The sequence below is a fragment of the Ammospiza caudacuta genome, chromosome 3 (genome assembly GCF_027887145.1).
Source record: "Ammospiza caudacuta isolate bAmmCau1 chromosome 3, bAmmCau1.pri, whole genome shotgun sequence".
Taxonomy (NCBI): Eukaryota; Metazoa; Chordata; class Aves; order Passeriformes; family Passerellidae; genus Ammospiza; species Ammospiza caudacuta.
This window is the reverse complement of record NC_080595.1, coordinates 60,632,592-60,693,539: the sequence shown is the minus strand read 5'-3', so window position 1 is coordinate 60,693,539 and position 60,948 is coordinate 60,632,592. Positions and strand designations below refer to the sequence as shown.

The following is a 60,948-nucleotide window of genomic DNA, read 5'->3' as shown; positions in this document are numbered from 1 at the left end:
AGGAAAGGAAAGGAAAGGAAAAAGTCACAGAGCAAAGTAAATAGTCCATCATTGTGTTAGTCTCACACATCCATTCCTCTAGGTAAAATCTATATCTTGAGATTATTCTTTAAAAAAAAACAATAAAACCAACCAAACACAAAAATCTTTTAATGAGATTTAAACAGTCTCCCCTGAAAAGTTCAAACAAAACTAGGAGATTGAAAAGTCTCCTGAGGATACCCCCTGCTTTTGTCCCAAGTATTAGGTTGTTTTTACATTCAGATATTAGCAGAACAAACATTCTTAGCCAAATAAGGAGAGAGTTTGCTTGGTCTTCTCCTTTAAATGTTTCACTAAAACTACCAAATCCCCAAACGGGAAGAGCAACTAACTAATGTGAGAAATAAATGACCCCAAAGGGAGGGTCAGAATAAAGTTAGGAAGGGAACAGAGTGAAATAAAACAACTTTTAACTGTTTTTTATTGGCTTAACTTGTAACCTACCTTACATTTCACACCTATGGGACCAAAAATTTCAAGCTATGTCTGAAAAAGGAAAAAACCTGCGCCTTTCCCCAAAAAGGAAATATGCATACAAGTAATGAGAGAGTAATCACAGGAATATGTTAACATGTCAAGATTGACCAGGTACTTGTGTTTGCAGCCCACTGCAGTCCAAAGTTGGAAATGCCCTGACTTCCCAGTCTCCCAGAGGCAGCTGGATTGTGAGATCTCCTCAGGCACACAGCCCCTCCTGCATGACTGATCCCTGTAGCACCCTCAGTCACCATCCACATGGCCAGGGCGCCAGAGTGAGACCTGGTCTTGAGGAAATGGGTCAAACACACCTTACCCTTGGTGATTTTGGGAGTAAGAGGAAGGTTGAATAGCAATCTTTATATCAGATGCTGCCAAAAGTTGGACCAGCTATTTCTGAATCAGTTTAAGTATTCAGATATGAACAAGGGGCCTACAATAGCACAATGAGGAACTTGAACTGATGTTGGGACCAGAAATTAGTACTGACAGTAAAGACATGATGGGCAATATGGAAACTCTTGTAATTTTGGTCTAAACTGAATATACAGCAAGATGTCACATGAATGATAATTTATCCTAAAATCTTTCTCTCTGACCCTAACTTGGTGGGACAGAGCAGTGGATGTAAACTGAATGGACTAACACTTGCAAGTATCCTGTATGTAGGAAGCTAGTAGTGATGCCTTTTATCATTTTTCTTAGAGTCTTTGAATAATTTCATATTCTCCCATCTCCAGTTCCTGGAAACAGAAGGTAACCTGTACAGAACTTCTAACTTGTTCATTGAACACAACCCAACAACCTAGGATTTATAAACCAGATTAGAGGGGGTTTTGTGGTTGGTACAGGTGGTAAAAAAGCCTCTGTGTACCCAGGGGTCATGTCTCCCACTTTATACTTACATGAGCCATCACCAAAACCCTTCATGGATGAGCTTTGATAGTACTTTCAGGAAGTGCAGTTTTTCCTGATGGTCATTCAGTCATAACCACTTTCCAGCTGGAATTCATTCCTTAATTATTCAGTTCTAACAAAGGGTAGGAGTTGGGCTTGTGTTTCAGAGTGTGGACTGAAGATCTGGGTGCAAACCATTAACAGAGAGCTGAAGGGCACACTGAGAAACAGGGGTTGTAAGAGGGCCAAAAAGTCAACAGGGGGATTTAGAGTGCAAACAGAGGATATGGGACACACTGAGAACAAGCTGGAGAGGGACTTCTTACAAGGGTATGTAGTGACAGGACAAAGGGAAATGGCTTTGAACTGAGAGTGGTTTTAGATCAGATATTAGGAAAACATTCTTTACTGTGAGGGTGGTGACGCACTGGAATGACTTTCCCAGAGAAGCTGTGGATGCCCAAGCCTGGAAGTGTTCCAGACCAGGTTGGCCAGGGCTCTGAGCAACCTGATGTACAGGAAGGTGTCCCTCCCCATGGCAAGGAGATGAGAACTGGGTGATCTTTAAGGTCCCTTCCAACACAAGCCATTCTGTGACTACAAAATGCATGGATCCTAAGAGTTTTAAGGCCCCTTAAGTCTCACAGAGACTGGAAGAGCCATGATGACTTATGGATACTCCTCAGTAGGTGATGTGAGAGTGTCATTAAAGTAGGAGTTAGGTGTGGGGAAACTTAAGAATTAAGGTTAACCTAAAATTCACCACAGAACTTGCTGGACATCTTTTATCCCACTTCTACCAGCCATGATCCTAGCATATACCAGCTCCCTGAAGGGTGGTAACTGATGGATTGTGTTTTATAGGCAACGGGCATGAAAGCTGGCTTTAGTGCTGCTTTCTGCAAAACAAGGTGGAAATATATGTCACCAGCAAACTTTGAAGCCAACACAGGTCATCTGTTAACAGCTAAAAGTAAGGTTATGGTAGGAGTTAAAATTCTAGAAAACATAAGACAAAGATGACTAAGTCTGGAATTGGTGTGAGGCAGAAGACTTCTTGGTGGCTGCTCAGTTGCTGTAAGGCCAATTTTAAAATCCTATTAGTGGCAATAACAGGATTGTGTTTTCATGAGAACAGTATGGAATAGCAGGCTCTGAATCAAGGGTTCCTGCTTAATCCTGCAATCCTACTGAGAAATTTTGACAGCTAAAGTTGGTTGAGGTGAATTAATCGTATTATTTTGTGGGTGGTTAAGACCCACCACGTTATGTTTATGAAAGTGGATTTAGGGCCTGAAAGCCAAGTCTACTGTGGGAAACAGGGAAGAACCTTATCTGAAGAAATAATAAAGCATATAGTGAGAGATGGAGCAGTTTATAGTTGGTGTTGGAACCCTATAGTCTCCTAAAATAGTTTGGCGAGGCTGTTTTCAGATTACTTGTCTATTCTTTGTCAGAGATAATTTTGAATGATTCATGAATTTTAGGTTCTGCTCTGAAAATGCTGATGAGAAAAGGGTAATTAATAGCAGAAAAGAGGTAGGGCCAGGCAAGCCCCAAGCTGGTGAGCAGATCTCTGGAAGCAAAGTGAAGTGTCTGGCAATTATTCTGGTGGTGTTGCCCAGGCTGGTAGAAGGTTAGAGGACTTGTTTATGTGTTAACTTTATGGACTGACTGTCTCATGAGCAAGGGAGGATTTGGAGATGTTCCTGCTCCTGACTTGAGCCACACCTTCATTTTTCTGACCAGCACAGCTCTGGGTGGCAAGCCAGGGCTCGGCACTCAGGGGTGATGCCAGCAGCAGCCGGAGCAGAGCTCCAGCTCAGCAGCCTCGGGGCAGGGCGTGTGCTGCTCACCAACATGGCTGCTGAATTTTGGGGGAATACAGCTGGCTCCTCTTCCCACAGCCAGAGGGGAAATTGGCCAGTTTGGCTATGGAAGCTGTACAGACCTATTCACACAATAGCAGGTGTCCGTGTTTACCCACCTGGGTGGCAGCACACATGGTGCTCTGGATCTGAGCTCATACCTCTGTGTCACGTCACAGCTGGTGAGAAAGCAGCCAGAGTAAATTGCAGGGAGTTTCCCAAATCAGAGAGAATATCATAACAAGTGAGGAGCTCTTGGTGTTGCTGTGAGCTGGGGAAAATGAATACAAAATAATTGTATATACAAAATAATATAATATATAATTATATATATTATATATACACTATATATACTATATATATACTATATGCTATAGTATATATATACACTATATATACTATATATATACTATATGCTATAGTATATATATACACTATATAGTATATATACATATATACTATATACATATATACTATATAGTATATATATATATATAGTATACTATATACTATATATATACAATATAATAATAATACTATAATAATAATATAATACAAAATAATTGTTTCCTAATGCCCATCTTTATCCCCTGTATCCTTGGGTTCCAGAGGCTCCCCAGTCTGCAGACCTGCCTTCAGCCGTAGCATGAATAGCAGGTGGTTGTTCTTACCTTGAAGACAGTGCAGTCTGTCCCCAGTGGAAATCTACCCCTGCTAAAATCATTCTCAGACTTATTTCCCTCTTGTTCTGATCATTGATGGCACAAATGCTTGCACCAAACCCAGGGTCATCACGCATCAAAAGAGAAGATACCCTGCACCTGTCTGCTGGCAGCCCAACAGCAACCAAACGTGGGGGCCGCCACTGCTGTGCAGTGCAAGACAATACAGGAAACAGCATTTTCTCTCTACATTTTCATTTTCTATATGCAAAACAAGGCAGGAAACCACTGGGGAGACAATTGGGTAAGAACGGCAGCAATAACCTGGCGTGTATGATTAGTACAGGCGGTTTAAACCACTCTAGCTTTAGTTGTGCAAAGAAGAAGTTGCAGTTAGAAAATGTGACTGAGGCATGATAGAGATGAGTCAGAGCTTCCCATGATAAAATGCTGGAAGGAAAGCTCTGAATGCTGATTAGCCAGTAGTGCATATAGAGTAAGACATTTTGTATTATTGATCAAGTTAATGAAAGAAGGGTCTGATACCATGGTGCTCTCTCTTTCAACACACGTTGTTTCTGGATGTTCCCAGCAACATATATCCAAATTCTTCTTGAAAAAGTGTAGCTTGTCAGACTGAGTTGTGTCTGTCAAGTGCCCACCCTTGTAAGAAAGATCACCCTGAAATAATCTTTAATCTTGAATGTACTAATCTGTCTCTTGTCTTTTAATCTGCATCGTGTATTTATCATTTGCATGCACTTCCAGCCTCCCATAAATTAGCCATTATTCTTTATTTGCCCTCAGTACTGCAGGAGTAGGTAGTTAAGTAAGATGCTTGATGCATGGTATTGTGAAACCTGTGTCTCTTGTGGTCAGTTCACTGAACACTCAGGATTTTTCACCTGAAGTCTGATGGCTCACCTGTCTCCTTGTTCTCTGCACAAGAGAAATTGCTATACTGCTGAGGATTCCTTGTACTGGAAAATTGTTTAAAAGGATGATAACTCGTGTATGGAGGCACCAGGAGTTAAAAAAAAATGTAGATGACACAGGAATTGTTAACAGCCCTTTCTGGACACTCTTTGGAATCAGCCAGGATTGGTCTGTTCCTTAGGGCAACATCTTTGCAAGTCATCTAATAACATGCTGAAAATGGAACTACTGTGTATGACTGTAGTTAGATAATAAGCAGCAAACAACAAGAGCTTTATTATGACATGCCTGAATGAGGTGTGTATTACTATGTGTTGGTGGGGCTTAAAGAAGGAATTTCCACAAGAACTGTAAAAGTGGTCTAAAGGCCCATGAATTAATTCATTATTTTAAAAATCAAAATTTCATTGTTGTGATGGGGGTGTGTATATCACATTGTGGTTTTGCAGGGAAACTGTAGCCCAGTTTTCTCATGTCTCATTTCTCCTTTTTGAACAGAACCTCCCACAGTGCACCATGGAATATGACTTTGTATTACAATTCTCTTTTCTCTTAGCCTCCAGCTGGGAGCATGACTAATAGAGAAGAACCAGAGCACAGTGCATCAAAATATCATTGCAGAAGGAAAATATTTCCTCCTGCTTTAGGATTTTTCCCAAATGCTGAATTTTTAAATGAAGACTCTAAAATGAAGAAGCCAAACATTTTCCTTTGAGTAAAGTTCTTCTATTATTTCTAAATTGCCTCTAATACCCGTCTCTTTCCAAAGACAAAACATAGACTCTGAGATAATTTTTATTTTTCAAGGTGATGTATCTTGAACACAAGTGCAAAACAAGCTCATGCAGTGGGTTTACTGCATGAAGTCAGAAGGTCACTGAATGAAAACACTGAACTGTCTCTTCTATCAAGTGTGCATATATACATGGGGTGGGTCTAGAGTCCTAAAATATAAAGAAGGCCATTATATTTTCTAAAAAGTGAAATTGTTAAGGTGTAGCAAGAGTACAGGACAATGACTCTGAGGGTAGAAATCATGAGGCCTGGGATTACTCTGTTTCAGACTGCCTCAACATCATCAAAATTCCTCCTCTGCAAAATGGGAGTAGCATGGGAGCACTGGGAGGCCAGCTTCAAATCTGTGAGACACTTATCTAACACAGTAATAGAAATACTAAAAATACAAGGAATTTACCGACTGCTTCAACCTCACAAGAACAATAAGAAATTAGTTAGAGCCTCTTACAGGAAAAGCAAGGGGTCTTGGCTTTTTCTTTACATATTTTCACCTTTTTCAACTTTCACCTTTATACCTTTGACAGAAATGGGACTAGATGCTAAGCTGTGGTAGTCATCACATAGAAATCCATGTCATTAAACCAGGTCATAATTCAGGCCCTGCACTGTGGAGGGATAGAATGTAGGAGAATAGTGCAGAAGGCAATCTTACCCCTGAGGAGTTGCAGCTGTGCTAATCACCAAAGATTAGGTACAGGCCTGCCCTTGACAGGCCACAGCTGGGTCCAATAAGAAGCAGAGTGCTACAAAAGGGTGGGTTAGCTGGGTGAGGAGAGCATTGGAGTTTGTTGGCTGTGCTGTGAGGACCTACATGTGAGAAATCACTGAGAAGGTATGGGAACATTTGCAATAAAATGCCAACACTGCCCATGAAAAAAGGCTGTTCTGGAGGACTTCAAGTTCAGGATTTCTGTCTCCTACAGTGATGTAGTAGTACATCTTGCCAAAGTTCCAGCATAAACACCTATATTGGTTGTGTTATCAGTTTGCTTTCAGAAACAGCATTGACTTGTCCTCTTTTATTCATAGTTTGATTTGGTAACAAAGTATTTGCCCTGCAGAGTTGAGATAACACTACATAAGCTGTGTTGTGGACAACAACCAACTGAATTGCAGATTAAGAACCTGAAATTTTGTGGTTTTAGGCATTCCACTTTTTCCTCCTGGATTAAAACATAAATTTCCTTCTTCCTCTGAGCTGGAGGGATTAAAGACACCACTGTTTTCTCTTTCCTTAACAGGGACTTCAACAACTAAAATATGTTGAGTCAGCTGAAGTTTCTAGTTTCTTTAATTAATAGAAAATATTTTCCTTGAATTTAGATGTTCCAGGGGCTACTGCTCCCTCTATTTACTGCTGAATACATTTCCCAGGACTAATTTTTTTATTCCTGGTCATACTTTGCCTTTACCTTTTGATGGCAAGCACCCATGACTTTCCTTGCCCCATGAACAGCACACCAGCATCTCGTGTGGCTCTTAGCCATGCAGTAAGTGTTGCTGATCACAGGGGAGGCAGATGCAGGTGGGGCTCCAGGGCATGTCCCAGGAGGGCAGCTGTGTCTGCTTGTGCACCCACAGTGGGATGGAGAGGGCCTGATACAGCTGTGCAGTGTAGAAATGTTCAGGTTACCAGCAGCCCCTGTGTCACCATATTTCTCTTCACAGAGAAAAGCAAGGCACAATTCTTCCCAATAATGTTTCTGGGTTTCACATTCTCTGAAACTCAGAGAACAAAAAAACAATTCTTATCTCATTTACTGCTCCTGTGTTTGCTCACAAGTGGAGTGCATCATGGAAGACTGTTTACCTGAAGGGAATTGATAATTGGATTCTGGTGTGAGTGTTTTGGTTCACTGGCCAATTGAATCTGTGTGTGTGTCGGGACTGTTGGCTGACAGTCACGAGATGCTGGGCAGTGGAGTGCAGCTCAGTGCTTGGCAGAGTCAGTTTAGATGTAATGTAATATAGTATAGAATAATATAGTAATTAATTAGCCTTCTGATAAGATGGAGTCCTCCTCATCATTCCTCCCCTTTGTTGGGGGTGAAAATATCACCTATACCCCCAGGCCAACACAGTCCCACGGGACATAGCCCTGGCAACAAAGCACTTTGACTGCACTTTCACTGCTCACAAGGCACCTACACAAAAAAGACTGAAGGCTGGTGGCTCTGTATCATCTATCCTGTTTCTCTTTCTCAGTATATTTTATTTTCTCTCTCTCTGATCCTGGCTTAATCTCTTAATGCCTTGTTGTGGTTTACGTGCACCCACATTCCCACTGACAAATCCACGTTTGCAGGGAGGTGGACAAGCAGAGTTTACAAGCATGACTCAGGGCACACTTAAATACACTTAATAAGTTTTCTGCAACTGTGTTATGTGGATTGTTCTGCTGTGGTACAGAGAGATCAGACTCTAATCTGAGACATATTCTTAGCAAAGCTATTTCCTAGTCCTCCTCCAACTAGGGATCAATGGAAGGAGATGAGAGGTGTCAGCCACAGAGCTATACAGCTCCTCCTCAGCAGGCCAAGTGTAGCAATCACCCAGGTGACTGTGTAGTACATAATATGCATAATATTTATATCTTACCAAAATTAAACAGGTGAAGAAAGGCTTGGTTTCTGGCATTGGGGTATTTTTTGAGGGATAGAGATGAGGGAAGGAAGAATCAGCAAGAGACTAGAATACAGTTGATTGTGTATAAGCCATATGAGTCAGAGGAAAAAAATAGATTAAGAGATTTGTAAAATAACCTGATAATCTGTCTCTCTTTTTTTCACTGGAAAGTTTTGGAGACATTGTGATGGCTGAAGACCAGAATCAGAGCTGTCTTTTGACCCTGCACAGAGATGGAGTGCCAGCATCCAGAGGTGGGAGGTAGCTCTGGTGACAGAGTCCTGAAGCAGAGCCTCCTGCAGCACCATCAGGATGGCATGGCAGTGGGGCTCACCCCTCACATGGCAGATGAGCCACTGGAGTCTGTGTGTCTGCACCATGGCTGTTGGTTTGGTGACCCTGCTGGGACAGAGGAGGCAATATTAATAGATGCTGGCCAGAATCTGTAAATGTGGGGTGGTTTTTGTTGCTATCACCTGTGATAGTCTCAGTGGGCATATACTAATTCTGTTTTGGCAGAGCTTAACTACACTACAGCATATGTGAGCCCAAAACCAGGGAATGAGCCCCAGGTGCTGCCTGATCCCAGCTAACTAGTTTTACAAGGGCTTCTTGCATCCTCTCAGCTACTTAAGCAAGTGGCTATCTGCACCTCAGGATGGGATCAGGGTGCAGGCTCTGAATACAAAGGCTTTGTATGGTATATAAAACACAAACTCTACTGAAGGGCAAGCTCAAGTCAGGATGGAATGAGAACATGTCTTAAATGCCACCTAAATTCTAGCTTCTGTTCAGGCACTTTATTCAAACAAGGCTTAAATTCTTCAGTCTTCACATTTTCATCAGCTGGGAAGAAACAGCTGAGGGGTGGTGCTGCCTGTTCCATAATTGCAAATGTAAATCTTTCTTGGGATGATCATTAAACTGTAGGTGTGTGATTCCTGAAGGAACATTGTGCCAGGCAAAACAAGGCCAGGCTGTTCAAGCATTCATCCCCTCGTGTCAGTGGTGAAACAGACTTCCCTGGTGGGAAACATGTGATTGATTAAGCCTAATTATCCCTTCTGGCTTCCAAGAACAGGCTTTAGGTTAATGCAAGAGGAGATACAGTCTCTGCCCCAATTCACAGCAAAGAGCACTTACCCACTGCAGTAACTGGCATGGTCTGTGACTGGCAATACTCATATTCTCTCTTGTTCCTCACACGTCTCAAATACACCATCATACCACAGGCACATCACCCCCTGGTATCGCCCTCTGACATGGCTGTTGTAGCACCACAAGGCAAATTATGTGTTTGTGCACTTCAAAGCCTTTCTTTCCATAGAAAATATTGCCTAAGAGTCAGAATTCTCTGGAATAGGCACACTTGGCCCCTCTCTTCTAGGGTCATTTCTTTCTCGTATATCAAAGCCAAGCTCAGATGAGGATTTGGAAACACTTCTGGGGAAAGGAGGGAAAGCATTTATTTTTTTGGGTGTCTGCCCTGGTCTTTTCTGCTCTTGGATAGCTGCACAATCTGATGGCTGTAGAGATGTTCTCCTGGGGCTAGGCAAAGGCCTGGGGTGCTGAATCGACTGCTCAACAGCTGATTTGAAAACAGACCTTAAAATAGTATTTCTGCCATTCCATTGGCTGCAAGCTTTCAGCCCTGTGTTGAACTGGACCAAGCAGAAGGAGCAAAATAAGCAGTACTGAAATTACTCTTCTGCCTCCTTCGTCCACCATATTACTCCTGTGTCCACAGCTTTGGGTGTTTCTATTTCCCTCTTCCTTCTTTATGGCTTTTTTTTTCCTGCCCTGTCCTTTCTCTCATCATTTCTGCAGCTCTCCCTTGAGGTGTTCACTTTCTTCTTTTGAAAGCCTGAAGTACCAGACAAGACTTGAGAGGGAAAATGGAAAGAAGAATGATCCAAAATTAAAAAACTCAGAGGTAAAGAGGTATGGGACTTTTTCCTTAACTTCAGTGCAGACAGAGCCATCAAAGCATGAGTAAAACCAATATGGAGAGTGTGGAGAGTGCAGGCATCTTCAGCATTTCCCTGCCTCATGCTCTCTGCATTTCTACTCACTAGTCTGATCATAACCTGCTTCAGACCCATCTCCTGTCACACCACCAGCAATTAAAGTTCTTCTCAGTCTACATGTTCATTTCAAACTCACCCACTGGCTCCAGGGGGCTGCCTTCACCCCCTCTTACCATGTGCTCCTTCTACCTCAGGGAGAAAATTTATTTTTGTCCAATTGTTTATGTAAAGTCTTTATTTGCTAGAGGTCTTCCAGGACACAGACATATGCTCAAAATGTGGAATCTCAGAAATTTCTTCTCTTTCCTAATTTAGGCAGAAAAGAAAACCTTCTCTGTCACCTTAACCCTTTAGATACACTGAGCACTGAAGAAATGCTACCTTTTGGGAGGCATTATGCTGTCCCTCCAATTACAAAATCAGCCCCAGAGCTTGTCCAAGGGCATGTGGTGACCTGCCTCAGCTTTATCCTTCACTTTCCTCCCCCATGGCTCATCTACAGATTTGGAACACCACTAACACACTTGGCAAAGGAGTCAGGAGCTGGACTAGCTGGGGGTCCCCTCACCATGAGCATGGAAGCTGCCATGAATGTCTGCAGTTCTTCACATGCACAAGTACCATTATCTGCAAAAAGCGGCATGCTGGTGCTTTTTGAGACAAAAATAATTATGTCTAACAATATCTTAAACATTTGAATTACCACAACACCTCCCACTGAAGCCTCCAGCATAGCTCATCCTTTGGCTTAACTGAGAGCAGGACCCAGCCTGACACTTTTTTGAATGTTGACTTACACTTTTTGTTCTGAAAAACTGAGGTAAGCTGCCTGTGAAGCACAGTCTTTTCCTCCAGTTAGGAAATGATATGATTACTTCTGTTGGACATTATCTAGAAGTGTCAGAGTGACATGGCCTGGCTGACAAGAGTGTATCACCTCTAGCATGACAGTGAAACTGGGCTGGAAACTGATCTGGTGCCAGAGGACTTCTGCAGTAAGCCTGGAATAAGAAGAGGCAGAAAATCCAAAATCCTGAATACTTTCAGGAAAGAATATGGTCAGCTTAAAGATGGGATTTTTGTTTTTTTTTTTTTTTTTAATTGCAATAACAAGAAATTCAGGTTTGCAAAGAGCTCCCTTCTAGTCCTGCATTCCTTCTTGAGCACATTAATGATCTTACTTCAGTGTAGTGCAAAAAAAAAAAAAAAAGAAAGCCAGCATATTCTCCTTTGCATCTCTTCTGCCCTTGGGGATTCTGGATTCAAGCACTTTTTGTGCAGGAATGGTACTAATAAACCTGCTTATTTGGCTTTAATCTAGTTCACAAGTGTGTCTGTGACTTTCCATTCCTGTACAACCAGTGGAGCCTTCAGCATCCCATTTGCTTCACTTTTCAGGTCTGACAAGCAGGAGCTGTGTGAGAAAGAAGGTGGCTGTCTCCTGCGAGTCCCTGGAGACCAGAGCAGCCTCAAACAACTGTAACAGCAAGAATGCACCCCACAGTGCCCACAGTTCCTCCTTCACAGGAAACAAAAACCGCATGAGGCTGCCACAAGGCTCACATTCAGCCCCAGCAAGGAAGACATGGGGATGGGAGGTGTGGGCACCATGAGCATAACGCAGGAGTCTTAGGAAATGCCTCTGAGCCACTTTGGTTATGAGAGAAGACAAATAATTTGAATTATAATACTGATTGACTCATTGTTTTAAATCAATGCCACCTAGTAGTAAAATTTTTTTCTGTGTCTTTTTTTTAATAAATAGAGTATACAAATAAGTATTTTAACAGCCTAAAGGGTTTCTGCCATTTTATTCAAAACTCAGCAATCAAATGCACCAAAATCAAGATTTTGTCCCAAACTCAATTTTTTTTTTAGAGCAATGGTAGGGTTTTATTCTTACTTATATTCTCTAAAAATCCCCTTGCACATTCACTGCTAGGTCTCTGAAAGCAGACTGATAAGGTGCTCACCTTTGTTGACAGGAGATAACCCAGGACTCACTGGTGAAGGTCACAGTGACAAAGCTGAGTGCTCAGCCCTTCCTCACAACAGAGGCATTGAGGCCAAGTCCCCTTGTCTTGAGACAGCCTCAGGGAGCACAAGACCAGGGCACAACCAAGCTCTCCCCTTTGATGGATATAGAGAATCCACTGAAATCATCCCACCAGAGCTGGAGAGATCAGTGCTGCACCCTCAGTTGGATCCTTGGAGGCAAATTACAACAAAGTTCATGACTTGTGGAAGATGTAGCACCTATTCCCACCAAACCTTGAACATTATCAGCTGGTACTACCATAAATGGGGTAAAAAATGCTTGGTACTTTGTGCTTTTCCAAGTCTATGTAAATATAGCAAACTACTACTTTTGCTAGATAGCAAAAGGCAAAAAAGATTGAATTCTACTGTGAGTTTTCTTTACATTCTTTTATACATTTATCTATTAACACAGTACATTAATTACCATTTTAACACAGAGAAACACAGATCACTGATCAATGACTTTGTGTTCTCTAAAAAATCACAAACTGTTCAGTTAGATAAACAAGACCTTATCCAGATGTTGATTTTTTTCTTTGATGGTAGTTACGATTTCATCAGATTGGTTTCCATGTTAAGTACCTAGTAGCTGATGAAGCACATTGTAATTCTGGTATTTGCCAACATGGTTATATTTCCTGGGTCTTTATCAAATACCTCAAAAGAGGAGAAGCATCTTACATTAGTTTGGTTTCAGTGGGATGGAGGATTTCAAGAAATTACGGTCTCAAACTGTTTGCTAAGGGCTCTGGGAGCAACAATGCAATCAGTATTTTCAGTAATTACCTAATTTTTAACTCACTCATAGTTCTCTCCAGTTTGATCTTGTTCATCACTGTCTAAAAGTGGCCTCCAAATAAGGCTTGACCTCACCATAGTGGCCAGTGCCATGACTTCCTCATCTTTGCTGTGCTGTCAGACTCACAACCCCTGTGAAACAAAGGCTTCCTGCATTGCTGCCTCTCAGGCTCCTGTACATTTCTGCTTCATTCAGCATCACCAGCAGTGCAAAACCCCCGGCCTCCTTCTCTGTCAGGGCATGAAAGAAGATGAGAATTGGGGAAACCATTCAGAGAGCCCTGCAGAAAGCCTTAATGCATGAGACATGGGGAGCAAGGTGAGAACAGAAGCAGAGCCAGGATGGGTTGGAAACCCAGAGGTTTAGTTACACCCTCTCGAAGGGATGCCCTCTGCAGATGGATGAGTTTTTCAGATTTTTGAAGACTACAAAGACAGCAAATTGCTACATGGTATTACCCAAGAAGAGTAATAGTCTTCAGCACAAGTGGATTTGAGGGGGAGGTGATACCAGGGGCAGGTGGTGGTGTCAGATTTGCAGTGTGACAAAACCAAGCATTATGCCATTGGTATGGGAAATAAGTTTTTGAGGGGAAAAAAGGTAAACTTCACCTTTTTTTTGTTTTCAAAAATAGTCCCATTTTTTGTGGTGAAAACTCCATTTGTCAATGAATTTGTGATTTCTTGGAAAAACACCCAAACCCACTAAAACTAAAAATTTATATAAGATATAGCATTTCACATCTCAAAAAAATGAAGCACAAGTGGCTACAGAACAGGAAGCTGGTGCTTGGGCATTGCAGGAATAAGGAGTGAAGGAAGGAATTCTTAATCCTCCCTACCAGGTAGGCACCCTGCCCCTGGCTAGAATATTAAAATCACACAGGGTCTTTGCCAGAGTGATCCAAGGGAAATTTCCTCCCAGTCTCTGCCAGCTGAGCAGACTAAAAGGGGCAGAGAAGCCAGCTCCAGCACAGAGGGCACTGGCACCAGTCCAGGCTGGTTCCTGCACCTGTGACAGGCTGGGGGCAGAGTAGGGCAACCTTGGATGTATTCAGCTTTCTGGGACGCCTGCCTGACAATGAGACACAGAGCCAGCACTATCCCTACACTGGAAAAAGTGTTGGTGTCAGGGGAAATCCATACTTACAGAGGAAACTGCATTCATTTCCAAACTTCAGAGTTGTAGAAGGAGAATAGCAGGAAAGAAACACTGACCCTTCCTGTAGGTTGGCAGGTCCACACATCCACATCCATTGCTCCATCTCTGATGGGATTTGTGGTGAATGTGGCAGATTAGAGGGTGAATGTGCAAAAACCTTCAGCGAGGAGAAACTTATGTGCAGCTGAAGTGCCAAAATCTCCCGTCTAAAGACTGGAGATCTTTTCTCCCTGTTTTCTCCCTGACTATTTTCTCCCTGCAGATCATCATTAGCAAAGCCTTTCACATCACCTCCAGCTCCCAGTCACCTATTCCTGTCCATTCCTTCCAAATCCAACTTTTTCTCCCAACTGTGCTTGCTGTTATAGGGATGTGGTGGGGGCCAAAAACTGCAAGAAGGGGGGTCCAGGTTTCACAGATTCACAGAATATCCTGAGTTGGAAAGAACCCACAAGGATCATCGAGTTCCACTCTCAAGCAAATATCCCACACAGGGACTGAACCCACAGGCTCTGTGTTATCAGTACCATGCTCTGAGCAGCTGAGCCAGTCCCAGGGTCAGGGTCCTCCTGCCCCAGCAGCAATGAGGCTGCTGATCCTGGCATGTGTGCCAGGAGCTCACGGCCACTGCTCTAGCACAAATACTCATAGAAATATGAGACAGGCAAGCACGTCTTCCTCGGGAACTACCCACAGCAAGGGGATGGGGCGGTGCTTTGTGGAGCCACAGCCCTCCCTCCTGCTCGATTTGAGCCCGCTATGAGCCAGCAGCCACTGACAGACACTATTTGTTCCTCCTCCTTCAGCAGTTGCACCACTGGAAGGATGCAAGTAAAGGAGGGAAAGTTCATTAGGAGCAGATGCAGAATCAGAGGTGCCAGCCAGACTGTGCAAGCACTTGGGAGTTAAAGATGGAGACAGGTGCCTGTGGAATTGGGAAGAGCTCTGGTTGCAGTTCTGTTCCCCCGTCAGCGTGCAGTACTCTTGTGTTATGGTACATTTAGGACATTCACCAATGCAAGCCATGGAGCAAGAGCACCCCCCTCACAGGGGTGCCCCTGGCTGTAGAGCCCCCAGACACCCTTCAGTGGGCAGCCAGAGCCAGTCCATCCCTGGAGACTGCCCAGCTTCTGCAGGCTGTGGGACCCCAAGGGAGGCCCAGGAGCCCAGCATGTCTCCTGTGGCACTGCTTCCCATGACCCAGTGGCCCTGTGGAACAATTGCATCAAGCTGCTTCTGTCCTGCATCCCAGGGGAGGGGGCAAATTTTGAGCACTGCAGGCAGCTGTGGGAGCCTGTGGGTTTGCAAATCCTCACACTTGTGTAGGCATGGCAGAGTCAGTTGTGCATGTTTCATGCACAGGACAGATGAGTTCCAGAGTGAGTGAATGACTGCCTGTTTTGGTTGGCCTGGCTGCACTTGTAAGCAAGCATCTTGTTAAGTGGTGAGAAATTAAGACAGCTGTACCTCTGTTAACCAAAAGCTGGAGGCAAAGCAGGAATTTCTAGCAGCACCTTTTCAAGCAAGGTCAGAACATGTTACAGATCTGTTCAAACACTAGTGCCAAGTTTTATGGGGCCAGTAAAATAGTTTGTATTACTTCAAGATTCAAAATGAGGATTGCAGATTACTCTTCTACTGCTTATAAACCCAGGTAAACTCCAGGAGTGTTCATGGGTGGACCAGGTCCAAACTTAGAAGAACTTTAGGATTTCCTTAATTTGTGGGCACCTTTTGTTTAATAAGCTGTCTTTAAGTTTTAAATAGCACTCTTTTTTATTTTCCTTTTAGACTGGATGTGTTTCTGCCGGGGCACCATGTGTTTCCCCTGCACAGTGGCTATTACCTTTCACAGATTTCCATCCCACAGATATTTTAATGAGGTTCTTTGCCAACACACTTGCTGCTGCCATCTTCTTTTAAAGCTTGACCATGGAAGATCAATGGATTAACACAGCCATCTCCAGAAACAGGAGAATGAGTGCCAATCTCTCCTGTGTCTGGAGGGGGTCTTTAGCTGGCCTGCATGGGGAGGAAGTGGTGCAGGAGTCCCATCTCCATCTTACCTTTGGTGAAACGTCTGTTTATATTCTCATTTGGCTGGGGAGAAAATTCAAGAGGATTCAACTACTCACCTGCTTGTTAGGATGCTGATGGGATTTGAATCCACTTTCTCTGAGGATGAGAATCTCATTCCCCTGCCCAAGGTGCAGGGCAGGGGTCTGAATGTCAGGTGGGAACATATCTGCATAGTGTGTCTGTGCTTAAAATGGAGCAACCCCAGCCCAGGTACCCCTCAGAGATGGGACTGTGCCAAGATCCTTCCCAGAAGGGAAGCCCAAAGGCACTCCCATAACTACAGCAACCAGTGGAGAGGGACAGTTGGGGAAAGCCATGGGAAAAAGAGAGATTAAAAACCAGAAAATAAAAGTTTTATTGCTGCTGCATATAAAAGAACGCCACAAAAATGTGTTAACAGAGCAGTTGCACAGCAGGGTTTTCCCATGTCTAAGGCATATGGAAACTCCATGAGTCTCTTCATGAGCGCACAAAGTTCTGACCCAGCTGTGGTGCTGCAGTACAGCCAAAGCTGTTCTGGCTTGTGAGGGAACCTCCCACCAAGGGGCTGAGCACTGCTGGCACTTGGCTGTTGCACTTCATTCATCCAGCAAGACATCTGCAACCTCACCATTCCAAGGTTTTCTGCTATGATGTCTTTTGAATGAAAACAAACTGTGAAGAACTGTTGATTCACACCATTTAAAACCACAGAACTATAAAAAGTTTTCTTCTATATGGAAAAAGTATCTTTTCAGAGAGGTAAATCCTGCTCTCCTCTCCTCCAGTGCCAGTGGGAATCTGGCCTACTATCACAGAAGCTATGAGCTGCAGCAAGAACAAAGGAATATTTAGAGATAGTTCTGCCTTTTCCATGCCTTCTCATTGGAGTGGAGATGTTATATCAAAACTCACATATTTAAACTTGAACACATCAAAAAAAGTCAATGTATCAGAAATCAAATTGTTCTTGTAAATAAATATATTCTGATCTGCAGTGTTCCATTTGCAGGGCTGTATTTTTAGCATACACCTTCACAACTTCAATTTTTAAATTTTTTTCATTGAGGGTTGGAATTATCTTTCAAGCCTTGCAGCTGAAGTACAATTTTCTCAGAGCTAAGAGGCAGGTGGGCTGTAACTGCTCCTAGGGACTCTGCTGTGGTTTTACCACTGTCCAAGGTTTGATTGTCTGAACTGCCAGCCCTCAGAACAACTCAGAAGCTCTGACATGCATCTCTTCAGGGCCAGAGTCACAAGTCAGGTTGCACCACCATGAATTGGCCTCACAAGAATCTAAATTATCTCCTACTGTCTAAATTATCTCCTTCTTGCAAGAGACAGGTAAGAACAGGTATAACCTGAAAAACTTTGGATACTTCCAAGTTCAATTAGTAAGAATTCTCTAGTCTGGAGCAAAAGCAAGGGCTGAGGTTGGAATGGCCACATTGACATATTCAGGAAGCTTTTCTCTTGATCAACATGAGCTCAGAAAAACTTGCTGCTCTGTTCCCAGGACCAAATCCTGCTCTGTTCTGATTTGACTAGCCCCCAGCTAACACACTTCATTGGAATTGACTGCCAGTACATCACAATGAGCCCTTCAACGGGCTCTAATCAAGACCCTTGATTATTAGAGAAGGCAAATTGTTTCTGTGAAGTCTTCCCTTGGAAGATCAGAACATACTTAACTCACTCTGATCTCTTCATGTTTTTACTCTGCATGTAAACGTAACTGATTTATACTGGGAATATCTAGTAGTTCTACAGTAACTGTCCCTTCTCCCAGCTGTAAAGCAGGAAAATCAAGTCTCTTGATTCACTACACCACGTTGCTACATGAGGTGTGTCTGTCTCTTGGAAATGGAAAACACATGGTCAGACCCATGGGCTATTTCTCCAAAAAAGGGTGAGAGGATCTCTACTTTTGTCCACGGGGAAGTGTGCTTCTCTAGAGGTGAGCCAAGAGAGAGAACACTGCAGGGAACTGAGTCATTATGTGTCTGTATGCCACTCTGAGAAGAAAATGGAAGGAACAAAATTTAAAGACAGAACAATTTCTTTGTTCCTTCAAAGTGCATGCTCTCTTAGAAACTCCTGGGCTTCTCACAGTTAACAGCATCTGTTTCTTCATGATGCCCAGACTGTAAAGATTAGATGCAAGTGAGGCTTTGTCTCCCCACATTTAAACAGCTAGCTGAATCCAGACCTCAGAGAATAAGGGTATTATGTTTCCCAAGAAGAGTGTTTTTATGTGAAAACACATGCTACTGTATATAACACCCAGTGGAAATCTTCCTAAACCTACACAACACAAAGAGCCTGTGCTCTCCTTGACACAAGGTGGGTGTCTAATGATGCTAGAAGACAAACTAACTTTAGAGAATAAGCAGGGAGACACACTGGTACTTGAAGGAACACTGTGACAGAGAACCCCATCACTAAAGGGTCATAAAAAAGGTCATCAAGAAGTCTGTTCCTTGTCTTGTTTGTGAAACAAGAGCTGTACACCACAGCTGTGCAGAACTCAAGAACCACATGTGGAGATGTGCAGCCCTCCTCCCCTCAAGAGCAGCAGAGAGCACATGATCCTCAGGCACACAGCAGGGCTGTGCTGCTGCCTCAGGTCCCCTGCAGCAGCCCACACGTTACAGGCAATTAAAGGCACATTCTCTCTATTAGGTGAGCATGGGCCCCATCCAATTAAGTCTGACTAATGACAGCTAAGAACCATTATATGGAAACCCTGGATCAACAGGTTCTTTTTAAGAAGAGGGGATTAATAAAAAAAAAAAATCTCTGAAGACCAAATTCCCTGGATTGACAAATACTCCAGCTCTATCAAGAGAAACTAATCCACAAAGCAAGTCTCATGCTGCTTTGGACAAAGGACTGCTCACATGCTGAGCACTAGAAGCAAACAGAAATGTGTGCTGATTCACCTGACCTCTGTATACTCCACAAATTGGAACCTGATAAATTCCACTTATCTGTGCAAACCTCAGCTACACTGCCACTGAAAATACCAGTGCATGATACTGCACTGACAGCACTGCAAATTATTTACTATTCTCCAGAATCTGTCATGAGCCCCAAGAGTGGTTTCTCCATCAACTCTGCCCATTTTCATTTGGTAAACAGTGACATTTCCCCTGCTTTACAACTGAAGCTAAAATAGCATCTTTCATTTCAGAACTTTCTGAACTTTATCAGAAACGTGTTTTATGCAGCAAGCACCGGCACTGGGAACAAACTGAGGATATGAATAGGTGTGAAGAACCTACACAGGACCAACGAAAATTAGGCACCGAAACAATCATCTCCCCTTCAGGAGGAGATGATTCTTTGAGCAGATTACAAAATACCACAAATTGCAAAGCAACACACCCCCTTTAAAAAACAGATTTCCAAGAAAACAATTCAAACAGTATTAATTTTTGGTTTTTTTTTCTTTTTTCTTTCCTCATTTTATTGAATGAAACAAAACAAAACGGATAAACACAAGAAATAGGATCAGTGTTCCTCACATCTCATTTCTACAGTAGTCCTTCAGAGTCAACAGCTGCGAGCTCCTCCAAGCACAAAGGCCAAGAGAGACCACAGTGCCACAATACCAGAGATTCTAGGAGACAAGAATAATAAAATGATGTTAGGCTACTTATATGGATGGCTTAATTTTTTTGTTTATTAAGAGCTTAGATTCTTTTTCAAAATATGTCAAGGCAAAAATTCACCCTTCATGAGCATCACTGTCACCATCTCACAAGAAGGGTGCACTTTCAATCTGGAATTCTCTCCCACTGCCAAGCTTTCAATTCAGCTGTAGAAAAAATCCCACATCCATCCCACACCTGAGATTCTGCCTCCCTCTCACCAAGCTTATTAGAGGTGGTGCTACAGCTCATTAAGATTACAACCTCCCTGATGTGACAGCACATCCATAGTTTTGTGCTATCCTAGGGGAAACATTCCTGGGTTAACCAAGAGCAAGTTTAAAGTCCAGCAGCCCAGGGCTGAAAGCTCAGGAGCAGCCACCCAGCACCTGCTCCTCCGAGGGCTGGCAGGAGGACACTGCAAACACCAGGCCGGCTGCTGCGGTGCCAGGGCTCCGACCTGAAGGGAATGCTTCCCCCGCCCCCGCAACTCACTGCAGCAGGCAGTTCACGCTCGGCGAGTGCCTCCAGTGGCGATAGACAGAGACCTGCAGGTGAGGGTGGTGCCTGTAATCCCGCAGGACGTGCCTGACCCTGCAATGAAAGCACGCCTTGAGCCCAGCCCGCAGGCTGCTTACAGCACCCCACAGCTCAGGGCAGCGATTTCTATCTAAGAGCTGTCACAGCAGAGAGAGGGTGGGACACAGGCCTGGAGAGGGAGAGAGGACTCAAAGTTAAGACTTTCTGATCTCTTACTGCTTGTATTTATTGGAGAGCAGAATGAACTGGTTCTTTGAAAGCCGTCTGACATCAAAGCAACAACGAGCCTTAAACTCTTGGTAAATTTGTCCCTCGGTCAGCCCTGGCCAGCCTCGGACATGAACAACCAAGGCAGGGGGATGGCGGCAAGGAGAATCTTCCCCAGAAAAATTCTGAAAAATGTACAGTATTGAGACATGTCTGAATTTGGAAATACTATAGAGCCACTATTAATATAATCAGAAAATACGCAGAACATCATAAATAAATAACAGGTTGTACAATACTGCTGTTGGTGTTTTTTCTTTTTTGTCTCAAAATTCATCTAAATATTGTCATAAAAGCAAACTGTCACAACTACCACAGAGAAACTACCTGAGAAACAGTTATGTAAACTGGCTAATGCCATCTTACAGAATAACAGCATAAATACATAGTGCAAAGCAGAAATTCAACTCATTGGCCATTTCAAAAGGTCCACTGCATCACTGGTGCGATGACAATTTCTGCCAAGGTGGGCCCCAGCACCAGTGGATTGCTCTCCTCTAAGGAAGCTATCAAGCACCCCAGACGCAGGTCACAGACCTGCAATTCATACGCACAATGCTTGAAACACCACCTCGGATGAAATTCACTTTGTTCACGTGCTCGGCCAACACGGCGAGGTACTGAGAGAAAGAAGGCTCAGCCTCCACCGCACCACTGCATCAGAAAACAAAAGAGAACAAAGTTCTGTTTCTCCAGTACTGCACTGCTACACAGTTCAAGCTCTTCTACTAGTGACAGAATAGATATTTCAGATCTTAGTATCTTCCTACAGAAGTCAAAAAACTGCAAGAAAAGGGAAGGGAACTTAACTGAAGGCACTGATTCACACAGATTTCAAAAATGGAAACTAATGGAAAATTATTTGACCCTTACCCAAGTGAACTGAACTTGAGAGAGCTTGTTCAAGAATAAAGAAGTCACAATGTCATTTCCCAACCTCTGAGCCATCACATGGCCCCTGATTTCATTTTTAAAATGTCAGCTGTGACATAAAACTTTGACATAAATACTACTTTCAGATTTATAAAATAAAAATCAAATTAGGACATGACATTTCCAATAACACTTTCTTTTGTCCAAAAGGAAGACCGGTCTGAGAAACAAAAAGTCAGTGCAAACAGAAGACTGTTTTCCATAGGAAAAACATCCCTTGTAATGCAATTTTCAGTCAACACTTAAACATTACTCACTCTGTGGATCTGCACAGTAGCAAATGAGCTGACATCAGAAGAACTAGAGAAAGGAATAATGAGGTGGCATTAGAAGAAAGCTAGAGAAACACAGCTAAATACATAGAAAGCAAAAATGCATTGAAGTGCAGCTAAGTTACTAAGAGCAACAGACAGCATATAAACAAATATTTCTTAGCATCAAATAGATCTAGAGAGAAGGAAAAGATTGCCAAATCCCAATACAAACTCTGAAGGAGTTTTTAAGAAGCATTTTACCTGAACCACAGAGAAATGCATCATAGCCTGCCTCATGAGGAAATTTCTTCTCGGCTGTAAGTGTCCAACAAAATCAGGAAGAAGTAAACACATCTAGCATGCTGTGAAAACTACTGCACTGCAGAATCCTAATTCATGAGATCCACTCTTCTAAAGGTTCTTTTCCCCCTCCCCTCAACTCTGTTTCCTTCCTCACCCTGAAAACTTGACACTCAGTAAAAAGGCTGTGCTTCTAGAATGCATTTTAAAACACCAAAAAAGAAGCAGCAGTTACATGAATACCTGAAAACCTTAGCAAGATGCACATTGAAAAAACTTAACTTTTATGAAAGTCTAAACCAAACTGTGTTGTCTGTGTTATTGGTGGTATGGGAACCATTTCAAACACAGGAGGCCCTGTGCTGCAGGACACGATGCTGCCAGGAGAAGCCAGGAAACATCTGCCTCACAGCCAGTATCACACCATGATCCTGGACCAGCCACCGAGCTCCTGCTACTTTGCCATTAGCTCCTTCTACCTTCCCTTCTAAGACAGCTGTTCCCCACCTCCCCTTGCCCCTCCCAAGGGCTCCTGACTTCACAGTCCAAGTCAGGTTCAGTTCAGCCCAACACAGTGTAAATGCTGTCAGTATCAGCAGCATGAGGCAAACCTGCCCTGCATTTCCCTCAGCAGCTACCAGGGACATGCAGAACTTGGCAGCCCAGGCTCTGGGTCTGGACAAAAATCTGTATCAGCAGCTCTGGACAAACTCAGCAGACCCACTAGCATTTCTTCATCCTTTGTATGTGGTCACCCAGAGAGTGCAACAAAGCTCTTTTGATCTATGTGACTCTGAAGATTTGCTTAAGAACATACCGTATCTTGAGCAGCCACTTGCAAGAGCTATAACAGGGCACGGTGGACCTTTGGGATTCAGGTTGCTGCTAAAGACAAGTGGATGTGTGATATTTTTGTCTTTTCTCAGTATGTTAGAGAAAAGTTACTGTTCTCTAGTGACCTGTAGCTTAATTTCAGAAAAAAAGCTACTGGAGACTTTAAAGTGAATTTTGGTAGGCCTCCAGGAAAAGGCTATAATACTTACTGGAGTAATATCTACTCAAGTAAGTATTTTCAAAATACCAGTTTTTCTTCCTGAAAACTAACTCCTAAATCCTTTCTCAGTCCCTTCCCTCACTCAAAACTTGTAAGCAGCAATTTATTCTAATTGCATACAAAAAAAAAAAAAGTGAGCAGAATTAAAACTGCAGGGAAAGAGGTTTACTAGATGGTTCTACTTGAACGGGGAACCCTGGGGGTTAAACAGATACCCCTGGAATGACAGAAATAAAACAAAGAACGTTCAAGCAGAATACGCAGTCTGAAATTGCTAATAAACAAACCCTCAGAATCCCAGTACTGTTTTTAAAAAAAATATTAATTTTGCATCTCCTTCATGGGACTAGGAGGTAATGGGAAACAGGCAAAATTTTCCTTTCCTTAGCAAAATTGACATGCAAAAAAATTAATTCACAAAAGAAGTGTGAATTAAGTCTCCTACCACATCATGACTATGCTCATGAGGTACAACATCTACTCATGTGCTCCATTTGAACATTGTCTTTAGTTGCTGCTTTGGGCTCAGTGCAGCCGTCTCTTAGGACAGGCATTTGAAATTAGGATGTATTTTCACCAAGAACTGCATCTTACTCATTTCAGAACATGGCATAAGCAACATAATTCTCAAGCTGAGTGTACAGTTGTATGCAAACCAAACTTGTGACCAATGAAATAATGGCAATTCAATGAGAGAGGTGACTCAGAACAAATAATTTACTACACAAATTCTTTATAAGAAAGATGTGCAAATCCTTTGCTCTTAAATTTAGAAAGACAAGGATCCAACTGAAAAGCATTTGAGAGGAGGGAAAGTATGAACATGGGAAGTGGCTGACTGTGAAATATCTTTCCAAAGAAGACACAGGGATTGCTGAAAGCTCTATTGGCCACCACTTACCTGCACAAAACTGCATATGTCTCCACAAGACTAGATACTCGAGGACACAGACATTTCTATAAAAGAAGAATGTATTAGAAAACCAACCACAACAGACCTTATGGTGAGTTCAATTATTTACATTGCCAGTTTGTTAAATGAGATCTAAAATTAGAACTTCCTGAGGCAACACTGAGAACCGTTTGCAGTTCTGTTATCACAGGGCACTGAGGAAAATTATCCTCTCTCTTGGGTGAAACACAAGTTAAAACATCAAACAAAAAAACCTGAGCATCTCACCTTCTGCATTGATTTTGTTACAGTTTTGGTGTCTATGATGACAGGAAACAGGTTGTGAATATTCCTTTTAAACTCCTCATAGCTTTCTGAAAGCAAAGCACATGTGGAGAAAGGCATCAGGAAACTGAGGAAAATCCCATGCAACCACAAAGTAATAGGAAAGAGAGTGACAGCAGGCAATGATGCTCTGTCCAGCATTTAGAACTCAGAAGAGGCAACCAGCCCTGCTGCTGGCTAAGCCCTGCAGGTGTCTGTGGTGGCAAACTGCCACTGCACGTCCTGCTCCAGCCCCAGTGCAAAGGCAGCAGCCTGGGACAGCAGCTCTGCACAGCAGTACCTGGGAGGGGCCTGTAGAACTTGTCATGGAGGTGCATCAGGTCCATAAGCATGTTGTGTCCCACCAGGGGCTACGGGAGGAATATAAACATAACAGCCCATTGGAGCACATTTCTGAAGAGAGCTTGAGGTAAACACAGGCACACTCAACAGCTGTAATCCTTTCCTCCAGCACACAACATCCACACCCACTCACACAGGAGTCAAGCTCCTGCTGCTCCAGGCAGCAAGGCTCACTGGAGAACTACTGCCTTCAAGAAATCAGACTTGTGGACCCTCTGAGAAGCTATTGTCTCAGCAGCATTCTATTTTCAGTGGAGCTAAGTGGATTCAGGCTTCAGCTGAACATGGTTCCAGCCATCAGATTTATATGCTCACTTGCAAGGGTAGGGATGGTCTTTACTGCACATCACTCATAGTCCTCTAAAGCTGAAATCCATCTGATAAGCTGCATACAGAACATAAGAATTTCCACACAAAGTCAGACCAATGGTCCACAAGGTCCAATAAACTCCTCTGACGCATGCTGAAAAGCACAGCTTGCCCAAAAGGCAAGAATCTGCTCATCTTTCTTTGATGGTGACTCAAATTGTAACACAAAGGTGTTTAATATTGCATTTAACACAGCAAAATTTAAAAAAAAAAATAAAAATGAGAGCAGGGTTAAGGCATTTTACCTTCTTGACTTTAACAAGTATTTGGAAAAGGTTGGTGAAGCCCCGGGCAGACAGGAGAATGAGCTTTTTCTGACAGCGGTCATAGGAAGAGTTCTCCAGAAGCTGACGATGCGCTGGACTCACTTTTTTCACCATTACCTGAAAAGAACAGTCACTGAGTATCTCAGCCTCCCATGTTAGTTGTATGTACATTGCTTACTGGGGGTCAGTAATGCTGAGGTCAAGTTCAGCTTCAAGGCACTGAAGGATTGAAAAACTGCATCCCCTGGGACCTTGGGACTGTCTCACTTCCATATGGAGATCAGTGCTCCAGTAACTAAACAGGCCTGTTCAAAGTGAGTCTTAATTGTGCTTCTCTACCCAAGAGGACAATTCCTACCAAAGGGCTTTTCTGAGCACAAATTAACCTAATTCAATTTAACTTGATGGTAAGTTCATATGTAAGTTGATATGGTAAGTTCATGGTACCAAAATCCCAGCAATCATACAAGCAGAGTTGCCAAAAGCAATTCTTCAGATAAGGCTGGGTAAATCTGACATTCTGGAGGCATTGGTTATCAGACCAAAGCAGGACTAATGCAAAAAAAGATTTCTGTAAGCTAATTCTAAGCAATTGACTGATACCATACCCATAACCCATAGTTTGAGAAGTCTACAACCATAGTTTTAGTACAGAAAATATTGTACTGAATGTAAAATATCAGTAATGAATAGCAAAACAGCAAATCACAGAGTAAAAGTCTTCAAAGCAACTTCATGGCAGGAGTCAGCAAAGGAAAACCACAGAAAATGCTAAAACTGTATATTCTCGTGGAAGTATTGAAGGAGGGACTTTAAGTCTGAAGACACAGAGAGGTGCCTCCAGAATTGCTCCAGGAACAAGCACTTCCATTTAAAAGGATTTTGGGGTTACAGGACAAACAGAAACCAGAGTTGCTCAGTTTTCTGTATCCCTTTTTTTAATATCTCACAATCGACATTTCCTTTGTCATTGCCTTCTTCTGCTCCTTGACCCTATTATTAAAAGTACAAGCAACATTTCAGAGTCCCTGCAAGAATACCAGTCCTATCTGCCCAGAGAGAAATCCTCTTTTCAAAAGGTCCACATTTCCATCTCACCTTCTTGTCTCCAAGAGGCTCTGTCCAAACATTTTCAAGAGCCTGCCTCAGAACCAGCTGAACTTCAATCATGTGATAGCCTATGACACACAAAAAAAAGGCAGTACAAGCTCCAGAGGTGCAGACAAGCCCATTAAGGAAAACATACCATTCCTCTAGACAGACGGACTAACATGTCTCTCCCACAACATATAGAAAATATTCCTCAACATATGATCCTGGTACACTACCACACACAATGACTGAAAGAAAACAAAACAAACAAAAAACATAGACACACACAAAAACCCAAAAAAAAATCAACAACCACCACAAACCCACAGAAATAAAAAATAAAAAAAAAAAAAAAAACAAAAAACACCAAAAAAACCCCACCCAACCACCCAAAAATCACAGTGAAAATTTCAGGCAAACGAGCTTTTGTAAGGAGACAGAGAAAACGAAAAGACTAACTGAAGAGGGAGGAAGGCTACTACTCTGAAAAAGACGCAGTCTGGTTTGGGACAGTTTCAGTTTCAGAGCAACAGGCCCAGAAGCCAAGCACACAAAGGGTAGCAATGCATTTTCCCCCACAGCTGACAAGAAACTAACCCAGTCCTCTTCTGAACAGCACTAAAAGAGACACCTGAATCAGTCTTCTTGCTTACTTAAACAAATGTCTTTCTTATCACAGGTGTTCACCAGCACCAGACTATTAAAATATCAGTATTATATCTAGCTGACAAAGCAGATAAAAAGCACAGCACAGTCTCCATCCCTCCTATTGCATACTCTCCAAAAAAACTCAACAGACAAAGCCTTGAATACTCTCTTCTCCCTAACCTTTTCTATATGACCTAGAAGATGAAGTTTTGGGTTCTGTGAATAAACCTACAAATTATTCCCTGCAAATTTTCCCTGTTCTTCAAGTCAGCACAGAAGTTCCTCAGCTCTGCTACAGTGCTCCCACAACCTAAGTGACCTGCTTATTCCCACTGGCATATATGTCTCTATGGGGCTCCTGGTTGCTCCAACGAGGGACTCAACTCTGAAAGGAGGGGAGGAGAATAAACAAAAAAAAAAAATCACCCAGGATTTAAAGCATGTAAAACATTATCCTGATTCAGAGTGACTACTAATTCTCCAGCTGCTGCTCAGAAGAAGCACAAAATGGAAGTTAATTACAACAAAGCATGCTCCAAGCATCCAGACATCCACTTCTGCTTCAGAAAGACCCACTACCCCAACAGAGCAGAGCAGAAGAGCCCAGAGATGAATTGCTGACAGGAGGTGAAGTATAAACTGTGGTAAAGAGTTGTAAAGGCAGGATGGGCACTGGTGCTTTCCCTCTCAATAGAGCAATTTAACAGAAGAAAGGACAGCTATAGCCCCAGAGGTTCACAAGAAATGATGAAGCCACTCAGAGCCCACAGGCACCTAAGAGAGGCACTGTTTCATACCACTCAGATCCTGCAGAACCATAGTATCCTCTTCCTTTGCTGCACCTATCCAAGTGGTCACTTCATCAATAGCTTTCTTCAGGACATCCCTGTCTGCATTACTGGTGCTGAATGATGGCAAAGAGGCAGTGTGAGAAAAGCTCTTTACAGGTGAAGCCTTGTGCCTTGCTGCAGGAATGCAAAAGCTTCATTTCCCAACATGCACCCAATTCTCCACATAATATCCTATGATCTCAATCTTCCTTCAGACACCATGGCATGCTGGAACAGCTGGCAGCGAGCTGTTCAGCCCAACAGGTTTCAGTATTCCTACAAAACGTGATGTGAGTGAAGCTGAGCCATGGGCACAGTACTGAGAAGTGCTCACCTGCAGACTTTCCAGGTACCTGCTAAGAGGTGCTGCCTAAGGATCTTCTCCTGTACCTCATTCATGTACGGGATTCCATCTTTGAGGAACTGAGGGGAGAGAAAATGCCAGCTTGGTTACATTCCCCTGGATTTTCCCACAGCACATTAGAGAATTAGCAGATTAGTCAGGACAAACTGTAGCTAATCCAACAGGTATGGAGGAAAGAAAAGGGTATTTGTCAACTGTAATCAGTTTTTTTGCTCTTCTTTTACTTTTCCTTTAATAAGATGGTTCCTGCCCAGAACTGCAAGACAGCACTCTTATGGGATGACAGAGTCTGAATTTGATGGGAATTGTGGCAATATATAATATGCTGTAAACTGATACTTCTGCACCTTCGTGGATAGTAAAGACACCCACCAGGGTTTGTTTAGCAAATCCGTAACTCACCAAATATAAGGTCTGGGGTTTTTTTTGAGGCAGGAGAATCTGTCTGATGCTGCCAAGGATGTGGTTATTGCCTTTACATTAGCTCAGAAAAAACAGCACTCACTACCCCTGTTGGTAACGAACTGCATGATGCATTCATACTTTAGGAAGATGCTATTTACCCCAAAAATGTTAACATTTAGGGATGCTAATCTGATTTCTTCTCCAGTTGCACAGATTTCCTCTGTTCTGCATTTCTGGCAGAGATTACATACCTTATTGTAGTCAAAGCCATAATGAGACAGGAATTGAATACTAGATGCAGAGAGGGTGAATTCCACATCCTTTATTCCCAGTGTTGAGGGAAAGAGAAAAAAGTTGTATGAATGCACCACATACCTAAAATGAAAAGAAAAATTTCTCTAGAAGATAATTACAAGAACAAACTCCTCCCAAAGGGAATTACGTATAAAATTTTAACTGCACTGTCCTCATTGTAACAGAAAATTGCTTTTTGACTTACTTGTTTGAATTTTCTTTTGAGAATATTGCCAGCCCTGCAAGAAAGAAACCTCTGTTGAGATGGCAGCATTTAGCTGGATGTCTACTGACAGCCTGCAAATGAGATGAGGAATGTGGGGAACCCCTCAAGAAATACATGCTTTCCATTCAGGAATGTCACTGTGCCAATCCTAGCAGCAACTGCCAGGCCACTCCCTGGATTCCTGAGAGCTGAACAGGACAAGCTTTCACTGCTATGTGGGAAAATGAGTCCAATCTGAATTAAACAACAAACAGACTGAGCAATGGCAAGAGTTGAGATGGTGATTAGTCTCTGACTGTGCATACACAGATGAGTCTGTGGGACCAACTACACTACAATAGTGTTTGGAACAAGCTGGGCACCACAGAGGACTGAAACATGGGTTTTACTTCTCAGGGTCTTTTTTCTTCTATTAATCCCTAAAAGGCACATGAAGATCTTACATAGTCCAAGACTTTCAACAATATTTCAAACTGTTTTCAAGCTTGCTTCATGACCCCTTACTGGCTCTTAACTGCCAATAGCTCTCCTCCACAGGTCCTTTCTCATGCTGATTTGTTATTTTAGGAATAACAGAAATAGCAGCCTTCATTTTTCTCATAGTCCCCTTACTCATAATGCACTGTATCAAATGACAGCTTTGAACAGGAGCTGCCGTCGTACGCTTCTTGCTTGCATCCTCTGATTCAAAAGCCTTGTATTTTTAACTGTGACCTTTAAATATGGTCAACTTTAGACCGGTAAAAACAATACAGCCCACCTGACTTTATTTATTAAAAAGCTGATAGTGTTAAACATCGGGGCGGGGGGGGGGGGATTGAGGGTAACCCAACAAGCAAACATCTCTGGAATGAGTGAATTAAGGGCAGAGGCACCTGCAGAATGCACTGTTAGCAAAAGGCCAGTTACCTGCAGGACCTCGGGAGATCACTTTCCGTGTCAGAGCCACACTTACCGAGCTGAACCAGAGTGAAACGCTGAACACTCTGCCTGGCCTTCCCGTACCGCTCCGCAGGGGAGTCAAACAGGCTGGGAACAAAACCAGAATTGGGGAGGGGGGACACAAGAAGGGTTGCTATACACAGGTTGTTCTCACAGGGCTAGAGCAACAAGTCTCCCTCACATTTCAAGTCCAAGAGCTTTACCTGGGTTCGTTGTTTTGTAGGGAAGTTGAATGCAAACCAGTAAACTCCACATCAAGGGCTGTTCAAGTGGAAAGAACACAAGAAAATCTGAATTCGACACACCACCAGGACGGGGGGTCTCTCACACGCTTCTCTTCACCGTAACCTTTGTCAAACCACAGGAAGCAGGCTCAAGAGAAAAAGCTGTGGGGCTCACACCTCCAGCTGCCTCATTCCTGGGGCAGGATGAGGCAGGGACACCTCCCGCAGGCCCCTGAGGAGGGGCCTGGTCACCCTGTGCTGTGTCCGTGGCCCCAGCCCGAACCCCAACACCCCTGACCCCCAGCCGGCCGAGCCGAGGCCAGCACCGCGGTTGGGGCTCCCTTTCCCCGTTTGAATCCCCTCGCCTCAGCGCTCGCTGTTCTGGGCAGCAGCGCCATTATCGGCTACCATACCCCTCAGTGCCCGGGCCCCCACGTCGGGCAGGGGCCCTGGGGGGCCGAGGGCAGCACTGGGGGCCAGACGAGACGCCCCCGACGCTCACCCACGAATGCGGCGCGGAGGATGCGGCGCCGGAGGCGCGGCAGGTGCTGGGCAAAGCCCTCGGCGCCCACCTCCATCGCCGCCCTCCCGCAGCCCGGCGCGGCCGGCGCGCCTGCGTGCCCGCCGCTGCCCCACCGGGGCGGGCCCGATTCGCGCCAGGGGATGGGAAAGGCAGCGCCGCCGGAGTTTCCAGCGGGACCCGAGCGCTGGGAACGAGAGATTGGGAGGTTTAGGCTGGAAATTGGAGAGACGGCGAAGGCGCCCGGCACAGCCCCCGCTCACAGGGAGCGCAGGGGCAGCTCCCACTGCGCGCCTGCTGGAAATACAGATCGCTCAGGGGCTGTCGCTATCTGCTATTATTACGAACCGACAACTTGGTAAAAATCCAGTAAACAGTGGGTTTTTTTCATTATGTCTGAGGATTTAATAAAGATGCCAGAAGCGGGCCGGGCTCACCTCGCACGTTGCTGAATGCCGGCACAGACCCTCGGCATTCCCTTCTCCTGCCCCAGAGCGCGCACACACGAGGCAGCAGGCACAGCGCCGGGACACAGGCACAGCAGTGGCACTGACCAGGCTGGCCGCCCTGAACTTGTCTGTCAGAGGGTTCCAACACATTTTCTGTGGGGATTTCACAGCCTGGTCGTGGTTGGAAGCTCTGCCGAGCCATCAGGCAGAGATGCTGACAGCACCAGCCTGTGCCAAGCAGCAGACAGTCACACAAGGGGTGAAAGGGGCTTCTTATTCCCTATAGCATGAATTTCTGCAGCTTGCCTTCTAGACCTATCCACGTGGTTAAGCAGTTAGAACCTCAGGATTGCAAGAAAGGTGCAAAGATGAGTTGGGGGAGTTTAATATTTTCATTAAGACTTTGCGCATCTTTATCACTTTATCACAGTTCTAAACATTAATGTAATGTCTACACTTTGCTAGGTTAGACTGGCAGTATACAGGGATCAAATATCAAAGCATTTCCAGAGTTCAGGCTGGAACAAACAAAATCAAATATTAAAAATAAAAAAATATTTTTAAAACATTGAATTATTAATAAATTTTGTCAAGCCTGAACTATGGTAAGTTTATTCTAGCATTAAAGGTGTTGATCATTTTAGAATAAAGAATATGACACACTCCTATCCATTTGAAAATATTTTATTATAAGATGACACATTCCAACTTTTTCCAGCTCTGGACTTTCCCTTTGCCAGTACAGAAACCCAAAGAAGTGATCCTTGTTCCTCGGAAAGTCTTCCCAACAATCTCCATTTTACCGGTAGATTCTTCTTGGTTCATGCAGAACAACACCACCCTCCTTCACAGCTTTCTCAAATTCCTGGATCTTGTTTAAAAGATAGACACAAATAAATACAAAAGAAAGCCAGCAGGACTTAAATATCAGTGGGAACATGTTATAAGGAGGGGCAGAGGTTAACAGCCTCATGGAAGCATAATATCAGGAACTGCAGCCCTTCTGAGTGTTGCAAGGAAGGACTGTCAAGCTACATAAGAAAATTGAAGGTGAAGGGAAGTAAAATGAATGCCTAAAAAGGAAAGAAGGGCCAAAGGAATAAGTAGATGGGTACTTGCCGAGTCACAGCGGTGTTCCCAGGGGATAATGGCTTTAAAGTTCACAAAGTTGATTCCTGCTTCCAAACAGCGCTGTGCTATGACACGGCCAAGGTTTCTGCATGCAGCTACTCCCTTGGGACTGTACAAGTGTCTCTTTATGGCCCACTCTCGGGTAGAGGCAGATACCACAACATCCCCATTGGAGCGCTCGACAAAGGCTTCTACGTAATGCTGCGTCCGCTCTAGCCGTAATCTGAGGGCAAGAAAGAAATAAAAGAGGATTATAATGTCTTTTCCAGAGAACAGGGTCAAATGCTTAAATTACTCCCTTTATGAAATAAAATTGAGTGTATTAATATATTACATTATATTACAAGTTTTGCCTAGTAAGACACAAAATAGAACGCCTGTTGGGAGGAAAGGGTTAAAAGCAGAAGAATATCAAGGAGGATTCTCTCAAGTGACCTTGCAGCTGGGAATGCCAAGTCCTGGAGAATAACATTGTGGGAAACCCCACATATTATGCCTACTGCTGTTTATCCTCTTGACTGTTTTGAGAAGTAGAATCTCTGTGTGGAGGTAACAGAGGTGTTTGAAGAGCCTTGGAGGCTCTCTCATGAACATGCTTGAGCTCCCTCTTTTGACAGACAGACCATCAAAGCTCAGAGATCCAAAAAGCACAGGAGAGACCATAGCATGATGGCAAACCTAAATGCCCCTAATAAATGGGTGCCAACGGCAGGCTCAGCACCTGCACAGACTAGGCCTAACAGTGCCTGCATTCCTGCCTGTGTCTCTACCTGGGTGTTGCTTTGGGCTCCTTCAGTTAGCAAGGTAATGAAATTAAGTGTACTGTTTGCATTTCAGCCATAGTTTTGTGGTCATTCCAGCAGCCTGCCTGTGTTGACTCACACAACTCCTATTGGTAGCTCAGAAGAGTGAAATTCCAAGAGCAACTTCTCATCAGTTACTCAGGGCACAGTCCTATGTTGCCCCAGAGCAGCACCCACTCCAAACCAAGCACTATACACATGTAAAGCGTGGAACAGATATATATGAGGGGAACTGCTCCAACAGAAATGGAATTTTGGGGTCACTATTCAGTCCTTTAAAAGCTTGGGCTGACACAGCAACTTGTTGAGATCTGCAAGTGGTACCCCATAAGCATCCACACAGAACAGTAGAATATTTATTAGGAGCAACTATTTCTTATTGCACTGAGATAGTATCGGCTTTCCTGGTATGAACAAACTGGATGGGGTTCTCCCCACAAGGACAAAATAAAGACTTTGAAATGCCAGCTTAAAATGAACTTATTTTCCAGAGGACAAGTAAATTAAAACAAAACAAAACCCACAAATTTAAAACAACCCTAAACAGACTATTGTGGTGCCTCAAATAAAACCATGAAGCATGGTAAGCACAGGAGTGAGAGAATGCAGTATAAAAGCTGTTGCTTAAGCAACATTACTGTTGCTTTAACAATAGATGGAAAAATCTTGACTACATATGCTTTCACGTGCTACTAGTCTACTCTTCTCTGAACATAGAGGATGCCTGCTGATTAACACTAATGTGCTAACTGATTCAGCAACCCAAAATGCATATTTTGTATGTAGGTTTCTGGGGTTTGTTTTGTTGTTTTTGAGGGTTTTTTTTCTTTCAGAGTCTTAATTTCTGGCTTAACTGACTCACCTGTGCCAGAACTCACGCTTTGGCCATGTTGTCTTCCAGCCCCGCTCCTTCCTAGCCAGGGCCATCTGCTCTAAATTCCGAGGATTTCTGTTGGTGAAGTTTGGGGCAACAATCTCATTTTCACTTGTGTCCACTTCAGTCTCAGTTTTGAGACTGGCTGTAGTTGATGCAAAACGAAAACCTTGGGGGTGGAGAGCAGATACAAAACCACCAAAGATTAAAAAAACATGCAGTGCAGACAACAGAATGGATACAGTACAGAATGACATAGCTTACAGAAGTCAGCAGGGTAGAATCATTAGAATCATCTTGCTTTTATTTTTTAAGCAGTTAAAATTGAATGACAAGACCTCAACCTGTTTCCCCAATTTATGAGGTGAACGGCAAGTATACTAACGCCGTTTCTAAACTTGTATATAAAATATAAACTCACGCGTTACTAGGAAATCCCTAGGTCCAAAGCTTTACAAAACGCTGAAAGCGAAGTACACAAGAAACCAGAGGCAGCGCTACCAAACAACAAGCTATAAACCCTTCATCCTTGACGCCGGAGCACCAAGACACCCGGCCGCCGGATGGCCCCGGGAGCGCGGGGGTCGCGGAGCCGCAGCCCGGAAAGGCCGGCACGGCGAGCCCTGGGCTTACCCGCTGCACGGAGCCCGCCGGCAGCCTGCAGCAGGCGGCTGCTCAGCGCCATGGGGAGCCGGAGCCGCTACAGCCCCGGGCGGTGGCACTCCCGCGCCTCCGCTCAGGGACACCCGAGCGCCGCCATGCGCGAGGGGCGGCGCTTCCCGCGGAAGCGGCCGCGGGAATTCCGCCCGCCGCCGCCAGCCCAGGGGTCAGGCGGAAGCGCCGAGCGCGGGGCCGGGGCCGCCCCGCCGGCTGAGCCGCCTCAGCTCCCGTGGGAGGGGCGCCCGTGTGCTACTCATGCCTGGTAAAACTGAGCTAATAACACTGCACCGACTCGGGGGATCATCTTTTAACTCTTCTCCGCGGAAAAAGGGCTTTGGGGAATGCCGGCCTCCGGGTCGGCTTTTCCTGGAACGGGTGTAGGGAAGAGGGACCAAGGCGCGGAAAGGAAAGGGGAGTGGGTAAAGAGCAACAATAGGCGTTTCAGGAACTGCCACTATCCCGTTTTGGGCTTCTTTCCAACTGCTCCCGCGGCACACAGGTATAGCAGAGCTTCTTTGCCTTCCCGAAGCATCCTCCTGCAAGCCTGACCGCGCAGGAACCTTACTTTGGAGCTGTATTTAACTGCTGTAGTCCTGAAAATGCTTTTAATGAGCCATGTAAGAGTAAACTGTATTGAAAGGAGAGTGAAGGCCTGGAGATCCCCCTGGCACCACCTGGCAGGGGAACTCGACGCTGGTACAACTCCGGCAGTGGAGGTTGCTCCTGGCCACACAAGGTACTTGCTTGTCAAAATACAAGAAGCTTGTTCACATCATGCCCTATGAATGCTCAGCCTGAGCCTTGCAGGTTCCCCATCTCCCCACTACTCCCTGAGATTTTCCCTCAGACTGTAGCAAGTTTTCCCCCTATCCTACAAGCATCGCCATTTAAGCTAGCCATTGAAAAGTGGCAGGATAACAGTTACAGCTCATTGATCTTCAAACTATACAATGGTGCCATTATCAAGTGCAATCGCAATCATGAGTTAGGGTCATTCTCATTAAAGTGTTCTGCTTAAAGTATCAGCTTGAATCTCAGTTTCTCCAGGAAACAGATCTTTAGCTTCTTCATCTTTTGCCATCTCAGAACCCAAGATTGGTCTCGGAATTTGCAGCCTTCCCCACCTTGCCCCCAGGACTCGGGATACAATCCCGAGCAATGAGTAACGTGTTTGAGAAGGGCAGTTACGGCCCCGCATGCCGAAGTCCCCACTTTAAGAAGCTGGCTCTGTCCCAGCGCAGAGCAGCAGGCGCCATTCGCGCACCCCTCCCTTGCCCCGCCACCAGCAGCAATCCCAGCGCCTGCGCGCCCCGGCCCGCGACACCTTCTAGAAGCCCGTGGAAGCGCCCCAGCCCCGCCCCGTCTCACGGCTTCTTTGTTTAGCGGCGCCCGCCAATCGCGGCTCGAGGCCGGGCGGCGCCGCGCCCCGGGATTGGGCAGGCTCGGGCTGCGGCCCCGCCCCCCGCGGGGCGTGCCCCCCACCGCCCCCGCGCGCAGCGGGGCGCGTTCCCAGCGTGCCTCGCGCTGCCCCGGCCATCCCGCCTCTCCGCGCCCTCCCGTCCCTTCCCTGTGCGTGTGGCGCCGCGCCCGGGCGGCAAGATGTCCGCGATGGAGGGGCCCCTGGCCGTGTTCGGCGAGCGGACCAGCGGCGACACGGTCCGCACGCAAAACGGTAAGGGCAGGGCGCCCCGGCGAGGGCCGGGGGAGTGGGGGGGGGGGAAGGGAGGGGCAGCAGGGAGCGAACATGGCGCGGCCATGGTCACCCCTGCCATGTGCTCACCCGCCCCGCTCTGCCCGGGAACTGCCGCTTCTCTCGAGAGATTCCTGCCGTCCCGGGCCGCTGCTGCCTGCAGGGAGGGAGCAGACGGAGGGAGGCAGGCGGCAGTGGAGCGCACGCCATCCCGCGCCTCTTCCAGGAGTCTGAGTGGCGGCCCCGCGTCCCCCTCCGTCCCTTGGAAGCAGCGAACGCCGGGCCGGGGCGGCTGAGGCTGCGGCTGCTGCACGGAGGCCTCTCTGCCCCGTCCCGGCCGCGGAGGGCCTGAGCCTGCAAGGCCTGCCGGGAATTCTGCAGGGGAAGGGGCAGCTGGGGAGGGTCCCTGCCGCCTAGCACAAGGAATAAATAACCTGATTTGGAAATTGGGGATCACTCTCGGAATGCGTGTCTGTGACTGCATTTCTCAAACGCGTTACCCATTGCTCAGGATTGAACCCCAAGTCCTGGGGGAAGGGTGCAAATTCCGAGACCGATCTCAGATTCTCAGTAGACAAAATACAAAGGAAGAAGCCAAAACTTGCTTCCCGATCGAACTGAGATCCTTTCCTGTAGCGCTGATAGTACTTTAGGCAACTACTGAAAATATACGAGCCTTGCTTTAATTCACGAGTGAGATTCCACGTGATAATGGCACCTTTGGTTCTTTCTTCGAGAAAGCTGACATTAATCCGCCTAAGCAGAATAAATTGTTGTGTTGTTTTAAGGTCTCTTGAGTTATAACTGTTCCCATTTAACTACCACTTTTTCAATTTCCAGATTAAGTGGCTATGCTTGTGGGATAGAGAAAAACTTGCCATGGTCTGAAGGAAAAGGTTGATTGTATCTTTTTCCTATATGAAGATGGCAGAACAACCTTTAAACAAGTCAGTGTTTTAGAGGTGTTGTTGTTTTAGTAGTGACTGAAAAGTCGCTTTTCGGTGACTTAGTTGCAGAAGGAAATGTTTTGTGTCAGTCACAGGCCTGATAAGGACCAGAGGATGTTTTACTGATTGATGTGTGGTGATGCCTTTGTTCTCTGTCTGCCCAGAACTGAGGACTAAGTGAGAGTGAAGTCTTGTTGTACAGCTTCCTGCAGCCAAAAGCAGCAGTGCTACCAATCCCTCCTGATCTAACACCACTGCTCCTCTGACCTCAGTCCTGTCCTCCATCTTACCGAGACAGCAGAGAAACCATTCTTTTTCTGGTCAGTCAGCTTAGCTAGCTAAACCAGCCAGGAGGGAAGAGTGAGGTTTGGTGCAGATTGTATTTTTTTTAGTAGCAGCAAGCCTAGCAAAGTAAGGTGAGGCCTCAGGTTAGATAGGCTGAAATGTAATGCTAGATTAGATCACTTGTTGTCAAATTCCTGATCTCTTGGTTCTTGGCACTGTTCCTTACAAACCTGAGAATCATCTTAAAGCTGGGAAGATAAAACTTTTTTTTCTTTACTTGTTTCATGTGTTCAGTTACTGCTGCATCTGCTATTGCCAATATTGTGAAGAGTTCTCTTGGGCCAGTTGGTCTGGATAAGATGTTGGTGGATGATATTGGGGTAAGTAATGTTACTTTAGCAAGTGTCAGGAGGGCTTGTATTTCTGTGTAAAAGTGCTCCCACTTAGTGTGCTTTATGTGCCTAATGTGCATGTGCCTGTTTTTTCCTGAGAAAGGTAGGAGAACTGTGGTAAAATTAGCTATTGTGTGTTACATCATTTTAGTTTCATCTATTGTGGTAATGTATGTGTTACAGTTATTTAATTTCTGTAGATAAGTCTTTGTAACCATTTAAAATATGGATCAGATTGCAAAAAGACAGTTTCACCATTTAAGTCAGGTTTAACAGGTGCTGACATAATTCAAGTAATTAATAATAAACTTTTAAGCAGTATTTTGAAATATTTCAAGCAGTTGAAGAAAGTTTGTCATTTTCCAGGCTGATGTAATAAAATACTGTTGGAGGGAAGTCATTGCATGACTACTTATCCAGTATTTGCAAAATGTTCAATAAATTTCTGTACCATAAGGCTTTTCTGATCAAAAGAAAGGGCAGATTCTGCACTGGTAACATTTCTGTTGCTAGGATGGGACTCCACGTTAAAAAGAAGCAGGAAAGTTTTGTTATAAATAGTTATTTTATGGGCAATTGCAAAGAGTCATTAATTTCTTTCTGTATGAGCATTATGAAATGCAACAGTGAAAGTGTTATAGAAATATACCTCATATGCACATTTGATTTCTGAAAATTAGGACGTGACCATTACCAATGATGGTGCGACCATTCTGAAGCTCCTGGAAGTGGAACATCCTGCTGCAAAAGTCCTTTGTGAGCTGGCAGACCTGCAGGACAAAGAAGTTGGTGATGGGACCACCTCAGTGGTAGGTAGCAAGTTTTACAGGCAGATATATCAAAAGTCAGTGTTTAGATTTGGTGTTTTCCGTAGATGATAGTTTCCATATACCAAGTGATGCTTCAGAAGGGAATTTGACCACTTCTGTTTCATTATTGATTTTTCCTATATTGGAGGTTGGTCATAGAGGCTGAATTTAGGTTTTGAGTTTTTAACAACTGAAAGAACTGAAATATGAACAAGGATACTGAGTGTTGAAAACTTGCCTGAGACTTTAGATAGCCTGGTGGGGGTTGGAATTAGGTAGCTCTCACCTCACATCAGAAACTGGTTTTAGGTCTGTGTTGCACAAGGTAGTTACTTTGCTTATGTGGAATGCACCTATTTAGTGTTTGTATTTCAAACAGGTAATCATTGCTGCAGAACTTCTCAAAAATGCAGATGAGCTGGTGAAACAGAAAATTCATCCTACCTCCATTATCGGTGGATACAGACTTGCCTGCAAGTAAGAATCTGATACAGTTGAATTTCAGCATTTTGTGACTGCATTAATACAGACTTGTTGGTGCCAAGTGGAATATGGTGGTTTGTTGCAGGTTTTGGGTTTTTATGGGAGTGGTTCTTTACTAGTGTATTTGTCTTTATTTTACAGGGAAGCTGTTCGCTACATCAATGAAAATCTTGTTATTAACACAGATGAGTTGGGCAGGGAGTGCCTAATTAATGCTGCTAAAACATCAATGTCCTCGAAAATCATAGGAGTGTATCCTTTAAATTGATCAAGTGAGTGAAGTGGGAGTGGTTGATTAGGAAGCTTCAGTAGCTGGGCTAGAGTATCCTTGGCAGCAGTTTTTATGAACATGACACAGTATTGAAGCTGTTGTGTTTATAACAGGCATATTACAGGTATTGTGACCTGGCATAGGAAAGCATGTTCAAACTCTTCACAGTTTATTTAAATTTGGGTTGGCCCATCATGATAGCTTTTAAAGGGTATTGTTCCCTAACAATTGCTTTGCTTATTAGGGAGACTAGATACAGAGTTTTGTGAATAGAAGAAAGTGTTACAGAAGTACCTGGGAGTGAATCAGAGGAAAGATAGTTGAATTTTACTCCATGGGCACAGAAAAACCTGCATGTTTAGCTTTTGTGCAGACTGACTGTAGGATACACATTTTTCTTTAGCAACAAAAGGTACGTAAAATGCAGGTTTCATACTAGTCATTCCAACCAGTCATAATTTCCAACCAGTGTTTCCGCTTTTAGAATTACTCTTTCATTTAAGAGAGTGGTAAGGAGAGCTAGCACTTACATGCCTTTCTGAAGCTCTTTTCTGGAAACTTAGTTTTGGCACTGTCAGTTATTTCTGTTCATGGTTTGTTTTGGGGGTTTTTTTCCCCTTAAGCATAATACTAGTTTCCTGCTTCAGTTCTAACCTTAACAGCCTGTCAGTGATGGCGATTTCTTTGCTAATATGGTGGTGGATGCTGCCCTGGCAGTTAAATACACAGACCAGAAGGGTCAGGCTCGGTACCCCATCAACTCGGTCAATGTTCTGAAGGCGCACGGCCGCAGCCAGAAGGAGAGCATTCTCGTCAACGGCTACGCGCTCAACTGTGTCGTGGGCTCTCAGGGTAAGGACAGGCTTCCAGAAATCCTCCATCTCACCTCAGTCCTCTCCATCTTTCTGCATCGCTCTCCTTACTGGCTGTGTTCATTGCAAATCATGTGGGTTTTCAGTTCCAGAACAATTAAACAGGAATACAAAATACTGCACTTCCCCAGTGTTTCTTAGACTAGAGCCTGCCAGCTAGCAGTGATCCACAAAGTGTTGGTGTAGTTTCCCTGGATCAGTGTCAGCAAGGTAGCATTGTGGTCTGGTGGAACTTAAATGCTTCCCTTATGGGGAGCCACTGCCAGGTTTGTGGGGAACTGTTCATTTAGCAGAGCTGTGCTGTGATTAGGTGACTTAGAGGATGTGAGACCAATAGGTCAGATTGTCATGGTCATGCACATTTTGGGGACAGGGTATGTAAAAAGGTAACACAGGAAAGTCTCAATTGGCATTTTTCTGCAGTAGGGCCGAACTGAAGGTGGAGAAGCAAACAGTAGGAATCTGAAATGTGAAAATAATGCTAATATTAATCTCTAATGCTGACTTGATGTTCTGTTAAATCAATTTGACAAAATTCTTCTTGCTTATTTTTCCTCATCAGGTATGACCAAGAGAATAGTTAATGCAAAGATTGCATGCCTTGACTTCAGCCTGCAGAAAGCAAAAATGAAGCTCGGTGTTCAGGTTGTTATCTCAGACCCTGAGAAGCTGGACCAGATAAGGCAGAGGTGTGTGGAAGCTTGAATAACTGAGGCAGTGGGGTTTCACAGGCTTGATTTGGTCTCTTCAGTTGAGGTGGCTCAATCTAATTTTGGCTGAGTGCAAGAGGTAAAAAATGTTTTGAATGCTAACATTTCCCACCAATACCAAATAGTAATGTAAAAAGCCTTCACTTCTGGAGGCAGAACTAGTATTAAGTCAGTTTTCAAGAAATACAAGTATGTTTGTGCAGTGGTCCATTCTTGCAGAGCTCTGCATTAAGGTTTCAGGAAGTTGGCTGACAAGATGTGATGTTACATTTTTTAATACCTTTTTATAACTTTGGCGCTAATCTTTGCAGAGAGTCAGATATTACCAAAGAAAGAATCCAGAAGATTCTGGCCACTGGTGCCAATGTGATTCTCACCACTGGAGGTATTGATGATATGTGTCTGAAATACTTTGTTGATGCTGGAGCTATGGCAGTACGAAGAGTCGTCAAAAAGGACCTTAAGCGGATTGCTAAGGCATCAGGAGGTATGTCTGTGTAAGAATAACTGGTTTATAAATTTATTCTTCAAAGTAGTAGCTGTTGTTAAGGTATTTCTTAACTCATTTTTAAAACACAACTTCTTAAACTTCAAGGTCAGCATGAGTAAAGTTGAGCCACTTCTTTTTAGCTTTACTGTTGCTTTTAAGTGACCTTTGTCAAAGTAGTAGTATTGTAAAACTTGATTGTTACTGTGGGAGGAGAAGAAGCTGCCTGGCACTGTGAAGACTGGCCTTTTGTGGAAATAGGAGCCATAATCTGTGTTTGTTTAGAAGTCTTTACTATGCTTGCATTCATAAGCCTCTGTTTAGACAGTTAAGTACATTGTTTGGATAGTTGAAGATGAATAAAGAACTCCTAAATCACTAAATCATACTTTTAAAAATATCTGGTCCTGTACATATTTTTATCTGTCAGTTCTTAAATTTGGAAGAAAACTTTTTCATTGTGGTAAAGCATGGGAACTTGTACTGGCTGTGAAAAAAGAAGTGCTGTAAAAGTTGAACAAAAGGAGCAGTTTATCAGTTAGAACTACTGAATTGCTGCCTGAGAACTAGAAATGTTGTTTAAGAAAAATCTATTCAACACAGCTTTTATTTCTGCTTTTCTTTCTGTACACGTATTCTGGGAAGTGGGCAAAGGGTTATGTGCAGGAATTGAATGTTAACTTCACTTTTTTGTTTGTTTGTTTGTTAAAGCAACCATATGTTCAACCCTTGCAAACCTTGAAGGTGAGGAGAGTTTTGAGGCATTAATGCTGGGACAGGCTGAGGAAGTGATTCAAGAGAGAATCTGTGATGATGAGCTGATTTTAATCAAGAAGTAAGGATCCTTTTAAAAATACTCAGTTTTGTTCTCTACTAAGTTTGAGATATAATTGCATTTATTTACTTGATGCTATCTGAGTGGTTGGAGTAGTTATACACATAGGAAAATAGTTATACAAAAATCCAGTGCAAATTAGAGGTGAAAGTATCAGTATTTAATATCTTTTGCTGGAGCTGGATAAGTTTTGTGAACTACAGTAAATGAGACAATCAGATTGCTAGGCAGTTTTTACTTAAATTTTTGTTAATAAACAGATATTTCTAAACTGGCTTCCCTTTAGAGATGGTAAAGGGAAATAGGTGCCATCTGAGTATTTTCATTTGAATAAGGAGGTGTGAGCTAAATCTTTCCATTTGTTGTGAAAGACAGTGTTCACTTCTGCTGCTGTCACTGCTGTCAGGTACCTGAAGACTTAAATATCAATTCATTTAACAAGAACATACTTTGGATAATAACTTTCCCGCTGCTTCAGTATCCCTTCTGGGTGTTCATGTTCCTGTGGTGTCATTTGAGCATGAATGACACTCTCCCCATGGCACTTGTGTGTCAGCTACATGTGACAGCCTTTTCTGTAACATTGGCAGTCATTAATTTACTTGAGGGCTGTCCAAAAGTGATCTTTCTTGCTATCTAAGTATACTTTCCCCTCTTTGATGGGGAAACATCTTGTCATGTCACTTTGAGTCTTTCTTTAAAAGATTAAAATTCAAACTAGATCCATGCATGTTAGACTTTAAAATGGTGACTTAAGTTACAATGTATGTATCCTGCAAGGGACATAACAATGTTAAGATTTTATTTTAAATGTTGAAATAATGAGGCTGAACTGAACTTGGCTTTAGAAGAAAAAAATTTCCAAGAAGAATTTTAATCTAGGTTCCATCCAACACAGCTGACTTCTGATTCCTTTTCTTCTTAGTACAAAGGCTCGTACTTCAGCATCAATTATCTTGAGAGGAGCCAATGACTTCATGTGTGATGAAATGGAGCGATCTATACATGATGCTCTCTGTGTTGTCAAAAGGGTTTTGGAATCCAAGTCTGTTGTCCCAGGTGGTGGTGCTGTAGAGGCAGCACTCTCAATATATCTTGAAAATTATGCAACCAGCATGGTAAGTCTTGCACAAAGCAGCAATGTTGTGTATGTGTTAGACTTGCACCATGAATCTCCAGGTGTTTATTTTCGTCTACTAGAAGTCATTTCTGTGGTTCATGAAAACATAATCACCTTACAGAATCTAAGATGGTTCTTTAAAATGGAGGATATTAGTTAATTCTTTCTCTCATAATTAGATTCTATGGTTTTTTTGACCCAAACACAGGTTTTGCATGTGAAAACCCCTACCTGTTAGTGCTGTTCTGGATTGTGGCTCTATTTTTTCCTCTCTTGTTGTAGTATGGGTTTAAAAACTTTTTTCCTCTTTCTAGGGATCACGTGAACAACTTGCAATAGCAGAATTTGCAAGATCCCTCTTAGTAATTCCAAATACATTGGCAGTAAATGCTGCTCAGGATGCCACAGATCTTGTTGCAAAGTTGAGAGCATTCCACAACGAGGCTCAAGTTAACCCAGATCGCAAAAATCTGAAATGGCAAGTATCTGTCTGGTAGAGGGCTGGTAAAAGTGATGTGGGTTGGTGACCTACATGGAAAATTATTCTCCCAGTTTACTGAACCATGATTTGCATAGTAAAAAAAATAAATGTATGTATGTTATCAGTGAACTCCTTTTCCCCTGCCCTTCAGTTGTGTGTATGTATTGCTGTAATGAAGCAGTAGCTACCCAGCATACTCCCAGCTGTATTTCTGCTGTTTCTCCCTCTCCATCTGACAGCATTCCTTCTTTCCAGGATTGGTCTTGACTTGATCAATGGAAAACCTCGTGATAATAAGCAAGCTGGTGTCTTTGAACCAACCATGGTCAAAACGAAGAGCCTCAAGTTTGCAACAGAAGCTGCAATTACTATTCTTCGAATTGATGATCTTATTAAACTGCACCCTGAAACTAAAGAAGAGAAAGGAGGGTGCTATGAGGATGCAGTTCAGTCTGGAGCACTTGAAGAATAACTTAGGCTTTATTTATGTTTGTTTCACTTACACTTCCCACTCTTATAACTAAAATGTTAATAAAACAAGTGGTTGAATGTTGCTGCTATTTTCTTGTGAACAAACTTAATTTTTGAAAGTGAGCTTGGTCCTTGCAGTGAGAATTTAGGCTCTAGAGTGTGTTAACAACTAGTGTGCCTGCAGTAACCACTGACCTCTTTGTCAAATCAGTGCTTGAGTGTCAAAAAGTAATGGTGTAAGCTTACTTACATTTAGGCAAAACAAACAAAATGTGAACTGTTAAAATGTTATTAGAAGTTTATTAGTAAAATGCTTCAAAGCTAGTTCATACTAGCTGTTCATTCATTCCCTCACATTTATCTCTCAACACACATGGCTATTCCCATTCCTCCTCCTATGCAGAGAGCAGCAACACCACGTTTTCCACCAGTTCGTTCCAATGCATAGAGGAGAGTTACAAGGATGCGACAGCCGGAGGCGCCCAGAGGGTGGCCAAGAGCAATAGCTCCACCCTGTATGTTGATCTAAAAGGAAAAAAAAGCCAACATAGACAGTCGAGAACATTTAACTGGCTTAGCTGATTTTCAACATATATTACTTCACTGGGATCTAGCCCTTAATTACTTGTGAGCTTGAAATCCCAAACCTCACTTCATGCAAGAAAGTGCATACAGCTGGTAATAATCAGTATTTCTTCTGCAAGGGTGCAGTCTTTGCTCTGAAGAAAAGAGGTGAATTTAGGGAGGGGAGAATAATACCCATGCTTTTTGCCATCACTGAAATAATACCTGAGGCAGCAGTTTCAAATTCTGAATTAAGTATGTTTGAGCAGTTGCCTACATTTGCATAAAAATCCACTGCAGCAACCCTGGAAGTTGTTCAGCTGGGACACTGCTAGCAAAGCCAGTGGACTGAGCAGTGTGAGGAAATGCCTGCTAGGGCTCCCACCCTATTTGCTTATACCAAAGGGATTGCAAGAGAGCTGTACTCATCTTTACAATCCACATGCACAGAATGGGACAAGTTTGAATTACAGGAGGTAAGCTAATGCCAGCCTACAAATCATTACCTTTTCTGGGTTTACTTTCAGTTCTTTTGAAATTGCAATAGATAGTGACGCAAAGGCTTCATTAATTTCAAACAGGTCAACTTGTTCCAGAGTCCAGCCAGCTTTGTCAATCTGAGAAAACAGTGCAAATAAGACCTTATTATCTTTTAGCTCTTCCTCAGCACCAGAGGAAGCTTTTCATAAGATGTAAATTGTGTAGTTTGAAGCTTTGTAAAGTTGAAGGAAAACAATTTTTTATAGCCACTGTTGATGACAGAATTCTTGAAGACCACAGTGTCAGACAAGTCAGTACAAGTCAATACAATAATGCTGGCTGCTCATAAAAATCTTGACTGATTTTATATGTAGTAGCAGTGGTGGTGCAATTGTGAGAATCAAACTGTATCTGGTGCCCTTACTACAACAAACACTGCATTCAGAAGCAGACTTTAAGAGATCAAAAGCAACTTTTTAGGACATAGTCTGACTCCATTAGGGAGACTTTTTAATAAACAGGACATAGTGCGGTGTCAACCATTAGTGCTCAGTGCCACATCTGATTTGTCCAGTCTCTCCTGCCTTTACACTGAAAGCTGGCACTTTAAGCTTTTCACAGGTGACTATTTTTGAAGATGGTTTGGCTCATGTTTTCACTTGAGAAACCTGTGATGCAATTGCCTACTCTGGTACAGGTGTAGGCATGTTTCACATGTGTACATTTTTACTTCCACTCGCTTTGTTTCTAACAGCAATACTTTATCAGCATAATCATCACTATTGATGTTTCACAACCTAGGCTGGCCAGACTGGTGCACCTCTGAGACTGTAGTCAAGGAAGAGAGCCTTTTTCTATAGATAAAATAGACAATATGGAGTATCCCATTCTTCTGGGAAAAGCTTAAGATACACAATTGTTATTGTAACACTTAATGTATAACATAGTCATTCTCTTACTATAAAGTGCTACTCTAAAATTCTGAAGTGATAAACAATACATGGGGGGTCTGAACATTTGGTAACACACATTACAAAGTTTAATTGCCGAACCACAGGATATTCTGTGTTGGAAGGGACCCATGAGGATCATCAAGTCCAACTCTTAAATAAATGGCCCATGAAGGGATTGAAGCCACAGCCTCGGTGTTATTGGGACCATGCTCTATGAAGCAGTGTGCCCTTTCTCATAGTATGTGTACAGTTATAGGTACAGCTTGTCTGTCCCACAGTTTATACTAAAACTGTATTGTATATGCAGCCACTGCATCCTTATTTGAAAGAATGCTTTGAGATCTGGTACGAAGAAGCTTTAGCATGATAGTTCTGATTTTCTTGTCAAAAGCCACAGAGCTTGGATGAGTTCAGGTCATATCTCCACATCACCAGGACATTACAGAGGTGAACAAAATAAGACCTTTACACAGTATGAAAAAAATAAGAAACATTGAAGCAAATCTGTTCTTAGCTCTTTCCATGCTCACTTTCATAGCTAAGCTTTAACAAATAATCATGTGAGGCTGCTATGGGTTATGGATGCATTAGCAAGCAGTGTGGTACCAGCAGGGCTACTCCCTCAGGCACTGAGAACCTTGTCCTGTGGACTGAGCACTGAGCACATCAGTGGCTCAGTAATGCTCTGAGCACGTTAGATGTGGTTTTGGAATACACCTTCCTGTTTAGTTGCACCTGAAAGGAATCCAGTTTGTAAGCTGCAAGCATTTTGCAGGCCAAACTGAAACACAAAGGGCACTGTCCCATTTGCTAATGCAGATGGCACTCAGTGGCCCTTCCCTCAGTGTTGTACTATTGCAAATACATTCAGGCAATGATCTGAAAATTAACCTGGCCACACACAGCATGAGAACCATATCACTGAATTAGGTTAGTTACAGCATCCCTGACATTTGATCTTTAGCCTCCTTGGTTATCTAGGTACCTTTCCACAAACCTGACTAGTTTATACTCTGAAGTCCATTTATACACATATGCATTTGGGTTTTCTTTTTCCAACATGCAGGTGCTAGGCTAGTAGCACTAGGATTCCTAATCTTATATACTACACTATTTTGAGTCTGCTTTTCACATAGTTTACTTTTTTCTACTAAATTTTCTTTAGAACAGGTCAAAACCAAAACATGGTCAGAAAACAAAAAGCAATTAAAACCAAGAGTTTTAGCATCATGGATACATAGATAAATGATTACTTACAGCTTTCCTTATTGCTGAAATGGGCCCTACTCCCATAATAGATGGATCTATACCTGTCTGAGCCCAAGATACAATCCGAGCCAAAGGCATAAGACCTCTCCTAGCAGCTTCTGATTTCTTCATTAGAAGAACAGCTGCAGCTCCATCATTTAAACCTGTGGAATAACAAACAGCTTGTATCTATTTGTTGGACTTTATGGCTTTTACTGTACCACTTTCTCCTGCTTGCATAAAATCACAATCTAGACAAAACAAAAATCACAAATAATTTACTAGTTTAGGTCGGTACTGCTCATACCAGCTAAGTCTGTTCTCTGCCACAAACACTTGAAACTATATCGCTGTAAATGTGACATGTTTGTGATTCTATTTGGAAAACAGCAGGTGGAAGAATCAAAGCAAAATCTGAAAAATAAGTACATCAGACTTGTTTGGCAGGCTTTGGAAGGAGCAGCATAAAGACACAGGAAGATGTTTAAAAGCTGCTTGGGTCAGTCCCACAGGAGTAACATTTTCAAACATGAATCATTAAGTTTTCCACTGTCCAAACCTGCAGTGTCAGAAACCCCTACACAGTTTTAAAAGGAAATAGTCCTTCCAGCCTATCAAATATTGCTGTTACTGTCCAAACTCTTGTATTGTTTCATAGAAAACAAGGAAACAAAAGACAACTCTCTAAAGAAATCCCCCACCACATCTAAAATGGAGTTCTACCCATGTTGGCAAACACATTGCCATTTCCTGCATAGCAGGGAACACACAGCAGCCACACCCCTCACAGAGACCCTGCCTTCAGCCACAAACAGCTACAGCTCTTCTCCATGTCATTTAAGCCAGGTGGACCAACCTGAAGCATTAGCTGCTGTTACTGTCCCAGTTCCATCTGTCAGGAAACAGGGCTTTAACTTTGACATTGTTTCCAGGCTGCTCCCATGTCGAGGGTGTTCATCTATTTTAACTTCTATAGGACCTGCAAAACAGAGCATTATGCTCACAAGAGTGTCTAATCACACAAACACATCTCAAACAGAAAGACAGCAAAAACAACATGCTGAGTGGGAATATACACCATATTCCTTTCAACCAACAAGGCATTCTTACACTGGAGACAGCTGCCGACTCAGGGCAGTTTAACAAGCAGCTGTAACCCTCCAGCTCCTTCTAGCAGGGCAGACAGCTCAGGTTTCCTAAGACAAACACTAGCAGCTAAAAAGCTGTCTAGTTATGCAAAAGTCAGTATTGTTCTTGCTGTTCCTAACCTATTGCCTTCTCTTTCAGCAGAAGGCTATATTTCAAATGATACTTCTAGTAATCTTGGTACAAAGAATAGTCAAATGTCAATGAATATGATAATCTAAACTGTTATCATGAAATAGTTTGTAGCCAGCATAAAGCCAGGACTTTTTCTGCAAGGTCTGTTCAATGGAATTGTTGAAGAACTGATTCTTGATTTCTTTTTGGAAAATTCAGTTTTTGCATCTACCTCACAAGGTCCCCTGCTCAAGAGAGACCTTAGTTCAGACATTGTAATAGGTCTATCCCTCACAAATTTAAAGAGAAGCATACCCATTATATGTAACCTGACTACATAATTAACTAGTAACCCTAATTATTGTCAATCTGTATTTTACTAGGTGGGCAAGGTTTGCCAGATCAATGTGACTGTTTTAAGTTTGGTGCAGCAGGAGTCTTAAGAAAATGAAAACCACTGATTTTGGTACCATATCTAAGCCTATGTTAAGTCAGTGCTTTGTCTAGGTTGTTCTTCTATATCCAATAAACACACTATTACTATTTGCAGAAAGTTACACTGAGATATTCCAAATTTGCATTGCTTCTCTGTTATTTAAAATATAACCACTGAAAGCTGAAAAAGAGAGCAACAGGCCACTTGCTTACAAAAAGGCTGTGTAAGTGGGAAAGCATCCACTGATTACAGGAGCCATAGCAGAAAACAGATTTTTTCCTTAAAATCAGCTCTCGTTATCCATTCACACCTACCTTTTTTAGAAGGTACAAGAACAGGAACTATTTCTTTTGTAAAATAGCCAGCTTTCTGTGCTGCCTCTGCCCTGTTTTGTGACTGTACAGCAAGTTGGTCTTGCTCCCCTCTGCTGACTTGCCACTTCTTGGCCACATTTTCAGCTGAAACAGGAACAAAATGCAAACTGCCATCAGGAAATGCCAAAATTTTAAGTTGCAAAATTGTAAGCACAAAGGTAGTCATTAATGTTTGCTGTAGCAAGCAGCTGAGTTTGTTGAACCCTTTTCATTCCAATTTCCTCGTTTTGTTTATTCATGACTTTCTACTGTATTTTCACTTGAGGGTAAAATGTTCTGTGTGGAATCACCTCCCAGATGATATTATTAAATTAAAAACAAATGCAAACAAGCTTTTGTAGTTTATTGCTTCTCTGAAGTACTATGCTCAGATCTCTCTACAGCCACTTCAGGAAAGGGAACACTTCTGCAGTCACTCTGTTTCACAAGCAGGGTCTGGAAATGCAGTTGGCTGACCATCCCAGCCAGGGTGCAATAACCTGAAGCTGCAGAACCAAGCATATCCACAGGGCACTTTACGTAACTGCCCCCCACTGTAAACCTGTGCTGCTGAATGCTCCAGTCACATACAGGGATTATTTTATTTATATTTTTTCTGAAATTAAATTTCTCAGATGTAGAAAAGATGCAGAGAGATTAGTTCAGACAGAAGAAAAACCCAAAGCAGCAGCTTTGCAAACAAAATGAAAAATGCCTTCAACGCCTTTCAATATTATGTATTTCTTTCTTTCTTTTTCATGACTACAACATAAGGACAGCTTGAAACATGTTATTTGTAACTTCAGGTTTCTGAAATTTCATCAGTGAATTCTTCCAGTTGACTATTTCATTTTATGGACTGTCATCACTTACCTGTTATGCCCATATGATACTGGTAAAAAGCATCTGTAAGGCCATCAAAGATTATGGTGTCCTGCAAGGAAGCCTCTCCCATTCTGACCCCAGCTCGCATGTGAATGACGTGAGGAGCCTGCAAAAGCATATTTTGAAAGGAGTGAGATATTCACATCTCCAGTACACAATTCAGACAGACCATGGCAGAGACAGACTCCTGCCGGCTGGCTGGAGGTACCCATCCCAAACCCTTGCAGTCTCTCCAGCTGCCTGCTCTCCCTGTCCCTCCAGAGGCTGCCAGCTGGCGTGCCATTTGGCCTGTGCATTCCCCTGGTAGCAGACCACCACACTGCAAGTGCTGTTGCCTCTCCACAGACCAAATCTGTCATTCCTGGGCCACATGGCTGTAGCTCTCCCATCCTACTAGCCTCCTCCAGGTAGTTCCCAATTGCACTCTGCTGCCAGGGAATGTTAACATCACTTTCAGCACAGGCAGCTGAGCCCTGGCAGAAGAGGTCATCTGTTTCTTGGGAATCAGATCACCAGCTCAGACCCATTCCTGAACACAGCCTTGGGATGAACACCTTGAAATAAAACTGCTTTGCTTTCTTTCCAAGCTCTAATTTCTTGACAAGCAATAACATTTTCAGTTATTCCTTCTCTGGGCTTCTAACAATACAAAAATCCTGTTTATTGTGATATGTCACAGGAAAATCTATAGAGGGATAGAATATAAGGAAATAAAGATAGTGTAGAGAGTAATCATACCCCTAAGGAGTTGCAGCTGGGCCAATTAGCAAAGATTAGGAACAGGCCTGACTTTAATAGGCCACTTTAATAGACCAATGAGAAGAAGAGTGCTATAAAAGAGTGGGGGGGGCTGGGTGAGAAGGGAATAGAGTTGGTTGGCTGCTTTGTGAAGAAAGAGTCAGTGCTCTGAGGAGCTGTCCATGAGAAACACCAAGAAGGTGTGAAACTTCTGTGGTAAGGAGACAACAGCATGGAACCCCTATAATGAGATGACAAAAAAATCATTCACCATAACAGGGCTAGATGGAAATAAAGATGGAATTTTAAATGCAGTGTGTGTTTGTAGGGCACCTTTTCAGTAGCTACAGTATGAAGTCTTGTTTCAAAAGAAGTGTGCTACTGTTGCATATGTAAGTTCATTCACAAGCACAGCGACCCTTCTGATCTGGCTCCAGGTGCCAGCCTGGAGACCCAGGGTCTCACCACGGGGCTCTCTGCTCCCAGCATGTCAGCACAATGCCAGTCTAACCCTCTGCTTTACCTTGCTCATGCTCTCCATGCCCCCTGCCACCACGATGCTGGAGTCTCCCATCAGTATGGACTGAGCAGCCAGACACACAGCCTTCAGGCCCGACCCACAGATCATCTGGCAGCTCCAGGCGGGCACGGAGTACGGGATTCCCGCAGCCACGCTGGCCTGCCGCACGGGGTTCTGGCCAGCACCTGTGGGAACAGGAGCATTGTGCTTTTGGCTGCTCTTAAAACACAAATCCACCTTGTCACTGGTCACAATACCCCGACTCCACAAAAATTTAAAGCTCACTCCTACTTTTAGCTGGTGGGTAGAGAAGTGCCCAGCCGTAATCCATAAACAGATAACCTCTCTCATTTATATTGATCAATAAATACCTGCTACTGATAGTTCTATATATATATAGCTCTGCTTTTGATGCCAGGTGAGAGGAAACACTACTTCAGATCAGCCCTAGCCTGTTGTATGTGTAGGATGAGAAATCATTTAAATTGCTACTTTCTGAAGAGTTTCTTTTTGACATCTTCTGTACATCACCAGCAGTTAACTTTTCCTGACAGTTCATGTGGAAACCAAAAGCATAACTGTGCACAGATGGACCTGAAATCTTCCAGTCTTTGTTGTGATCTTGATGGAGATAATAGGAGCACTATATTCAAAGAAAAGAGTCTTGATCTGCATCTCCCCAGGCCAAAGCTCTTTGTACACAAAGAAAAGGACAAGGAGAGCACATCATTCAGCAAACTGAAAATACAGAGGAATCTGAATCATCTGAGACAAAAAGATATATTTCCTTTCTCCACATTTAAAATACAAAGCTGCCTAATGATTAAACATTACCCTGGAAAGAGCAGGAACAAGTTCAAAACAAACAATTCCCTGCCAGTTACATTTTCATTAAATCAAAATATTTGTCTCCAAACAAGTTGCATCACAAGATCTTGCAGGTCAGTCCTGCAGACTAACACAAATGCAGGCCTAGCTCTTAAAACCTCAGTTATCATTACTTAGGATATTAAATTTAGCAGCTGAGATGAGCAAGGTGAGAAGGATGCTGTAACAAAGAAAAGAAACTGACATTCACACGCACACTGTTGGCTACTTCAGAGATTTAAAAAAACCCGAACTATTCCCCACAACACCTCCTTTCCAAAACCCCATCCTTTCGATCACCCAGAGTGTAGGGAGAAGCAGCCAAGTCCTTTGTTAAGGAACCGTGCTCCCAATGGCAAGGCATACGGCCCTGGAAGGTGAAACCGGAGCCGTTCCCATGGGACAGCCCCGAAGGGACGCTGTCCTGTACCTGCGGTGAGGACCTGCCCCAGGATCACCTCGGACACCTCCTCGGGGGCCAGCTCGGCTCGGCGCAGCACCTCCCGGATGGCGGCGGCGCCCAGCTCGTGCGCGGGCAGCGACGACAGCCCGCCGTTGAAGGAGCCTGGATGGGGACACAGGGGGAGAGCTCATTCCCGGGACACCCGCCCGGCCCCGCCGCGACCCTCCGCCGCCCGCCGCCGCCTCTCACCCACGGCGGTCCTGGCGGCCGACACGAACACGACGGGATCCGCGCTCATGGCGGCGGCGGCAGCAGCGGCAGCGGCGGGCACGGAGCGGAACGGAGCAGCGGGAGCCCGAGCGGAGCGGCGGTCGGGCCGGAGCGAAAGCGGAGTCGGCGGCGGTCCCGCCCCTCGCCGCCGCCGGGCGGGGCGGCAGCACGGAGCCCGGGCACGGGATTCGCCGCCGGACACCGGAGCGCAGCGCGGGGGCCGGGCGGGCGGTGGCGTGGTCGGGCCGCGCCCTGGGGCGATCGATGGGGCGGCCTCGGCCGATTCCTTGCCAGCCCCTTCCCTTCCTTTCCCTTCCCGGGACAGAGGAGCGGCTCTGCCCGGTATACCGGGGCTGCCGGGCTCCGGCACTTCCCCGAGTCCCCCGCTCGCACACCCGGTGCCTGCGCAGCGCCGGCTGCCAGCTCCCGCTGGATTATTTATTTACAAAATAAAGCGTGCGGGTCAAGTGCTACCTTGTCATATTGTGGCTTTAAGGACAGTTTCTTTATTTCATGGCGGCCTTTCTTGGGATCTGCGTGAGCAGGGAGAAAAGAATAATAATCTGAGTAAAACTATACAAAACTGCCGATCGCTGGTTTGATCTGCTCAGCAACTGATGTGCAGAGATTGCCAACACCCTTTTAATATTTTTAATATTTTAATATTTTAATTCATGATTTAACACATTAATATTAAAATATTAAAATATTTTAAATATGTAAATATTTTAATATTTTTCCTAATTTCAGCAGAAGCCTGACATATATTTATATTTATATTTATATTTATATTTATATTTATATTTATATTTATATTTATATTTATATTTATATTTATATTTATATTTATATTTCTCCGCTGCTGGCCCAGAAGCTGTTCCTGCCTGACCTGACGAAAGAGGCAAGCAGGGGGCTGTTCCCAGGCCGTTCCGTGGGAAGCGATGCTGCAAGGGGAAAGGCGAGGTAGTCTGGAACGACGCAGGAGCTGGAAGGAGAGGAGGCGGCCGCAGCAGTGGCCGCAACCCACAGCCGGACGGGCAGGCAGGAATGTTTCTCTGCGGGGAATGTAGGTGGGAAGCAATAATATTAAGATATCTGTAAGAAGAAGGGATAGAATAAAGGGAGGAAGCAAGAAAGTAAGTTAAAGTAACAACAGTTACAACTAACAACAGTAACAACTAACAACAGTTAAAAAAAATTTACACGGGCTGAAATAACTGGTCTATTGCACAGCCTTGAACTTCAGTCCTTACTCCTTCTATCCTCATTCATGGGTACCCAGCCTAAGAGACATGCCAGCCAAAGCACTGCATTGAATTTGCATCTGAAGTCCAAGAAGATGGTTAGAAAATGTGCTGTTGCTCCTACCTTAGCTGTGAAGTTGGGAGACTTTTTTTTCTATCCAGGTAGTAAAATTCTGTAGGTTTTCACAGAGAGAACAGAAGTACAAATTAAGTCCTAAAAAAGCACACAGCATGTGATGACAAACACTGACAAACATAAATGTGGTTATATATGCAGTGAATGCACCAGTACACCTGTGCTCACATCCTGCATGTTGGCTAATCTGAATTTGGCAGATTAAATCTGCATCCACAAAATGCATCTGTACTTTCTGTGAGGGTACAACGACCAAAAGGAGCACTACAATCCCTGAGTTGGAGTCTTCTGACTCCTATCAGCTTCTATTTTTGCTTTAAAATGTAAAAAACTATAGCATTACGAGACAGGGAAAAAATCCTACTTCAGCTATGGAAAGCAAGATTGGCCTAGATTTCACCAATAAGTCTGCTAAATCATGCTGCAGGACTCCAACACTCAAAATGCATTCCTCCTTTTTGTGGGATCTCAGCACCTCAGGATGGAGGTGCAGAGTGGCCGAGAACACCCTTGGGGGGCTCGGGAGTCCTGGAATGTTGCCAGAAGTGTCTGGTGGCTGGACTTTGATCCGACACAGGAGACGACACCTGTATGAGGACTGGGAAGGTTTCACTGGGTGTATGGTAAAGGGATAAGTTAATTAGAGTGTAAAACACAGGGTTTAGGATTTTGGTACAGGGGGGTCTAAAGAAGTAAGATGGAGGAATTGGGGCGTGCCCTGTTCTTCTTCTTCTTCTTCTTGGCCTCCATCTTCTGTGGTGATGGTGGCACTCTGGGATTGGTTATTACTAAAAGTGCACCGGTTAATAAGGGTAGAAGGTATTGGGGAAAAATTATAAATATTGTATACGTAACTTCAGGTATAAAGATAAGTGACCACCCCGGGGGCTCTCAGTGTGCTCATGGCTGGCTTGCTGTGCAGACCTCTGTCGGGCTGAAAGAAAATCTTTTAGATAAACAATTAATAAACACCGAGACCGAGAAAAGATCAGAAGTCTCTTCTCGTCCTTTGAAGCGTCGGCTCTTCAAGGCCATCCCTGGGCCTTTCCAGGCCACCTAAACAGCCGAGAAACCGAGCAAGTGGCATCCTTGAGCTATCTCCGGACATAAATCAGCAAAGAGAAACATGAAAGCGACACCTTTTAGGTATTTTGGCCTTTGTGAAGGATAAGGCCATAGCAGAAAACCATGTGTTCTTCAGTTACTTTGGGGTTTCCAGCTTTCAGCAAGAGATGAATCCCCATCAGGTGTCTTCAGGAAAGGAAATTGCTGGAAAATCCTGCAGGCAGCTAAATGCTTAGGCAGACTGATGTACCAGACTCCTAAGATGATGCATTAAAGGATGTGTTAATTGGCAACATGCATGCAGCACTGCTGTTCTTTAATGGTGCTGTGCACTCAGAGCAGCCGATAACACTGACAAAAATGTAAGATTAAATCTGGAGGGGAAAAACATGTTTTGTGTCTTTTCAAAAGGCTATCACTAAGCAAGTAGTAGAACTAACATAAAAGCAAAAGTTAGGACTCTAGGATATTAAGAAATACAGTGATTGTTTTAGAAAAATATTGTACAATTCCTGAGCAAACCTGCATGACTGAATATAGTCCCTGCACATTTTCAAAATTCAGTAGAGAGTGAGTAACACAGACATATGAGGGCAGCACCAAGTAACGTTGTTTATCAACTGTACCATATACCAAAATGTCATTCTTAATGCAACATTTGACTGATTACAACTTAAGGCCATCAATGGAAATACAAAGTCAATAATGTGAGATGAGCTCAGATTAAATGTCAGCAGGTGTTCACAGTCCACAACTGACACTACACATGAAGTAACCCTCATGAACAGGATTCTGTTGATTTTAAAACTTTACAAATATTGAATGGAACATAAAGTGAGGCTTCAGCCCCTTCCCTCTCCACAGTTCACTAGCAGACAGAAAAAGTTCAAATATGAAGCAGCCTTAGGGCCTTGAGGCCAGCACACCCCAGCGAGCTGACCTGCTGCACCTTTGCTCTCAGCCCCAAACAGCAGAAGAGTTTTGCAGCTCAGCATTAGTGACAAACCAGGCTGTGAGGCTGGAGCACCCCAAAACAACAGAGATGAATTTTATCCTGGTATGTCTATCAGGTTTGCAGTATTCTATTAACTCTGCTTGGGTGGTGTCCAGGGTTGATATCCAAATGGACAAAAGGGGCATGTAACATAGCGAAATAATGTAGTAATCACACAAAGGCAAATAATTATGAAACATGCATGGTACAGATCAAAGTTGAGTTATTTAAATGCAGAAAAAACACTTCTGAATGGGAGTAGGCAGCTGTGCTTTTAAATTCAATGTAGTTAATGAGCAGCATAATACTCAATAACAAACTACTGCCTCATGCTGGTACATTTTGTCATTTCTCAGAAATCTAAACTCTGAGAAATGAAGTAATCGATTCAGAACAGAAATCTCACCTGTACCAGTTGCACAAAGTTTATTTACTACTTTGCTATGAACACAATCAAATGGACAAGTGCCTTTGGTTAATACTCAAGGATTTTTGCATTTTCATTTGCTAGTGGTGGCTCTGTTTTATTAGAAATAGACAAAAAGTTAGAGGATTTCAGTGTTCACTGATTTAGTCTCCTGCTAAATGACTTTTTTCTAAATCTGACCTTTTAAAAAATCAGTATGGTTACCAAAATCTGAAGCCTTTGATTTTTTTTCCTTAAATCTGACATTTGGTCAATGAATATTCACAAAAACAGGTTTGTTGGGAATGTGATTTTAATAAAAACTAAGCTGCACCTCTTAAAGGGAAAAAAACCCAAACAAAATCCAATTACTTTAATAAATCTCAATATGAGATAATTCTATTTTTTAAAATAGATTTCAAAACTTTCCTGTAACAGCAAATTCTCTAGTCTATTAAGTCTTATACACAAATATTGGTACTAATATCTGCTATAGGAACTCGGGCTTCCTGGATGCCTTTAGTACTTCAAGACCTTTCTTCATTGATATAAAGACAATTCATTCTTTTTCTGGGTCTTCTTAGCAGTGGACTGACATTCAGTTGTTTATGAGTAGGTTCAGCACAGAAGGCCTGTTTTAAAAACAGACAGACACACTGTTTCCCAGTGAGGTAAAGAGCTACATTTTCTAAAATTTCTCAATCTCCCACCTGACTGACAGGGTCCTTGGAAATCAAGGGAACGAAATGTCCTTGGCTGTGTTAAGACCAATCTGTGTTTTCCTTGAATCCATTTTTGTAAGGGAATGTTTGGTGCTTAATTAAAGGGAATATAATTGGTGCTTAATTAAAAAATGTAGTCTTCCCCTCAGTCAGGAAAACATTTGCACTACTAAAACTATCTTGACCTTTCTATGGTTTAAAAAAAAAAGTATAGTAAACACCTGGGCTTATATCCTTAGCAACTATATGCACACCTGTACTCCAAATGCAAGCTGGCAGTATTCATCAAGCATCCCCAAAAATGAATTTAACTTGAGTCATAATTTGGTTGTAATTGTATCTGGATGGATTATCAGTCAGGGGATGTCTTCAGGAGAGGCTCTGGAGTTCACTCACTCTCTCTATATATAAATTGCTGTTAAATAAAAAGTAATTATTGCAAGAGCTTTCTGAAGAAGTTTATTTACTTCTTGCTATAAAGATGTGAGCAAAATAGGTGATAATTCCACTAAGACCCATAAAAGCATGTTAGCAGGGGATATAAAGACAGCATTAAGCCTGCAGCCTCACATTCAGGAAACTTGTCTAAAAGAGAGAGTTCTCTGATGTCAAATTTGGACTTTCTGCAGCCTAGATCTTTACCTAGTAGTTACCTGAAGGACCTCTCTGTATCCCTTTCCTCTCAGTGCAATCCACAGATTTTATCTTTCTCCCACACCTGTAGGCTGCAGCAGCCTTTTCCAGTGCTCCTGAGAGCTCATTCTCTGCTGCAGATGTACCAGGGGTTTGCCTTGCTCCATCTCCTGTCCTTGCAAGTCAAGGACAGCCTTTGCTACAGCCCACTGGCCTTTCTTCTGTTCCTGGTATTTCAAGGTCCTTTAAAACGCCAAGAGTATGTACAGTACTCCCAACTTTTTTTTTTTTTAACTTTTGAAAAAGGCTTTATGTCATTTTCCCCCTAATTCCTCATTTTCCTGACCTACAGACTAATTTTTTTTACAAGTGTTTTACACTAGGAAGCTTTTCCCTTAGAGCCTGCCTTCCCCAGGGACAAATAGCATCCCTCAGAGCTGGGAAACATTGTAGTATTGTGTTGGTCCACATGGCTTCCGTGTGAAACCAAGGGGTGGAACAGAAACCCAGAACTGAGCCAGTAAAACCAAGGAGGAGCCATCCAGTTAATGGACAATTAAGTTAATGAGTAACACACCATCATTCAAGGAACCTAAAACCCAGTGAACTCTGCTGCCCACTCATTCATAATCTGGTTCCTATTCCATTTTATCATTACAGTTGAATCAATATATGAATTTGACTTCTGTGTTGATGCTTGGACAGATCAGGACATGCCCTCTCATCCAAACACCAATGCTGCTGCTGGGGGTTATGACAGCACCTATTACCTGAAAAGCTAATTTACTCCAGTTACCACACTGTAGACACAACCCAAGGCGGGTGTTGACACGTTTGTTCCAGCAGCACTAAAAAGTCCCAGGTAAGTTCTCCCTGTGTAAGAGATGTGCAAACAGAACAAAGGAGTATTTCAGTTAAATGTCCTCTTCCCAAAAGTATCAGAGGACAGGTTACCAAATTGTTGCCCTTATTTCCCTAAACAAAAATTGTAGGTGTAGCCTGATAATACACTTACCAACTTGAAAGTACAGAAGGAAGAAAGCCCGGAATATTAAGCTCTGGAGGCTGATTCCACTTATCTCTACATGTCCCTGGCTGCCTGCCTCTTGTTCAGCTAGCACATTTCCCACAAATGTAATCTACACTTGTAAAGATAAATTTAAAATAACTAGGTGCTGACAAGCGGTAAAAAACGCAGGAATACTTTCTACATGCTCATGAACACAAACAATTGTGGAAGGTTTACCATCCCACACCTTAGAGGGTATCTGAGCTAGACCCTTTATCTGTACTACTGGGAAGACACAAAGGAGTTTTGGTTTCTGAACATAACAAAAAGTAGCCAAACTCTAGACAAAGTACTGGGAGATCTTGAGTTTAAATCACCACTGATACACAGAACACGTTAGATATGTTACACACAGAATAAAAGAAGCCCCAAGCATACGTCTGCACCTATTTTATGTAGAAAAAGTTTCAGCTTCTTCTCCTGCTTGGTTTATATGCATTTTTAGTATCGTAATGGTTACATTTGCTCAAGGAAATCAAGTCAATTTGCTACATTAATGTTTTTGTTAAGGCCAACTCTAATGTTCATCTCTCATGCTGCCATATCCTGGGATAGCTTCATCTGTTAATTGGTATCTTGAATGCTTAAAACAAATATCTGCAAGAAAAGTAGGAGCAGGTAACAATACAGTAATCACAGTGCATCTTTTGTCACTTTTAAATGAGGTAAGATTTCAAAGACATCTATTCAGGTCCTTTCTCCTTGTGGTCACCTTACCACCCTACCTCGGGTAGCTACATCAATTCATTTGCAGTGAGGTTTTTAAACATTTTAAGTTCTCA

At 43.4% G+C, this 60,948-nt stretch overlaps 4 protein-coding genes, 1 long non-coding RNA gene and 1 other non-coding gene across 7 annotated transcripts; 3 read left to right on the top strand and 3 right to left on the bottom strand.

Moving 5' to 3' along the window:
* Positions 1 to 6,463: 6,463 nt before the first annotated feature.
* Positions 6,464 to 12,282, top strand: LOC131556328 (uncharacterized). The gene is made up of 3 exons (XR_009274607.1): positions 6,464 to 6,512; positions 8,477 to 8,559; positions 11,731 to 12,282. It is a non-coding gene; the product is annotated as an uncharacterized LOC131556328 (long non-coding RNA).
* A 7,630-nt stretch (positions 12,283 to 19,912) lies between these two features.
* On the bottom strand, positions 19,913 to 31,354 carry PNLDC1 (PARN like ribonuclease domain containing exonuclease 1). Of its 2 annotated transcripts, none has more exons than XM_058802329.1 (19): positions 31,133 to 31,354; positions 30,610 to 30,667; positions 30,420 to 30,493; positions 29,444 to 29,477; positions 29,196 to 29,319; positions 28,510 to 28,598; positions 28,143 to 28,249; positions 26,704 to 26,783; positions 25,585 to 25,722; positions 24,909 to 24,978; positions 24,572 to 24,657; positions 24,293 to 24,348; positions 23,155 to 23,222; positions 22,299 to 22,352; positions 22,041 to 22,083; positions 21,405 to 21,504; positions 20,800 to 20,975; positions 20,539 to 20,637; positions 19,913 to 20,012 (listed from the first exon to the last, which is right to left on the bottom strand). In XM_058802329.1, exons 1-19 carry the CDS (start codon positions 31,206 to 31,208, stop codon positions 19,946 to 19,948), a joined length of 1,599 nt encoding a protein of 532 aa, XP_058658312.1. In that variant the 5' UTR covers positions 31,209 to 31,354; the 3' UTR covers positions 19,913 to 19,945. The 2 variants fall into 2 exon arrangements, with proteins under 2 accessions (XP_058658312.1, XP_058658313.1); XM_058802330.1 differs by having other exon boundaries at positions 23,155 to 23,219.
* A 913-nt stretch (positions 31,355 to 32,267) lies between these two features.
* On the bottom strand, positions 32,268 to 35,224 carry MRPL18 (mitochondrial ribosomal protein L18). Its single transcript, XM_058802658.1, has 4 exons — positions 35,041 to 35,224; positions 34,396 to 34,576; positions 32,719 to 32,953; positions 32,268 to 32,470 (listed from the first exon to the last, which is right to left on the bottom strand). Exons 1-4 carry the CDS (start codon positions 35,090 to 35,092, stop codon positions 32,399 to 32,401), a joined length of 540 nt encoding a protein of 179 aa, XP_058658641.1. The 5' UTR covers positions 35,093 to 35,224; the 3' UTR covers positions 32,268 to 32,398.
* Positions 35,225 to 36,586: 1,362 nt separating this feature from the next.
* Positions 36,587 to 45,009, top strand: TCP1 (t-complex 1). Its single transcript, XM_058800942.1, has 12 exons — positions 36,587 to 36,739; positions 38,284 to 38,369; positions 39,062 to 39,190; positions 39,570 to 39,667; positions 39,815 to 39,925; positions 40,615 to 40,796; positions 41,379 to 41,505; positions 41,838 to 42,013; positions 42,725 to 42,848; positions 43,774 to 43,966; positions 44,283 to 44,446; positions 44,705 to 45,009. Exons 1-12 carry the CDS (start codon positions 36,667 to 36,669, stop codon positions 44,919 to 44,921), a joined length of 1,680 nt encoding a protein of 559 aa, XP_058656925.1. The 5' UTR covers positions 36,587 to 36,666; the 3' UTR covers positions 44,922 to 45,009.
* Positions 37,564 to 37,699, top strand: LOC131556401 (small nucleolar RNA SNORA29). Its single transcript, XR_009274637.1, has one exon. It is a non-coding gene; the product is annotated as a small nucleolar RNA SNORA29 (small nucleolar RNA).
* A 191-nt stretch (positions 45,010 to 45,200) lies between the features above and the next one.
* ACAT2 (acetyl-CoA acetyltransferase 2) lies at positions 45,201 to 53,978 on the bottom strand. The gene is made up of 9 exons (XM_058800943.1): positions 53,877 to 53,978; positions 53,655 to 53,789; positions 52,361 to 52,542; positions 51,088 to 51,205; positions 50,176 to 50,319; positions 49,022 to 49,144; positions 48,175 to 48,329; positions 45,991 to 46,101; positions 45,201 to 45,445 (listed from the first exon to the last, which is right to left on the bottom strand). Exons 1-9 carry the CDS (start codon positions 53,923 to 53,925, stop codon positions 45,278 to 45,280), a joined length of 1,185 nt encoding a protein of 394 aa, XP_058656926.1. The 5' UTR covers positions 53,926 to 53,978; the 3' UTR covers positions 45,201 to 45,277.
* Positions 53,979 to 60,948: the final 6,970 nt, after the last annotated feature.

Excerpts from the sequence above, each read along its gene's own strand:
- PNLDC1 (XM_058802329.1), bottom strand. The coding sequence starts at position 31,208 with ATGGAGGTGGGCGCCGAGGGCTTTGCCCAGCACCTGCCGCGCCTCCGG. Across the intron at positions 29,478-30,419 it reads TTTCACTCTGGTTCAGCTCG|GGCTGGCAATATTCTCAAAA; the intron begins GTAAGTGTGGCT and ends TCTTTCTTGCAG. Across the intron at positions 20,638-20,799 it reads CTCTCCAATAAATACAAGCA|GGTCAGGCACGTCCTGCGGG; the intron begins GTAAGAGATCAG and ends CTTTCATTGCAG.
- MRPL18 (XM_058802658.1), bottom strand. The coding sequence starts at position 35,092 with ATGGCGCTGAGCAGCCGCCTGCTGCAGGCTGCCGGCGGGCTCCGTGCA. Across the intron at positions 32,954-34,395 it reads AAGCGTGAGTTCTGGCACAG|ATTACGGCTAGAGCGGACGC; the intron begins GTGAGTCAGTTA and ends TCTTGCCCTCAG. Across the intron at positions 32,471-32,718 it reads GGGAACACCGCTGTGACTCG|ATCCAGGAATTTGAGAAAGC; the intron begins GCAAGTACCCAT and ends CTTTTAAACAAG.
- ACAT2 (XM_058800943.1), bottom strand. The coding sequence starts at position 53,925 with ATGAGCGCGGATCCCGTCGTGTTCGTGTCGGCCGCCAGGACCGCCGTG. Across the intron at positions 52,543-53,654 it reads GGGGCAGGTCCTCACCGCAG|GTGCTGGCCAGAACCCCGTG; the intron begins GTACAGGACAGC and ends CTGTTCCCACAG. Across the intron at positions 51,206-52,360 it reads GCATGGAGAGCATGAGCAAG|GCTCCTCACGTCATTCACAT; the intron begins GTAAAGCAGAGG and ends ATGCTTTTGCAG.
- TCP1 (XM_058800942.1), top strand. The coding sequence starts at position 36,667 with ATGTCCGCGATGGAGGGGCCCCTGGCCGTGTTCGGCGAGCGGACCAGC. Across the intron at positions 42,849-43,773 it reads GAGCTGATTTTAATCAAGAA|TACAAAGGCTCGTACTTCAG; the intron begins GTAAGGATCCTT and ends TTTTCTTCTTAG. Across the intron at positions 43,967-44,282 it reads AAAATTATGCAACCAGCATG|GGATCACGTGAACAACTTGC; the intron begins GTAAGTCTTGCA and ends TCCTCTTTCTAG.